Below are 72,089 nucleotides of genomic sequence, written 5' to 3'. Positions count from 1 at the left end.
TTGCTTATACCACGTACAGTGACCCACTCAAACTTGAATGGCAGTGAGGCAGTCAGGATTTGGAGGAAGGCCCAGCAAGGACAATCAGGGCCCAAGGATAGAATGCTGGATTTGCCTGTGGTGCTTTATGATCTTTCACAAAGTAACTGCAAAATGATGAGTGTAGACAGCATATTTTCTGTCATAAATTAGACATTTCAACCAATATTATTACCTTAAATATATCTGTTCTTATTCTAAATAGTTAAATCCACTGTATTTCAAGATTTAAAGTTGAATCCAAAGACTCTTTAATGTTACAAAGAAGTATGAAGTTACCTTAAGTTAAAATTGTTCAGTGGACATTGAAATAACTACGGCTGTCAACAGTGGCTGACGCCTGTAATCTCAACACTTTGGGAGACCGAGGCCGGTGGATCACGAGGTCAGGAGATCGAGGCCATCTTGGCTATGGTGAAACCCCATCTCTACTAAAAATACAAAAAATTAACCAGGCATGGTGGCAGGCACCTGTAGTCCTGGCTACTGAGGAGGCTGGAGCAGAGAATGGCATGAACCTAGGAGGTGCAACTTGCAGTGAGCTGAGATCATGCCACTACACTGTAGCCTGGGCACACAGCATGAGATTCTGTCTCAAAAAAAGAAAAAAAGAAAAAGAAAGAAAAAAGAAAGAACTACAAACACCTCCCAAAATTATTCTTCATGTTGACATAAATAATGTTCTATCAGGAGTATATTTTAATATGTGCTTCAATAATGATGTCTCTCCATTAGAAGCCTCTAGGAGAGAAGGAATCATTGAGTTTCAATCACACAACTATTACCAGAGACAGACTTACATTTGCTTTGAAAAACGTAATCTTATACAGTTTTCATTGGAGGAAATGAATATCTGACCATAGAGAACAAATTTTGTAATTCCTAAATACCTGACTAGTAGTATCATTTGTATATATATTTATTTTCATTTATCAGGAATTATTCATGCACCTACCTTAACTGTAATTACCAACTCAGCAACGTAAAATCACACTGTACCTAAAAATACAAACAGTATCCTACTGAAGTTGAACATGCTATCATGCTGAGGTTGGGTTGCCATCTTTTCCTCTGAAACCACAAAGAGGTTCTGCATGTTACTGCCTTCAACATATGCACTTGCTAGTTTCTGTTTCCATTGTTAAAAATAGACTCCTTTGACAATCATTTTTAAATACTTTCCATCCTACAAAGCTTATTAGCTTTACTTTACACAACCATTCAGCACATATTACTACTAAATAGTTGATTTGTCACCAAATAATGAAACCTGTAATTTGTAGGAAGAACGGAAACCTAGGCTCCAGAAATCCCAAAGTAGAAATCCTCCTAGGAGTTATAGTAATTTGAAACTCTGACATAGATTATTAGTGATGAAGTGATCCATAAAACTTTGTGAGAGGTACTGCGTCTGTGACATTGTGTCTAGCAAGAATAAGGTATACTCAAGATACATACTAGTTTTCACTTATTTCACATTTATACCCATGAATCTGTGACACAACTCTTCAAAATGTGGATCAGCTACCCACAAGACAGGGAGAATAAGATACGACTGTACACTGTGTTCCAGACATTATGAATTTAATCCTCAAACACATCCAAATGAATACAGTTGGAATAATGGCTACCCAATTCTGGGTAAAATAAGATGCATTGTAAACATTAATTTTTTGGTTGAAAGGTAAGTATTGTATTAACCATTATTGTTCACGCTATCTTTTAACCTCATTGCAGTGAAGAGAATAGTCGATGATATGCAGACCATCACTCTCGTGCCTCTTGAGTAAAATTATAAAGGATGATTTATTGCATGTTCTTGGAGAAGCAAATTAATTTTCACAACCTTTCCAGGTTTCTCATTACCAAGTGATCACTTCTTGTAAAGAAATAGAAGACAGTTCTGCTCTATTTAAAAAGGACGTTATCAATTGGTCTCAATTTTTGTCTTCTGTTTTAACTGAAGCCTTATTCGAGGATATTCAAGATATGTATTGTCTGTTTTTGTTTTGTTTTGTTTAAGTAGGAACTATGGAGCCAGAAAAAGGTGCCTTGCTGGTGAGTTAAAGTTAACAGAGGCTATACTGGTCTTACGGAAGATCCAGGGGGCAGATTGGCCAGGAAAGAAGGGCCATGGTCATGAGCCATTAAAGTGTTCCCCTCAGGGTGCCTTAATAACAGCCGAGGCATTAGAGGGATTCCCTCTAGAGTCATCAGTTTTGATTGTTTAAGTCTTTTTCCTGCTGTTGACATATAGAGAGACACAAAGCTAGGGAACCAGTAACTCTACTCTAGTTACTGTAGGTGCTGGTGTAAAATCACAAGTCTCCAAAGCCACTTGTAAATACAGGACCCATCTGACTAAAGAGTGTTCCTCTTGGGAAATATGCTGTATTATCAAAAGGAGGAATTCTGGGAATTGATACTACAGTTTAAACTCAGTGTACTGGTTCTTCTGAAGTTCTTATAATTACAGATTGAAGTGATGATGGTTTGTTTTATTCTAACTCATTGAAGGCACAGTTATTCCCTTCTACCCACCTCCCCCGCCAAAAAAAGTGTATTCTAAACACTGAAACAAAGTGATGGTATTCCTTTGGAAAAGCCCATCCCCACATCTCTGCCCATCCAATGCCAAGATTTATTTTGACAAAAATAGTTTCAGTGGTACCTCACTGATGGCAATTGTAATTTTGTAAAGATTTATGAGTTGTAATTTTGTAAAGATTTATGAAGTTCAATTAGAGCCATCACTGCTGTTAGAAAAGCAGTCTCATTTACATTGTTGAAAAAAGGAAGTTCTTCCTAGAAAGGGGAGGTGGCTGGCAAGGTCCAATTGGAAAAGCATTCAGAAGACAAGAAGGTGAATTAGTGAAGTGGAAAGAGATGTTGAATGAAAATGTATGCAATTTTTTATGACAAACTGGGTGTAAATCATAGTTTATGTATAATTCTAAAGACAGAGGATTGATGGCCCTACATCAACTTTAGTGCCAGAGTAAAACTAAAGGAGATGTGTGCCACTGGGGTCTTTCCTAAAATACAAAGTTCAAAAAAAAAAAAAAAAACACATAGAAATAATAAACTGAGAGGCTGAGAGTGAATAAGGGACTGTAAGTTAATAAGAGTATCTGGAAGTCACTGAAGAAATAAAGCCATAAACAGAAAAAATGAACCATGTTTAAAAAGCTGCAGGAGCATGATCAGGTCATGCCAAACGGTGCAAGTTGGGTTTGAGTGGTTCAGTTGAAGCCAGAACCTACAAATAATATACAGATAACAGAGATCCACTTCCATTTACACTTCCTGCATAGCACAAATCTTGGCTTTCTTATTTAATGAAATAATACAGTAACAGAGTTCATGCTGATGACAAGCTCTAAGTTATCTTTAGCTTTTTGCTGGCCCCTCTTTCCTTCCTTCCTTTTTCCTTTCTTCCTTCCTTCCTCCCTCCCTTTCTTCCTTCTTCCTTCCTCTCTCCCTTCCTTCCTTCCATCTTCCTTCCTCCTTCCTTTCTTCTTCCTTCCTCCTTCCTTCCTTCCCTCCTTGTTTCTTTCCTTCTTTCTTTCCTTCCCTTCTCCTTTCCTCATTTTAAATTAGGAGTCCAATTGAACCATGCCTTATGCTTTTTTTGACCTAACATACAGGCTTTAAAATGTTCCTGATTGGACCATAATATCAGGTGGCCAAGGAAAAGCAGTGAATAATTCAATATGATTTAGTTTGTCTTTGATTTGAAACTTAAGACCATGAAATGGTATCATCTCCAGCACCCTGAGTAGGAGTAGTTCTCAGAAATAGGTGATAAGTAATTTATTTAACCACTCAGTTTTGAAATCTTCAAGAACTTAGTTGAAATAAAGATGGCGTAGTCTACCAATAAAATCAGCTAAGACTTTAAGATCAAGCACAGGTAAGGCACTGAAAATTTTGAGTTGGTAAAGCTGATGTTGTGTTACTAATTTTCTCTGAGAAAATGATATGGAGCAAGATATGAGACCATCAAAAAACAAACAAAAAGAGGTACTTAATTGAATTTAAAAGAAGTTAGATGACTTTAAATTGATTTAAAGATATTTTTAAAATCTATGTCTGATTTCACAAAATTGAATGTTTTATAATCAAATAAACTTGTTTTGAGTTTTAAAGTCACACAACCATACCCACACATTATTTTTGTTAACTAATGGAGAAGAACACAAGTTCTACCTATTGACACAGTGGCAAAATAATGAAAAGGAACACACAACTCAAATTGTTCTACACACACCGGGCTTTCTAAGTGACATACAGGTTAATTCTATGTAGATTGCATAAAATATTTCAGTCTTGTGTCATGTTCTTCTCTTTAAAAATGAAGAATAAATACAGGCAGAATAAAAACTAACAAAAATGAAATAAACTTTTTTTTTTTAAACAGAAGTAGAGAATAAGTCAGCACAATGTCATTGGGAAATCCATGAGGGCTAAACTTAAGTGAATATAGACAAGATGCTTAGAGATATGTCTTAAAGCAGCATCTGCAAAGTAAGCACACTGTTCTCACTTACTTTATATGTAATACATTGGGCCGGGAGTGCGAGGAGGGCCACTGCTTGTCCCTGCACTGATCCTCAGTCACAAGCTATGACAGTGGTAGTGAAAATTAGATAATAGGTCTGATATAGAACATTCAGATTGAGTGCAAGATAATAAATATTTGTAGACATCAGGCAGAGTGCAAAGGTTCCACATTTGCAGCAACTATTGTTTTTTGAATGAAAGTTTTTAAATGCTGGGAGAAGTAAGCTATACCATTATAGATCTGAGACATCTGGAGAGGGAAACTCATTATCTGCAACAAGTCTTGACAGCTGGAACTTCACTGATAGCTGATGCAAACATTCCCCTATGGTGACTACAATTACCAATACTGTACTGTATACTTAAAAAACTTGCTCAGAGAGTAGAAATTTATTGTTCTCCCCCAAAACAAACAAAGAGAAAACACCCTAAACAGATACCAAACACAATGAAATTATCTAAAGGGGTACTAGAAATAATGACAAATTTCCTATATGTGAATGGCATTTACACTAGCAAGAAGTTTCTAAAAAGCAATAATTAAAAATAAAGAAGCATGGGTTTTTCAAGCCACGATCTAAAATAATGTATATATTTTTAAAAAACTATCATTAAAATGTGATTGTGAAATAAAGATACTTCATGATACATAAAACTTGAAAGGATGTAGTACAAACAATTTGTTTGCTGAAATAATTTCTTAAGGTTAAGTTTCAGTAAAGAGGAAATTCACACAAAAGGGAAAATTCAAGAAGGTGAGTAGACAAATTAATAAAGAAGAGCATATCCCTAAGCTAGCAATAACAATATAAACAATAACACTAACAGTGAGTAATTAAGCATATAGGTAAGTTGTGCCTAAAATTCTAAACAATATGATTAGAATTTAATTACAATTGATAGAGTTTATAAGAACAAACAAAATTGTGAGCCATATAAAAATAAACATTTTAAAAAACACAACAATTTTCAAAGAGAAGTACTAAATTTTATTGAAGGGCATAATAAATGAAAGCCAAAATATACATAAAAAGGTGGCCAGGCAATTGTTAAAAAATCTTCACATGATAAGACATCCCTTTCTATATTAATACATAAATTCAGGCAATAATAATAAAAGTTACAGCAAGATGCTTCATGTACATTGACAAGCTAATTCTAAATACAGAATTGAAAAGGGATGGGACTCATCTGGGCAAATTTGTAGTAAGTGTGGGAGAACAATGATGTTGAAGAGGAAGATGGAAAAGAGGACTCTTTTTTTAAATTGATTTTTGAAAAGGAGTTTTGCTCTTGTTGCCCAGGCTGGAGTGTTGTGATACAATCTCGGCTCACTGCAACCTCCACCTTCCAGTTTCAAGTGACTCTCCTGCCTCGGCCTCCCAAGTAGCTGGGTGATGCCTGCACCACACCTGGCTAGTTTCTGTAATTTTAGTAGAGACATGGTTTCACCATTTTGGCCATGTTGTTCTCGAACTCCTGACCTTGTGATCCATCCCCCTTGGCCTCGCAAAGCGGTGGGTTTACAGGTGTGAGCCAATGTGTCCGGCCGAGGACTCTGTTTAATAGGGAACACTTTCATACAGCTGTTTCTAAATATTGTAGTATGGAAATCTATTGCAAATAGAAGTAACCCAGAAGTAAATACACTATTATGACAGAAGTTGCAGTCTAAGCAATGCTGAAGTGATGCACTATTCAATAATATCCTAAGAAAAAAATTGAAGGCAAAATGGACTAAACACATTTGTTAAAGACATATAAAAATAAATCTTCTCGTCACAGTATGCACAAGAGTAAATGGACTATGATTTTAAAAATACATGTAAAAACCAAAGCTGCCAAATTGCTAGAAGAAAATATTAGAGAATAATTTATAATATCAGAAAAATACTGTTAATAATGTTCAAAAGGCTTTAATAAAAAATGAAAATTTTAGCTGAGTGTGGAGGCTCACGCCTGTAATCCCAGGACTTTGGGAGGCCGAGTTGGGCAGATCACTAGGTCAAGAGATTGAGACAATCCTGGCCAACATGGTGAAACCCATCTCTACTGGTTAGTAGGGATTATTTTAATTATACAATATTTCATCTTCCAAACATGTTTCCCCCTACAGTATTCCACTATTTCAGAAATTCACAGCACTATATACCTTGTATTTCAAGCTAGAAATGTAGAGGATGATCCTTGAGGCAGCCTCTTCTTGATGAGTCTTCATCCTTCACGCCCAACACTTCACAGGTTGTGTGTCCTTTCCGAAAATTACATAGTCTTAGTAAATAGAGACTGGCCCCTAAACAACCTTCAATCGTCCACTATTTTTTTTCTTTGCAATTCACGTCAGTTTCTTTACAGAACAGCTGGAGCTCTGCAAAGTCAATGTTGGAGTAAGTACCATTCTCTGCCAGTATTAACTGTTTTCTTTATCACAATATAAATATTCCTTAAAAATGCCCAAATGAAGCTATACTAAGTAACAAAGTTAAATAGTTAAATGATGTCTTTGTTTTACAGAAAAGTACCAGGCCAACAGAGTCAATTATTATTATATGATCTTTATAACTACACACACAGGTGCTAGATATTTTAGACCCCACTTCATACATCTGAAATTTGGGCCTCAAAATATTTAGCATATATTAAAGTCTAATGTCAGATTACAGAACTGCCTCTTTCCACAGTATTGTGCTACCTCACTTTAAGAACCAGCTGGGAAATCATTAAGAATATAAAATGTCCTTTTCTTGAACATCTCCCAGGTGAGCCAAAAATCTAAATTTTCTGTGGAGATGTTGTCATGTGCAATTTCATGAAAACGTATACAATTTTAATCACAGCTATGCTTCAGTGGCATACCTGTTCATCCAATACTGCACACCTGCTTTAACACAGAAAAATTTGGAAGTTAATACAAGTATTAACATTATAGACGCTGATATCTGAAGACACTTTCCAATCTCCCATGAATATGTGAAATTCAAAATGTGAGTACAGTCTCCAAAATATCAAGGTAATCTTAATAGCAGTGGATCATTTAGAAAAGATAATTTTGCCACCGTGGTCAAATATTTTTGTTAAATACTGCTATTTTATGGCTATCCATAGCATTACCTGACACACAGTGTATAGCTAGAACCACGTTCCTAAAGAAAATGTTCAGAAGTAGGTTTCTTGCTTTTTGCTAAATTGCAAACTAACAGGTTAATTACTCCTGTGAAGTGCTAGATAGATGGAGTAGTATTTATCAAGAATGAGAAAGAAGACAGGGGCATATGACTTGAGAAGTCAGGAGTGAGGAAAATATAAGGTATTTATTCCTGACTCCTGACTTGATGTTCTTTGTGTGTTTTCTTTCTGTTGTTGTTGTTGTTGTTGTTTTACTTTATCTTAAGTGTCAGACCAGAGTTTCACAAATATCCCCAAATAATTACGTGGGTCATAAAATATATATTCAAATATTACTCATTATTTGGTTCAAAATCCTTGTTCAATCATTTGAAATGAGACCTGGAGAACCAGCAATTCTAACAAGTATGCTAAGTGATTGTTACCAAAATGACAATTGTGAAATATTTAGAAAACCATGCAGGAGATAGGTAATCAACATTTAATAATTGGTTCTTATTGTAAGGGTAAAAGATTTTGTTGAAATGACTATTTAAATGCAAATTTTATTAAAAAGATAGAATTGAGCACTTCAGTGCTTTCTAATTAGTATCTTTAAAGTATGTTTTGCTAAAGTGGCAAAATTATTTTTTTCCATTAGAAGTTAGCATTATGGCCACAAATGACTTCTGAGTTAGCTTTTTGAAAATCTTCAGATCATAAATTCTAAAAATTATCTTGGGGGTTTATAAAACTCCAGAAAATCACTAAGAAAAATATACATAAAATTACCAGTGCCCCAAAAAATCAAAATAACTACACAAGAAAATCTATAAACAATCTAGCCCAGTAGAAGAAAGCAGGACAGGTAAATAGATACATTTTAGAAAGAAGAAAGTCAAATGACCAATGATAAATGGCTAGATGTTTGAGCTCATTAGTAATCTGGGGATATAAATCAAAACCACATTATGTTCCAACTTTTGTTCATTTGCTTGGCAACTATTAAAATAATAATATCAAGTGTAGTCAAGGATGTATGGAATGATAATTTGGTTCCATCAATCACAGGATTATCTAATGATATTTAGTAAAATTAGGGTGACTAAAATATTTATTGTTCCAATGGAAACTTTTTTAGAATAAAAGATTACCAACATATGCAAAATTATTTAATATTTATTACGTTATTTCCTTACAGGCATTTTGTTTTTTTTACTGTATCAATGGAGCTATGAAATCGTTACCTTCCAATTACTTTTGAAAATGAAATCCCTTCAGAAATTTAAATTCACAATTACATATCTTGAGGCAAAATAGAAAAATAACTTCTTTGTATTTATTATTGAAGTATTACAAATAAGAGGAAGAATAATTATTCTAGAACATATTTATATGTATTAATCTGTTTCTTAATAATTATCTGTAGTTTTTTTCTGGAAAATGCATTTGTTTTAATTTTATATTGATTTTTAAATAAAGTTACTTGCAAAAACTTTTCCAAAGTTGCTTTTTCTTGTCACCAATAAAAGTTATCCACAATGTTTAGCTTTGCAAGTGAACTTTTTAAAAAAAGTATCATATTGTTCAATTTTTTTTTCCTGACACAATAATATTTCAACAGCTTTATTTTGGTTCCAATGATTGATTAAAAATCAAACCCTTTTTAATCCAATTTTCTGTTTGAAACATCTAGATGGCATTATTCAATTATTTTGGAATTTCTTCTGTAGCTAATGGAGCTAATATACTAACAATTACTGATGCATATTTCTTAAGTGCAGAAAAATTAGAATTAAAAATGTACACAATTGTTTTTTAAAAATAGTAATTTGATGTCAATCAAAGCCAATCATCTCAGAATTATATGTTCAATTTTTCCAAATTCACATATTAAATCTGTGAAAATGTCATCTTTGGGCATAGTTTTCTTAATGTAACTAAGTATTACCTTTTGAAGTAGCAGCTGGTTTTTTCCCTCAGCCTTCTATATTCTGGATTTCTGGATATCACTTTTAGACTGTGGTCCCAATCACAGAATACAAGGCTTTATGATTACACCATGCGTTTATAGACACTTTTCAACCCATAATCTGATTGAAAAGGAAATTGAGTTTTTTCTTTTTGTTGTTGTTGTTGTTGTTGTTGTTGTTGTTTTGAGATGGAGTCTCACTCTATTGTCCAGGCTAGACTGCAATAGCACGATCTTGACTCACTGCAACCTCCACCTCCCAGGTTCAAGCGATTCTCCTGCCTCAGCCTCCCGAATAGCTGGGACTACAGGCATGCACCACCATGCGCAGCTAGTTTTTGTATTTTTAGTAGAGACGGGGTTTCACCATGTTGGCCAGGATGGTCTCAATCTCAGGACCTTGTGATCCGCCCACCTTGGCCTCCCAAAGTGCTGGAATTACAGGCATGAGCCACCGCACCCGGCTAGAGTTGTTTTTAATTAAATATCTACTTGCATTTTTTAGTCATTGCTGCTGAAACAGATTTTTTTTTTAAATCGTCATAAGCAAATAGCCCATAAATAAATAGTTGTAGGCATATGAGAGATGACAAAACCACTGTGGCCAGACCAATTAACTACTCTCTCTGTGCTAAGCTTCTATTTCTAGAACAGAATTTACATATATCTAGCCTATTATTTCCTTCTTTTTCCCCAAACCCACCATATGATGATCTGGCAGTGTCATGTAAATGAACCATATAGAGAAAACAAACAAACAAACAAACAAACAAAAAACTATGTCAAATACTTCTTCCATCACCAGGGAAGATTGGAAGGAGCTAGCCATTCCTAGCCAATACTGACTCAGTGCATATTGATTTATTATCAAGCACTCTGCTGCATGCTGTCCCTGAAAAAGAAGCATTATCTATGTTTTGTATAAACTGTGTTAGGAAAATAAAGTTGATTTTCAGACTTATGCCCCTACTGAAGTCATCATTCTGTTAATATTTTATTTTCCTCACCTAATGACGGAGCCCTGACAATAGCTATAATTATTAAACAAAATGAACATTTAACAAACACATGCTGGATATAATCAATGTAACTTATAATAATACTTCATTAAAAATGAAAAATCTAAGACATATGCTAAGCCAATTAGCTTGGATAAACAATAGTAATAAAGTGGTAGCCCTGGGACCTAATGAGAATATATTTCATCCCCTCAAAATTAAAACTGTATGCACACTGCAGTCCAGCCATTCTTCTAGTATATTCATTAGACACTCTCACACATGTGTACCTAGAGGCATAGGGAAGGTTTTTCTTTGTAGCATTTCGACAAACACATCATGGAACATGATGAAATTCTGTAGACTGAGAACTATGCCATCAATAATGGCAGCTCTCAATAAGAATGTTAACAAAAAATGTGAAATAATACACACCTTATGTATTCACAGAAACATTAAAAATTCACAAAACAGTATTATTTAGAAATAAATATTTTAATAAATTTATAAAAATATGAAGGTAATAACAGGTTGATGATAATGGCACCTCTGGAAATGGAGAAAAGCAAATGAACCTGATGGGGTGTATTCCAATTACAACCAGAGGTAATATACATAGAACAAGGAAAATAGTAATAGCTGTTATTTTTAAGTGGGGTAAAATTAGTATTTATTATGTTATTTTGTATTTGTATATATATTTTAATTTTACTCAAAACAAAATAATTTTACAATGAACAATATTCTGTATAAATTGGAATCACCTTGTGAAGTAATTGCTTTAAAATTTCTCTGTCCCCATTGCCGCTTTAAAGGAATTAAAAAAAATTAAAAATTGGAGAATGTGGTATCTTTCAAAGAAAAACATTTTACATTTATAAGTATGAAATAAAATATATTACTAGCACATCACATTTTTTGACTCATTATCCATGTAAAATCATGTAGTAGAAAAAGAGAGAAGGACATAGGCAGAATTTGACCTATGAGTAGAGGAAATAATTGTATGTTTATTTAAAATATCTTCTTAACATATACAAGTGGATAAGAAACATAAGAAAAGTGCTCAACATCACTGATCATCAGAGAAGGGAAATCAAAATCACAACAAGATACCATCTCATACCAGTCAGAATGAGTATTATTATTAAAAAGCCAAAAAAAAAAATATGTGGGCAAGGCTGTAGAGGAAAAGGAATACCTATACACTGGTGGAGGGAATGTTCAGCCACTGTGGAAAGCAGTTTGTGGATTTCTAAAAGAACTCACAATAGAGCTACTCTTTCACCCAGCAATCTTATTACTGTGTATATGCTCAAATGAAAATAAATTATTAAAGCTACCAAAAAAAGACACAAGAATTCTCATATTCACCACCATAGCGAAGACATAGAATAAACCTAGGAGCACCTCCATGGAGGATGGGACAATGACAATGTGGTACCTATGAACCCTGGAATAGTACACAGCCATTAAAAGAACAAAATCATGTCCTTTGCAGCAGCGTGGATGCAGCTGGAGGCCTTAACCTAAGCAAATTAATGAAGAAACAGAAAATCAAATATTGAATATTCTCATAAATAGGAGCTAAAACTTGGGTGGGTGCACAGAAATAAAGATGAGAACTATAGACACTGGAGATTCCAAAGGAGGGACAGAGGGAGAGGGGCAGGGGCTGAAAACCTTCCTGTTGGGTACTATGTTCACTATCTGGGTGACGGGATCGATAGAAGACTAAATGTCAGCATCATGTAATACACCTCTGTAATAAGCCTGCGCATGTACTCTCTGAATCCATAATAAACATAAAAATAAAAATAAAAATATTAAAGGAATTATTAATGTATAAATTACATTTTAGAACTGATACTATTGCAGTCAGTCATACATGACTGAAACATGTTGATAAAATCTATGTAAGCTTTATAGAAACAGTGAATAGTCTCCTGACTGTCTTTAAAAGTATGTAAGATGGGATAGCTACCTTTATGCAAATTAACTAGACTTCAGTTGCACTAATTAAGAGAGCAACAGCTGAGTCAATCAAATGATAATAGACAAGTTATAATTGATGTCAAAAGTCTACCTTATTATAAATTACCTTTGAAATCATATCCCAAGTTTTCTTCTATTTTGAGAAACATCGTTATACTAATATATAGAACAAAGATTGATTTTGCAGATTTGCATGATTTCAGTAGAGCACATTTCATCTTCAAATATGATAAGCACTTTCCAATACATAAAACACTGTTAGAGGAAACTTTCAATCAGGCTAGACGCACATTTCAAAGAGCCTATGATGTTGCAAATCACTTATGCCTCACTCTCGTGTTACCATGATAATGCATAGCACTTACATAGTGTTTCTTAGCTTGAAAGAGCCTGGGAACTTTAACTAATCAATCCTTAGACTACCCAGTGAGAGAGTGATAAGAAGCCCCTGGAAGAGATCATGTAACTATACAATTCACATTTGCTTAAATATAATCCAGTGTATGTGCTGTGTTGTGTTTTCCTAGCTTTCTATTTCAATCTTCAGAGAAATAATAGTTATCTGTGAATATATGATGCATAGGCATCTCCTATGAATAAAATTATGTAGACTGCACTCTGTCTGCCATTAAAAACTAACAGATGTATGTATATCCAATGCATAGAAAACATCTGGTACATTCTGCTGTATTTTCTTATTCATTTCGTATCTTATTTACAGGTATTTCAGAGTGGACTTGTTAGATTTGAATAGGCTAAAACTTTTTAAAGGAGGAATATACAATTATCTCCCTAATTTTTATAATTGCTTTTTTTTTTTTGGAAAGTGTTCTAAAATTAACTTTTATAATTATGCTGAATGTAAAAGAATATTGTATGTGAATGCTCCACCTAAAGAAAGAGTATTTAATACTCAGTTTAGAATCCTCTCTAGTAGGATTTCTTTCTCTGCAGGTAGCTGGCTGTAGGGGTCTACCAAAAACAATCTATTTCTGCAATAAAGGCCAACACTGGCTTACTCAGGAAAGAACTCTTTCAGTCTGCAAAACACAGTGCATCTTTTCCCTGAGTAAGAATAAATTCTTATCCAGTTTTACTGTTGCACTAAAATTCAATTAAAGTTAATCATTTCCTTTTTTATTACAAAGAAGTCTGCTTAATTTCTAATTACTTCTACTAAATCTATTCTCTGTAACTATCTAAAATTACATAAACATATACACACTCATACAAAAGAAACAGCACAACTGGAAGACCAAACAATGTGTACATATGAGCTGTTAAAAGAAAAAAAAAAAAAAGCCTTTCTACACCTTTCTACTCTGCTATTTTCATTATAGGTTACAGTTGTAATTCAATCAGTGACCTATTTTAAATGAGTGCCTAAGACATCACTGGAGAAAGTATATACAATGTGAGAAACATTTCCCTATGCATACACTTTATGTGTAAATATATTTATACCGTGTAGTTAAAATGGTTACTTTTGTTGTCAAAGACTGATACTGGCTGAAGTTTTCTTAATATATGTGTCTGATGTGTTGTTTTGTATTCCATAATCCCTTTATGCTATATCTAAGACTTAAAATGTTTTAAACTTTGGATGTTGGTCTTTAGTGGGAGTGGGGGTGGGAGGGCCCATGCAGTTGCTGTCTGGGGGATCTTATCTAAACAAAGAAGTCAATAACAGGCAGCTGAGTGGGCAGTAGTGCAGTCCAGTGAGACATGTATAAGTTTCTCAGGAATTCTCAGAAATATTTGAGGGAAATGAAACTGGTTTACCAATGCTCTTTTAAAAAACCAGGTAAAGAACATCCTGCAGTGTCCTGAGGAGAAAAATGAGCAAGTCACATAATTTGAGCCAGGAAAAATACTAGATGATTGCAGGAGAATAGAAAATGTCAGGCAGCAGTTTCACATGACTAGCAAAAACACACTGTTAAAGTAGCTGCATACACTAGAAGCTGATAAGACTGAAAAACCAGAGTGTGGGCAAAGCTGGCTAGCAACAACTGGACCCAACATGGTGTTGGATTTGAGCTAGGTTTCACCTTGGAGAAAATAGCAAAAAAAAAAAAAAAAAAAGTCAGTGCTACTACCATGCAGCTACGCTACTTCCATGCAGCAATGCAACTGATCAAAGGCGCCAAATGCCTAACTGTGGCTGGTTAACATGTGAAAACCGGAAATTCCTGTTTATTTAATTCATGTTTACTTTTTCTGTTACATGAAGTAAAAAACATTCCTTACTGACACAATGTTTCATTTTTCTTCCTTATTCTCCACCATTTATTTTCTTCTCACATTATAGTTTGTAACTTATTTTGTCAAATATATGCAATGAGGTAACACTGCAGTATTGCAGAAGGCACACTGCATTGGAAACAGACTTATAGTGCAACGGGAAAACGTCCCTTACCCCCGCTGCAGAGCTAGCAATGAGGACAGGCTGTGGGGCTCTGACCCCAGGCAGCATCCAGGGGTGAATGTTTACAGCTCCTAAATCCCCAGCGGGCATGTGTTACACGGTGTTACTTTAGTTTATCAATCTGTAGAGGGCTTGTGTCAGCTCAATTAGACACTCTGCCTTTCTGCAAAGACAGAAGGCTTTCTGGATCCTGGGGTTTCCTGCCTTGGTGTAGCTGAAGAATTGGCTCACACGTGGGCTTGGAGAGTAAGTGCAGGTTGCATTGAGTGGAAGTTGTCAGCAGATGGATGGGGAGCCAGAAGGGAGACGGAGCGGGAAGGTGGTTTTCCCTCGGAATGGGGCAGGTGAGCGCTCTCCTTCCACAGCCCCACGCAACTCTGTGTTCTTCTACGGTGGATGGCCTGCCGCCTCTGTCCTTGCGCTCTTCTTCCTCCGGTGTCTTCTCCAGGTCCAATTGCTTGTGTCTTCTTCTGCTGATGGTTCTTCTCGACGTCAGCTACTGTGTCTCTGCCCGCTAGGGTCTCAGGGTTTCTGATAGCACAGGATGGGGGTATGGCAGGCCAGGGTGCTCTTGGAAAACGCAACACTTGGGCAAAAAAACAGAAGCGCATGTCCTCACCAATTTGGGCAAGAAAACAGAAGTGCATGGCCTCACCTAGGTCAATGAGCACAGGCCTGAGGGTGAATCACTAGCCAAGAACCACACCCTCCTCTATCAGGCACTTCCCTGCCCTCCTGTCCATATCAATATTTTTTTAAATTTTAAACTCCAAAATAGTACCCAAATCCTTCAAAAAGACAATTGGAGAAAACGGCATTAGAAGAGTCAGTCTAGGATTCGGGTCACTACATGGAAAATGGAAACACAGAGAGCATGTCCTGCAGGCATGGAATCACTGTGGAAACATACCTTGCTGAGAAGGAAGGCGACACAAACTGGCTTCTCTCATCTTTTTGTTCTCTAATCTCTGCAGTGTCATCCCTTGGCTGAGCTGAAACAGGAAGTAATTTTTATGAGAGCCTAGGAACCCTGCCTCCCAGGGGCCAGGCCTCTCTATTACAGAATAGTGCCAGGGAGAGGTGAGTGACATAGCTGTGGGCATAAAAACCCAGGACCTCACACAAAGGAATATCAGAGACAAATATAGTATCAAGGGATCAAGAGAGAATTAGTCTCAGGAATGATATCATGCTTGATATTTGTGAAAACAACAAAAAGTAAATCAGAGCTTATGAGGTAGTAAACATAACAGGAACTTAAAGAAAGGCAGGCAAAATTGTAAAGTCCAGGGTATTCACCTTTGTTTCACTGGATTTTGAAAATCCCTTCCAGCATTCTTTTCCCAGTATCTTCCATTCATGGATTCATTCAAGAAATATTTATTGAGCTAGTATAGTCTAAGAATTGGGCAGATGGCATCATATGCACTGTTAGTATGTCTATCATTGATAGAAATAATGTTTCTTGTTTTCTACAGTGTTTTTCTCCCAAACATTCGTCTTGCAAATTTGTATCCTTACAGATGCATCAGTTGTTCCTGACCTGAGAAAGTTCCCCCAACCCCTGTAAACCCAGTTAAGCACTTCCTTCCTCTCCAGCTAAGTTACTAAATTGTATCTATTGTAACACTTGTCAGAGTACATTGCAATTATTGCTCTTCTCTTCATCCTCCAATTAAACTATGAATATTTTGAAGGAAAAGTCTATAAACACGATGGCTTGACATTTGTCAATATTTATTGTACAAAAGGTTATGAGATATTTATATATAATATTCTAACATTTATTCTAATTTTTGGAAAACAATATAAACAATGTTCACTGCCGATTCCCCATGAACTGCTTAACTTTTTAAACAATGTCTATGCTTTGGAGCAATTAAGCAAACTTCCAAAAAACAACTAAAAGTGTTTTTATTTTATTTTGTTTTGTTATATTGAATTATTTTGTAGAGATAAAGTCTTACCTCATGGCCCAGGCTGAAGTGCAGTGTGCAATCACAGCTCACTACAACCTTGAACTGCTGAGTAAATAGAAGATAGATGTGTGCCAGCATGCCCAATTTAATTAAGTATTTAATTAGTTACATTTGTAGAGATAGGACTTGCTATGTTGCCTGGGCTGGTCTTGAACCCTGCGCTTGAAGCAATCCTCCCTTCTCAGCATCCCAAAGAGCTGCAATTCCAGGCATGAACCACCAGACCTCAAAGAAAAAATTTTAGATTTTAGAATATTGCAACATATTAGACTTAATTTCTTCTTTCAATTTTGCATTAGCAGTGGCACTTGAGAATAATTGTATGTTACGGGGAGAGTGTGATTTCCCATATTTGGTCATCGAATTTTGAAATCTTTATTCTATTTACTTAAATCCTAATAACTGGTAGTCAGCCCAGCCAAAAGTCGAGTATATGAGTGTTTTTGTGTTGAGGTTATGAAGACAAATGTAGGAAGATATTAAGAACCAAAGACACTTATTTTTCATATATGCTAAAGCTTTATCCTTGCAGGTGAGGCATCATACATGGCATGGATAGTTTTATAAAATACCCCGAAATACATACTTTAGTAACCAGTTCAGCACTTGCAATTTCCCCACTTTGTTTTCATCAGGAGTTAATGATGTATGGCACTTCTAGTAAGTAAATGAATATTTAAATTGCTGTGAGTTATTTTAATTATTGCTCAGCTAATCATTTAAGTTATCAAAGATCTTTACTCGTGCAATATCATAAATGCTGGACATTAATCAACAGGATTTATGTAACTAGAAGCTGCCATCTAATGTGATATTTTTCAGTAAGATGACAGCAGTAATTATGCCGAAACATAGTCATTCCCGTAGTTTGAGCCATTATAGCAATTTCCACCCTAGGATTTCACAGTCAGAGTCCAGATCTGGACAACAATGATTAACATAATGGTTATTAATGAGAAGAGATTTTGATACATCTAGCTGTGTTTAGATGTCAGTGCCTTGAAGGGATGGGTTTGGCATATTAATAAGAAAGGGTGCATTGGACTGGATACTAAGAAATGTATTGAATTGTTTTTCTTGTCCTCTATAACGTGAAAGGTCAATTAGAGATACAGAAGCAATGGAACATCTCACAGCATGGCCTGACATTTCACTACAGTTTTATTTTTTAACCATGTACAAAGTTCATTAAATATGCAAAGGTAGGACTGTTATAGGACAAAAGTGGTAGAGTCAGAGGTCACAATCCACAGCAAGGTGTTAGTCACTTGTGGGTGGCACCCTGAGTGCTGAATTAGAGTGAGAATTAGCTTTCAGGCTGCCAACAGGGATCAAGGAGAATGAAGCTATCAGCAGTTAACATCAATGGATTAATTGAAATGAACGTTGACAGAGATTTTGTTGGCTTTATATCAAATTCAGTATAGTACTTCGAATTGAGTATTTGATAAGGATAAACCCTTTTCAAATTTCCCACATGTAAAATTGAGGATTACTTAAAAGATTACACAACCCATACATTATGGATACCTCATTTAAATTTATAAACACATGTGCAAACTTGCAGTGTGCAAATATTTGTCTATATCTTAATATATCCAAATCCATGGATGAACAGTTAGAAATTTAGAAATTATTGTCCCATTTTACCATTCCCTTTCCTAGAATTTTGTCACAAATATAATTTTTTCCATCTGTTTGAAGTCTACTATCTGGAGGAATGTAATATGTAGATACAGTAAAGCTGTGAGATCAAAAAGGCTTTGTATCAGAGAAAGCAATACCACTGGTGTTATAAAAGATCCATTGTGAGGAGAAAGTTATACTTCACATGACTACAAATACAGAAGTATTATTTCATCAAAAGCTGATATCAGTCAATACAATTTGTTTTTAATGTTTTATTTAAAATATTTAATCTCAAAAGGATTACTTGAGTAGAATAATGTTATTGGTAATAAATAATGATTAAGAATTTTATTTAATTTGTTGATTATTTAAAATGTAAGTAAAATACTAAAGAGTAGAGTATAATGTAGTTTCATGAAGTATTCTCTATGGGTTTTGTAAAATTAATGGCCTCGATGGAATTTGTTGACACAGAGAAATTTCCTTATATCGTTTTATTATTGTACTTTCACTGTATTACTTGCTTGCATGTTATAACTGATAGAAATAAAAATATTTTATTTACACATATATGAAGGATGAATTTTTGTTTATGTTTTCTAGTGAGAGAAAGTCACCAATAATTTTATCTTTATAGGAAAATTTTGACAAGCCCAAAGCTCTTAACTTTCTTTGCTTTTGAAGGTTCTTATTTCAGTCTAGGTATGAGATGGAATTGACTGTGATCATTTTTTGATTTCACTATGAATACTGAGTTTCTGATCTAGTGTTACAAATATTTAGACTTAAAAGCTTACTTTCTTCTTTTTCTCCCTTTGGACCTGTACATGTGATACCTGCAGTAATGTGCACCGTTATCTGAAATGAGGTTGCTGAAAGATACAAGCATAAATGGAATTTTTTTATTTCTGTGAACCTTTAGGAACAAACAAATAAAACTAAAAGATAATTATGATATGAACTTAAATCCGCAGTTTCTCACAGAAGCACAATAAGGGTGAAAATGCATTTAAAAATACATACCACATCCAAAACATGAGATGGAAATGAAAAATTTAATGTGACATAAAGAACAATTTAAAAGTTAACAATTATTTCTGATGGGAGCAAGTAGCACTAAAAATCCTATTTTCCCTGTTGTAATTCATGAAACTATTACTGTATCTTCAGGCTTTAAAAAGAGTTAACTCTAACTTAAGCAACAACTTTTTGGCCATTTCAAACAGTGGGTGCGTCATCTTAGAATTTCTCCGAGAATCTCTTGGGAGAAATATAATCTAATCTAGCCCTATAAACAAGTGAATTAATCAATGAAATCATTATGACTGTAGTCTCACAATTTCATTGTCCTTCTCTTTTTGGTGTATACATATCTCTTTAAAATTCAAAAGCCCCTAGAAAGCATGTGATAAATAATAATGACTGAAACAGTTGAAAAATAAAAACTGAGCAGCAGATGTGTTTCAAGGTTTCCTTTATGAGAATGCTACACTAACTATGTAATATACACACGGTATAAATCACCATGAGAAAATAATATTTGGGTAGCACTTGACAATTTATCCAGCAACAGCAAATAGTCTCATTTGACCTTTAAGAGGATTTTTAAACACATGTTTGATAAATGAGGCAAATGTGATTTACTAATACAAATCAGACCTGTTACATCTCCTTAGGAACATGTCAGCCAATAAAGCAGAGGCATGAGTTTTCTTCTGGAGGGAAGAAGGAGGCAACGTTTATTAAAATCATGAGTCTTTTTTTTTAAATATTTCATTGTTTATTAAAGTTTTGTTTATCAAAATCATTGTCTTTATTTCCAGTTACAGTTCCTGTATTTGCCTATTACAGCAGTTATCATACTTATTATTCCTCATTTATCTGTGCCTGTAACAACTGCACTCTCAGAAGAGCAAGGACCATGTTTTTCTGAGCTTCTTGCAGACTGTCAGGCTTATTGTAGCATTTAGAAACTATCTGCTGAATGTTTGTGACATTTTCATGTAAATTACATTCTAGGCCACTTGATACTAATTTTCGGCTTAGTATTTGGGTTTGGAGAGCTATTTTTCCTTTTCAGTTTTTTTTCATTTTTTTAAATTATACTTTAAGTTCTAGGGTACATGTGCAGAACGTGCAGGTTTGTTACATAGGGATACATGGGCCATGTTGGTTTGCTGCACTGATCAACTCGTCATTGACATTAGGTATTTATCCTAATGCTATCCTTCCCCTAGCCCCCCACCCCCCAACTGGGCAGATGTGTGATATTCCCCCACCTGTGTCCATGTGTTCTCATTGTTCAACTCCTACTTATGAGTAAGAAGATGTGGTGTTTGTTTTTCTGTCCTTGTGATAGTTTGCTTAGTATGATGGTTTCCAGCTTCATCCATGGCCCTGCAACCGCAATGAGATACCATCTCATGCCAGTTAGAATGGCGACCATTAAAAAGTCAGGAAACAACAGACATTGGAGAGGATGTGGAGAAACGGGAACACTTTTAAGTTATTTTTCTTTAAGTATATTTTAAGGATATACCTATCCAGACATGAAGGTGACAGTGCAGGCTGTAGGCAATGGGACCTCCAAAGGAGGCACCCTGTTGAAATTGGAGGCTCTGCAGGAGAGGGCAGCCAGGGCACGGAGTGTGGAGGTGCGCCTGTAGGAGGAGAAGGTGCTGGTGGTGGACGATGTCACGGCGGTGGTCTAGGTGGTGGTTGAGGAGAAAGCCGACATGGAGCGGCAGGTGGAGGACCAGTGAACACAGCCTGGCCCTGGCCCCAGCATGCCCCAGCCGGCCACAGAGTCGCTGGAGGTCCTTCACAGGGAGCTGGGCTCCGTGAATGCCCCAGGCCACATGCCCTGCCCATGGCTGAGGCAGAAGCTTTGTCAGAAGCGTCTGCCTGGCCTGGAGGGCACAGGGGCCATCATCCAGGGCATCTCCGGCTTCTAGGCCAGAGCCATATTCTTGTAACTGCCCATTCGGGATGACTGGCAGCAGGAGGTGGGAGTCGGGCTTCTGGGGGGCGGGTAGCAACGGAGCCAGGCCAGGGGCACACAGGGTCAGCCAGGAGGCAGGGGATGGGAGACAGCGAGGGGAGCCGAGGCAAGGATACTGCAGATAGTAGGGCAGCTTGCTTGCGGGTGCCCTGAGAGCATGTGATAGGGACTGGGAGCCAAGCTCAGCACTCACAAGAGAAAATAGGGGTGCCAAGGATCCTTCACTCACAGCAGAAAGTTGAAGGGCACATTTCCCTGGGAAAGTCCTTGGAGGAAAGGGAGTCTGCATGCTCATACCAGCCATCGAACCACACCCACTCCCCGTGTGTGTGTCCAGAGGCCTCACACCAGAAACACAAGGTACTCAAGACTCGGGTTCATGGTGCATGGGGCTGCTGTCCTCTGCAAGGCAGGCACCAGCTACCCAGACAGTCTTTCTTCCCTCTGCCTGTGTTGCACCCAAAGAGCTGCGGGCCCTGAGCATATATAACCTCCTTTGCACACATGCCTCCGTTGCACACACATGAGCCCCATGGGGAGCACCAGGTACAGCCCTGCAGTCCTTTCTACCCACACCGGTTCCCTCAAGTGGACACACCCACCCCTCAGGGAGAACAGAAGAGGGTACCACACACCTTGACACCCTCAGCAGAGCCTATCTAGCACCCAGTGCACAAGGGCCACGTGCAGCTCAGGAACTCTGAGGAAACAGCTGCCTCACACCACAGCACCCCACACCCAATCCCCTGCCAACTTGTGCTCCCCACTCCTTGTTGGCAGAGTCTTTCTGGGCCTCCTTCCACTTGCCCACAAGACCACCATATCCGTTACCCTGCCCCTCATGCTGGACGGAGACAGGATCACCAATGCAAAGTGCCAGGCCAAAGGTCTAGGGGATAGCCCTGCCCAACAGTCTCCCAGCTCTTGCAAAGTTGCAGGGTGTTTCCTGGCACACCCACCCAGTCATCCGGAGGCTCCTTGACCGGAGGCAGATTATGACGCACACCCAGATGTCGGCAGGTTTCAGAAACCATGAGGAAGTCCTGCTAAGTAAGCTACATGATGGATTTGCAAATCAGGCTAGGGTGCCTGGGTCTGGGGGAGGGATCGAGGGTCCTGGTCAGGTTGAGGTCCTCTTGGGGTCTGGGGGTGTCTCAGTGGGAGAGCTGGGAAGGGAAAACGCATGCTTCACCCCAGCCAGCAGGCCCTCAGCCCAACTAGATGAAATGGATCCTTTGAGTCTGTCCTCTTCTTCTTGGTGTAGCAGGTGGAGGAACTCAGCCATCCAGGGTACTGGTGGCAGGATGAAGTGTTCCTTTTGTCACAGTCTTTATTTCCACAATGAAGTGATCTTTAAGGAATATCGTGTTGGCATCCTCGGTAAGGAGTGCCTCCCGGAATGATAGAGCGGGTGGAGTGTGGGAGGCTAGGCCTGGCATGAGCCTACCCAAATCTTCTTGCTCCAGGATACATGGCATCTGTCTCTACTGTAGTCCAGTGTTTCTAGAGTCATGCAGCAGAAGCCCCCAGCTTCAGGCAGGACACAGCCTAACTGAGCTTCTTCCGCTGGTTGGCTGACCGTGACCACTCAGGGTCAGCCAGGATTGCTGAGGTGGGCACCGCTGAGGGGTGTCATGGGAAAGGACCTTGCTGGTCTTTCCTTGGCATCTGGGGAACTGGCTTTGAACCATGACCTGACCAGTCACGGATCCCTTTTCTCAGTCCCCCAGATCATCATTCAGGGCCTCTGTCTCAATCCCCTGCAGCACTACCGGAAGGATTAGGCCCTCAGAGAGGAAACAGAGAGGAAACCAGGTAAGCAACCCAGGGCTGGGGGCTCAGGGGCCTGTGGGTCCTGGAGCTGGGACCCACATGGAGAACTCAAGGCTTGGGGAGGAGCCTGCCCTGAGAAATCCCAGGCCATCCCTGGGCTGAGGGAGAAAAGCCCATCAGGGAACTGTAACACTCATATTTCAGAACTGGGGCACCCAAAGTCACCTAAGACACAGAAGTGGCAAAGGTCAATGGGTGAGAAGCAATCTCAATGGATAGCTGCCGCATCATCCTTCTCTGGCTCCCTTCCATGCCTTGAGGCCTGCTACCACCTGGGACTCAGTTTGACCTCCACTAGGGCCCTCTTACCCACCACAGAGAGGTGCACATGAGGCGTGTCTAGGTCTGTGTCCTTCTAGAATGGCTATCCCAGTCGTGTCATGTTTTGTTTCAATGACCCCAGTCCCCCCTGACATGCTTTCTCCCCTCTGCCATCCTCATTCATGTTTCCCCGGCCCCTGAGACATTTCCTATGACATTAAAAAATAGACATAAAGTTTTTTAAATGCCTTAATAATACAGATGCAGATACAGGATTTTATTATAAAAAGTGCCCTTCCTCCTTACTTGTATCAATGTCTTTCATGATGGGCGAAAGAATGCAACATACTTTGGTAAGTTAAAAAAAAGTATGAAAGTAAAAGTAAATACCATTGTAGATGATCAGTTAAATGGCAGGGAACCTTCTCTGTGTGTGAGCGAAGGAATGTGGCTGAGCATTAAGGTCTACATTAGTATTGGTGTAGTCCCCCAGTTTCAATCATACCAGTGTGAGGGTGGGTATGTTCTAGCCTCCGTGTCTGAGGTGTGCACGCATGTGCACACTTGTGCCTGTGTACCTTTGTGTACCTTGATTTGGGGGGGCCACAGTCTTGCCCACATGTGTGCCTCAAACTCAGCTCTTGAGATGGCAAGCAGGGCACTGCGGGGTTTGGCAATCCAACTTCAGGACCTGTGAAGCCTGCCCTTTTGGGAGACAGGAAGAGTCTTCATGGTTTTCACAAATGGCAGAGGTAGTAGGAGGAAATGGGTGCCTGGTGCGAGCTACCTATAGGAGATGTCATGGACCTGAAATGACACCTGGTGGGAAATAAAACCTAGCAGCTGGGTCTTCCTGTGTGTTCAGTTGGGGAAGGCAGGCATTCAGAGAAGAAGCAATGGAACCCACGTGGTTTTGGGATTCGCTATCCAGGAATCCCTGTGCACTAGACAGTGTCCAGCCCATGAGAGAGGAGGACAGCATGTGGGTCCAGCAGGTCCTGAGTCTCCAGGGAAGATGGCATTCTCCCCAAGAGGGTTGGTAGGTGGAGGAGAAACCTGGGCTGTGGGGTCATGTAGATGGGACACTTACCACTTAGCCAGGTGGGAGCTCAGGAGAGGGCCTGGTGAGCAGCGGCCTAACTGGCTGGTGACACCCCGTTCCAGTGCTGCACGTGTGCACATGAGCTTCGCCCCGCATATCCTCTCCAGGTTGCCTCACCTGGGCAGACAGGAAGCAAGGCACACAAGATCCTAAGCTTATGGTCATGAGTGGTCCCAGAGAGGGGGTCCCCAGGATGACTGCTCCCTGGAGAGGCAGGCATGCAGGGTCCCTTCAGGACAGGGATAAAAATGCACAAGTCCAACTCTCCACCCAGTGGGTGTCTTGCCCTGATGATGTCAGCCATGGCAGATACAGCTCTTCCACCTAGATTGCAGAACCACAGGCTTAACGACTTCCCCCCAGGCTTCTCCGGGACAGGCCCATGGACTCTGGAACAGCCAGTGCCCCATAAGTGTTCCTTCCCAGCCTCCAAGCTCACAGGAGGCTCAGTGAGGACTCTTCTCCTAGTACATGACCACCCACAGGCACTGTCAACAACCCAGGGCCCTTCTCCATTCCAGGGTCCTGCCGTCTTTCCCAGCAGCAGGATAATGGGAAGGGAAAGAGCTGGAACAGACAGAGCAGAGGCCACAAACCTTACCCTCCCACACGGCAAGGGAATGAGGGGATCCTTCCCAGCCCAGGGAGCTGCTTCCCGAACACACCTAGAAACCCAGCACCAGCTGAGCAACTCACTCTGCCACAGCTGGGCATGGCGGATTTCAACGTGTGCCAGAGAACTTGATCCTGGTTGTAGAAGGTGTACCTCTCCTTCAGGTCACATTATGCTGACACCCTCCTTAACCCAGATGGACTCCTTGTCCTCACTACATGGTGTTGGCTGGAAGTGTTACTCCTGGTGCCCCAGCCGCTGTTTCAAGTTGCAGAGACTGACCAGCAGACCCCTGAGTCCTTGTCCTCCTGTCCAAGTCATATCCATAGAAATAGTAAAATAGTGGCACATTAGACCTCATGACATTTTTAAGGCTGACCTCTTTATAAGCATTTCATGCAGATATTTATGAGTTTATCTCATTTATTTTATTTATTTATAGCTCTCATTTCAAAGTCAATTTTTTTGTAAGAATTATTTCAACATACAACCAAATGTTCAGAGCTATGACATCTAGGTTTTAAGCTTAAAAGTCTGTATCTGCTATTATGCTGGGTAAAACCCATCCAGCACTTATAAAAATAAGTAATTATTAGGCATTGCCATTGTACTGGTCTAAAACACTGAAATTCTCTGCAAACCCATTTGAAAATATTCCTGATGGGACTGAACACAGTACTTGCTTCTAATGAATAGAAAACAGTGCAAGCATTTTCTGGATACTGGGCCACTTCTGGCCTAGGTCAGAAAAGGTGACACAGCTCTGCCTAAGTCTCCTGCTCTCATGGGGCCAAACTCCTCAGGAGCCCCTGACGAGTATATCACGAAGTCTAACACCCTGATAACACTATGCAGAAGGGACATCCCATGGAGAGACTCATAGAAATAGAATGAGATGCCCGAGAATCTCAGCAGTCCAGCCCCACTATTTGAGTTATGCTAGCCATGGCACCAGGGAGATGAGAAGACACCTGACCTGAGCCATCATTAGATTGCATCCTCCTGAGTGCCCCTGAAACACAATCATTTGCCTGAGAGACTGTGGAAGACTGCAGAGACTGAAGTTAGTAAATTATAATTATTGTTTTAAGCCATTAAGTTTTACATAATTTTGAAAAGCACTTTAGACTCCTAGAAAAACTGAGTTGTCTACTGATTTGAGTAATTACGGAGAGCTTTAAAGGCCAATGTCATGAATGCTAATACCCTGGAAAAGCCAAACCATCGAGACTCTTCTAAACACAAACAGATCTTTAATGTCCCCTTGCTATGGCTGGAGAATAATCTAACATGTATCTGATGGAGTTTTTTGAAAGCTTCTGTTCACATCTCCTGGCTGGGTATGGGTCAACTCTGATCTGCTTTTATGCTAGTCAACTGCAGCAACTCATCTTTCATTTTAGGTCCTGGCCTACACTGATCTTTTGATCACTGACTGTACGTATGTTTTGAGTACTACCATATTTTATCCAAATGGGCTAAATAATAATGCTATAGTTGTTTTGTAAACATAAAGCATTCCAGGAAGATAATATTGCTAATCAACTGAGCTTTAAAACAGAAATGAGGCAGGGCACGGAGGTTCACACCTGCACTCCCAGTAGTTTGGCAGGCCAAGGTGGGTGATCTCTTGACGTCAGGAGTTTGAGACAAGCTTGGCCAACGCGGTAAAATTCCATGTCTAATATCATACCAAAGCTAACCGGGTGTGGTGGCCCATGGATATAATCCCAGCTACTTGGGAGGCTGATGCAGGAGAATCCACTGAACCCCGGGGACGGAGTTTGCAGTGAAGTCAGATCACACCACTGCACTCCAGCCTGGGCACCACAGTGAGACTCTGTCTCAGAAATAAAAATAAAATAAAATAAAAAATAATAAAAGAGATAGGAGAAATGACTGAGGAGAGAAATGCATAAAACTTGGTGGGCATTGTGGCTCATGATGGGAATCCCAGCATTTTGAGGGGCTGAGGTGGGTGGATCACTTGAGGATGGAAGTTTGAGGCCAGCCTGAGCAAACATTGTACAACCTGGCCTCTACTAAAAATACAATTAAAAAAAAAAAAGCCAGGATTGGTGTCATATGCCTGCAGTCGCAAGTACTCAGGAGGGTGTGACTGGAGAATCGCTTGAACCCAGGATGGGGAGGTTGCAGTGAGATGAGATCATGCTACTGCACTCCAGCCTAGGCAACAGAGTACGGTTTCACCTAAAAAAAAAAATCAAAGAGAGAAACAGAGATACAGAAAAATAAGAAGGAAGGAAGGAAGGAAGGGAGGGAGGGAGGAAGAAACAGAGACAGAGGGATGGAGGGAAGGAAGGGAGAGAGGGAGGAAGGAAAGAAGGAAGGAAGGAAGGAAGGGGAGAAAGGAGAGAATGAAGGGCATAAAACCAAAGGAAATGAATAAAAATAAAAGCTTGCCATTTTGCCTATTACCCACATCAATTCTGAACTATGTTTAAAATAATATTTTGGTGTCTAGTGGACTAACTGAAAGTTTAAAATAAGCTGGTTTATATTGTCAAAATTATTCATGTAACTAGGGTGTTAACTAAGATTCTTGTAGTTTTCAATAACTAAGTCTAATTGACATTTGTCATCAAATCACATACTATTAGGGGCAGGGTAGTCTGTGGTATGCTGCCTAATCTACACTAAATTAAAAATGAAACCAAATCTGCAAAAGATTTTATAGTTATTATTATCAGTAAAAACTGTTTTGTTTCCTGATTTGTGGAGGGTTTTATTTCCACAGTTTTGATGGCTCTGGCAGAAAGACTTCCTGATCCAAATTCACCCCTTATCATCATCACAGTATATACATGTTCAGGGATTAAGGGGAAAGAGCATCCAATCCTACTGCTTTCCTGCGTTGGTTCCCATACACAAGTAAATGTCCTGTGTTAGTGACTATCAAATATTCATTTATTTGATAAGGAAATTTGTGTTTCCAAACTGTAAAACAAAAATATTACTATCAGTTGTATTTTTATTATTTATTTACTTAGAGGCAGGGTCTTGCTCTGTCACCAGGCTGAATCACAGATCACTGTAGTCTCAGACTTTTGGGCTCAGAGGATCCTCCAACATCAGCTTCTCAAAGTACTGATATTACAGACTTGAGCCATTGTACCCAGCCTCAAGTTTAGAGATAAAGGTTAACGAATATATTGTAAACCATACAAATAAACGTAATTGCAGATTCTCTAAAGAGCTGTAAGAAACCACTGAAAAGATGCCATTGTGGACAAGGTTGCTGGCAACAATGTAATGCAAGCAAAGGAGTGGATCCTTCCCCACTGATCCTTCGGATGATACCAGAGGCTGGCCTGGCATTTCCACTGCAGCTTTTTGAGGGAACATGAAACACAGGTGTGTGCCTGTGTGTGTGTGTGTAAGCATACATACATAACCAGTTGAACAAACTGGGATCACCCACACAATGGAATATGATGCAGTTCTTTGTAGATCTGGTAGAATTCATCCAGAATCTATCAGTTCCTGGGCTTTTTTTTTGGCTTGTAGGTTATTTATTACTAATGATTCCATTTCAGAAATTGAAATTGGACAAGCTGAAGCTGAGACTGTGTCCACTTAGATTCTGTTGCAGAACACAGAATGGAATGCCTGTAATTTTGGCTGTGATGGTTACTGGAAGGTCTCTGCACAGTTGAGCTAATTTTCTGCCTGCCGCAGAAGGGCCTGGGGCTGACAATCAGGTCCCTTGACACCTGCTGTTGTACAGATCATTTAGAGCCTGGTCTCTCCTAAGAAAGTTGCATATTGCCCAGAAAGTTTCTCAAGGATTATAGAGTTCCCTGACTAAAGTGGAAGGGCCAGAGCTGAGAGTGGGTCATCCCTATAGGGGACAGAGGCTGGAGAGTCTAGATCCATTTTCTGCTGGACAGAGCCTGGACAGCCTACATTCATTAGCTCAGACAGGCCCTTTCCCCAGCAGGGTAGTTGCTTCCCAACAGCAGTGGGAGGGGCTGGACCCAAGACTGGAATTCTCTGTTTCTCAATAAAGTCATGTGCTCTAGGGATTCTAACACCCCAGTGATTTCCACTAGATACATCAGAAGTGAACTTCCTTCCAGGGGTACCAAGACTTATTATATAAGCTACTTGCCCACTGGGTCCAGGTAGGGCCAGAAACTTCATCCTTAACCACTAAATTGCCTCTGCTTTTCAGCCTGGGGATGGGTGGAGCACACAGGGCTAGGATGGTCAAAAGTATGGCAGCTGGGAATGGGTGGGGTCACATGACCCTTCCATGGATAATCACCAAGCTGCCTCTTTGTCACAGTCTTGGAAGTTTTGCAGAGAAAACCAGGGTGGGATTTGGCAGTTGGCCAGTGATTTGAGCCTGGCAGACCCATCAACCATGGTTGGTTGCTGCAGAATGATGCTGTTGCCTAGTTTTTCTGATGGTGCAACTCTGCTGGCTGGAATGCAAAGCCATGAGTAAGATTACTGTTATGGTCACTGTGAGCCCCATCCATGTACTTTGTTTCTAATTGACCGTCATTGTCCGATACCCCCACTGTTTCCCACAGGATAAGACTAGAGAGAACTTCATGTGACGAATTGCAAAATGGAAAAGAAAGGACAGAATGTACATCTTCAACTCTCTCCTCTGTGAAGAAACTGTGAGTCCAGGGGAATTTTTTGTATGCAACATTGTGCTGGCTTGGGGAGGAGAAAAAGCATCAAATTAAAACTGTTCTTTTATCCTATCTGTGTGGCTATTCTCAGTTCTACAGTGAAAAAAGGTGCGATAGATCCAATCCCAAGCTATAGAATCATTCACTCAGGTGTCCGTATCTAAGGATAGTTGTGAGTTGAGGTTTTTTGCAGAGAGGGTGGGAATTAGCAGAATCACAGAATGCCTGTTCTGTCGCATCAGACCCTAGAAACAGGCAAGTTAAAAGTCTGGTCCAGGCTGAGCACAGTAGCTCAGACCTGTAACCCCAGCATTTTAGGAGGCCAAAGCAGGCATATCATGAGGTCAGGAGGTCAAGACCATCCTGGCTAACATGGTGAAATCACCTCTCTACTAAACATACAAAACAAATAAATTAGCCAGGCCTGGTGGCTTGTGCCTGTTGTCCCAGCTACTTGGAAGGTTGAGGCAGGAGTATCTCTTGAACCTGGGAGGTGGAGGTTGAAGTGAGCTGAGATCATGTCACTACACTCCAACCTGGGTGACACAGTGAGACTCAATCTCAATAAACAAACAAATACATAAAAATGAAAACAACAACAAAATACTGTTCCTAAGGGAGGAGTTTAAAAGGTTGGGTGCTTCCATGGAAAAGCTGAAAGGTAGAGCAATCCAAGGGTTGGGTATAAGGAAGAGCTCACGGGACCTCTGAAAACCACCTCTTTGTCCCATATGGAACACAAGAAATGGTGAATGCTGATCTCCACTGCTTACTGATATAGGCAAGTTACCAGCCAGAGATACACGTCTTAGTCTGTTTGTGTTCCTATAAAAGAATATGAGACTGGAAAATTTATAAAGAAAAGATCTTTCACTGGCTCCTGGTTCTGCAGGCTGTAAAAGATCTGTGGTGCCAGCATCTGCATCTGACGAGAACCTCAGGAGGCTTCCACTCATGACAGAAGGTAAAAGGAAATAACGCATGTCACATGTGGAGACAGCAAGAGAGAGAAGGGGAGAAGGTAATCAGGCACTTCTCAACACCTATTTGGATGTAAGCTGCATTGTGGGAACTAATAGAGTGGAAAACTCACTTATTAACCATGGCGAGGGCACCAAGCCATTTATGAGGCATCCATCCCCATGACACAAACAAACAGCTCACACTAGGTGCCATTTACAGTGTGGAGGACCACATTTCAACCTGAGGCTTGGAGGGACAAATGTTCAAACTATATCAATAGGGAAGTTTAAAAATCATGCTGAGTTTTCACAAAACAATCCTTTTTCCTCTTTAGAATCTTGAGATTACAAAAAGCTGGGATTCATTAGCTTCCAGAGATTGGCAAGATGGTATTCAAAATCTTAGTCAGCAACCTGAGAAGTCAGGGCAATAGTTGGGTAGTTTGACTTCTTGGAAGGAAAATTTAGAAGCTCAGTATATTGCTAGAGTGAGTGACGATGAAGACTGATGAAAAATGCCTACGTGCCTGCTCTCAGAGGACCCTGACAGATACAAAAGTCAGGAGGATTAGAAGCAAGATACCTGGGCAGAAGCTATAAAAGTCAAGACATGGCTGGATGTGGTGGGTCACGCCTGTAATCCCAGCATTTTGGGAGGCCAAGGTGGGTGGATCACCTGAGGTCAGGAGTTTGAGACCAGCCTGACCAACATGGCAAAAACTTGTCTCTGCTAAGAAATACAAAAGTTAGCCTGGCATGGTGGCAGCCACCTGTAATCCCAGCTACTTGGGAGGCAGAGGTTGCAGTGAGGCGAGATCGTGCCATTGCACTCCAGCCTGGGCAATAGAGCAAGACTCCATCTCAAAAGAAAAAAAAAAAGTCAAGATGTTAGATGTACAATAGAAGTTCTTTGAGGTACAAAGTGGGAGCTGAGCTTTCTTGACTGCTTGACATCCAGTAAGCCAGGAGGAAACAGTTTCGGAAGTGCTTGAATGTCTATTTAAATCCCTCTTTTATCTTGGAGGTCCTAGGAGAGTTATGAATGCCAGTCTGTTTTAGAATCCAGAGATAGGCAAGTGAGGAATCATTTCATTGAGAAGCAGCTGTTAACAGCTGGGGCTTTACATATGTGGATTAATACTTCAGTTCTCTGAGAGAAGCTGTGAAATAACAGTTCCCTATTGATTCTAGGGCAATGTGTCAGAGATAAACGCTAGAAAAAGATCATGATTCAGTTTTTCTTACCATTTTTTAAGTAAGTATTTTCATAACCCTATGTGCAAGAGTATCCCAACTTGTTTCTAACTTTATCTCATAGGGAATTGATGTGGGTGTGGCTTTTTATTTGTTGCATTTGTGGATGGAGGAACAAATTAGAGCCTCCTATTTTATCACTTTGTTGGAGATACCCTTTTTAATTAATTTTTACTTATTTAAAAAATTTGTACATAAAAGTTGTAGGTATTTTTGGCATACATGTGATATTTTGATACAAGCAATGTTTACTGGTAAGGAAGGGATCAAAGAGGGGATGGGGTGTGTTAAATTATAGTCGCTTAGAAGGAATAAGATCTAGTGTTTAGTAGCACAGGATGAGTACATTTAATAATCACTTATCATATGTCTCAAAAGAATTAATAGAGCAAAGGTGTAATGTCGCACATACCAAGAAATTATATGCCAGGCTCAGTGGCTCATGGCTGTAATCACAACACTTTGGGAGGCCAAGTAAGGAGGATCACTTAAGCCTGGGAGTTTGAGACCAGCCTGAACAATATATCCAAAGCATTGTCCCTACCACACACACATAAACACAAAAGCTGGGCACAGTGATGTGTGTCTGTAATCCCAGCTACTTGGGAGGCTGAAATGGAAGGCTTGTGCATTTGAACCCAGGAGTTCGAGGCTGCAGTGAGCCTTGACGGTGCTACTGCAGTCCAGGCTGGACAACAGAGGGAGACCTTGTGTCTAAAAAAGAAAAAAGAAAGAATAAATGCTTGAAATGAAGGATACCTTATTTATTATTTACATATTTGTAGATTTATATAATTATTTTTGATTTGGAGTCTTGCTCTGTCACCCAGGCTAGAGTACATGGTGCAATATTGGCTCACTGCAGCCTCAGGCTCCCAGGTTCAAACAATTTTCCTGCCTGAGCCCCCCCGATTAACTGTAACATACTACAGGTGTGCACCACCATGCCCAGCAAATTTTCATATTTTTGCTAGAGATGGGGTTTCATGGTATTGGCCAGGCTGGTCTGGAACTCCTGACCTGAAGTGATCAGCAAGCCTTGGCCTCAAAATGCTGGAATTAAAAACCTGAGCCGTCACACCAGGGCAGTAAGATACACAAGACTAGGGAGTTTTATTTTTTCACTTCATCCTCACAATCCTACATTGTAGGTGAATGAAAACACAACTTCATAACACAAATAACTCACTTGAAAATCCAAGTTGGTAACTTCTCCCTTTAAAATTATTTGCACCCTTACCTATAGAAATTGAAGATCTTGTCAAAATTTTATCAAGAAAATATTTCCTCATTTCAGATTAGTCTGTTAATTGTAAGAATTATGGATTATAAAACTTCTGGAACTTCATGTATTTCATTTCTTTAGGTTGTATAATCAGAAAAATTAATTGGTTTAGTTATTTAAGTCCAAATCTTTTTATTTTTACCATTTGATGATTTATTAAACCTTTAAGCAATCCCCTGTCTGAAACGTTATGCTGTTGTTTTGTTTTATACACTTCACTTCCCAAAAGTATGAGGTTGAAAGTGCTTCCATTCATATAACCAATTAAATCTGATAGGCTGAGAGTGGTGGCTCATGCCTGTAATCCTAGAACTTTGGCAGTCTGAGGAGGGTGGATCAGGATTTTAAGAACAGGCTGGCAAGTGTGGTGGAATGCTGTCTGTACTAAAAATACAAAAAATTAGCCAGCTGTAGTGCACACTTATCTAATACCAGTTACTCAAGATGCTGAGGCAGGACAATAGATTGGACCCAGAAGGTGGAGGTTGTAGTAAGCCAAGATGGAGCCACTGCACCCCTGCTTGGGTGACAAAGCTACATCCCATCTCAAAAAACAAAAAAAAACAAAAAACAAACAAACAAACAAAACTGATAAAATTCCAACCACTCTAGATTATTCCTATTTGTAACAACTTATTACTACACCATGATTTACAACAACCATTGTCAAAACTTTTAAGACAAAAACAACATGACTACCTCCCAAGACCAAAAACTTACTTTCCACCATTTAAACTAGGAAAATTTAATTTCATTATGTTATGCACTTGAGAAACTTAGCTGGTTCACGTTTCATTTAGGTAAAAAAAAGTTTTCATTAGCATTATCCCTCTTCAGTCACAGAATGCTTCAAGTAGAATGTTCTGGATGTCTTAAATTTTAGTATCAACCACATCTAATTATTTCCTTTGACCTGTACTATTCCTCTAAAAGATAAACATATGGTGAGGCAGAGAGTCTTGTAGTCTTTCTGAAGACTACTCAAACATTGTAAGCTTGTAAGTTTTTAAACAGAAACAGCCTATTTAGAAAACTTGTGCAGCTTGCAAGGGAGACATAACATATGCCTAATTTTGTATCTATTTATGTTCAAAGAAATCAAGGAAAATGTTCAACAAACAATGCAATTTACTCTCTCATTGAATTTGCTTTTAAGCATGTGCAGCTGAGCAAAAACATTAGGCATTTTGCATTACATGTAAAATTTTATTCTGAAAATTTTAATGTAGATATTACATCTAAACAGATAGTTTTCAAATAGCATTAGCAAGTATGAAATTACTTGGAAATAAAATTCCCTTTATTTATTGGAAATAAAATTCCTTTGAATACCTCAAAAAATTCATGGAGGAAGTTAGTATCTACCTCTCTCCACAAAACATACATGTTTCTTTTAGTAAGATGCAGGTAACAATGCAGAAATAACAGGTCAATTTTCGATTTGCAAACAAGGTTTAGTATGCAATAACTATTATTTGAATACTTGCTTTAATATCTGCTTCAGCCTCTTTTGTCAGATCCACCTTCCCCACCATCTCCTGTAGATGACAAATATCTTGAGCTACCACATGTTTCACAAGGAGCAGGGTGTACCCTATCCAGAGAAGGTAGATTGCTTTGGTCTTTTCTGTCAACGTGCCCACGATCACGGGAATAAAAATCACCACAGCTCCTTGAGTAACTCTCCTGACTTATGCCATATCTATCTCATTTATTGCTATAATCATGGTGGCTGCTTCCACCATAAGACAACAGAGGCACTCGTGCAGATGGTGCACCATGAGAGGTCCCTGCAGGGTTGATAAAATAATATGTTGGACTATATTTAAACATTATTACTGCTATCACTAAAGCATGATTAAGTTAAAGTACTATTTGGAAATATCTACTTTCCTCTGTCTTTGTGGACAGGATATTAATTATGCCTGCAATAATCTGAAGGTTTTATTAGTAAGAAGTGTAAGAGAAGTATTTTGAAGCTTAACAAATTTAATTCTAAAGTAAAAGTTGAGTCACATTTTCTGAACATGAACTGAAGTTCTCACCTTCATATCATTCCCTATGCTTTCTTCTGTTAAGAATACTCAATATTTCGACATGTTATATTTGTCCTTCATAATTTTCCTTAGAATTTCATTAGAATAACGATCTGGTCTATTAAATACAATTCCATAATTTACAAATCCATCCCGGACCCTTACCATATCTCTGAAATGCATCTCTATAAGAACTTCCACTTGGACGTTCAGAATGATCTCTAACATCATCTCACCACAGCCATCAAAATCACTAAATTGAAAAAAAATTCTTAATGTCAGAATGAAGCATTTAAGAATTCTATTTGACAAATCCAGGAAATGTTACAATACCTATATCCTCTAGAGAAATGTTCATCCCGACTAGAATGACCATAATCATGGTATGCATAGTCTCTAGACAGTGGAGCATAATCCCTAGATTCTCGGGAAAGTGGATGATTTCTGTGGGCATAAGTTTAAACAACAAATATTAAATTTTCAACTTCTAGTATCCAAAACATAACTAACTTACAACTTAAACAAAATTAAAAGGCCAAACATCTAAACAGATATTTCTCCAAATAAAATAGGCAAATGCCCAAAAAGCACATGGAACAGATACTCATAATCAGTGATTCAGAAAAAGCATTTCAAATCCAAAGTGAGATACCATACTTCCCACACACACTAGAATGGCAATAAAAAGCAGGAAATAGCAAGTGTTTGAGAGGGTGAAGATAAATTGGAACCTTGATACAAGGCTAGTTGGAAGGGAAAATGATGCAGCTACTATGGAGACATGTGGTGTTTCCTCAAGAAAACAAACATAATTATTACAGAACCAAGCAATTCCACTTATATATACACCCAGAATTGAATAAGTGTACTCAAAGAAATACTGGAGCATAGAAATACTGTGGTAGAAACAACCCAAATAAAATAATGGGTTAACCGCTTGTGGAAGGAGTGAAGTGCTATGATGTAAATGAACCTTCAGGACATCATGGAAAAGGAAAGGAGACAGATACAAAAAGTCATGTAGTGTTTGAGCCCATTAACATTAAATGCCCACAACATGTAAGTTCAGAGGCAGAGCAAAGACTGATGTTTGCCAGTAGCTGAGGGAAGGAAGAAAATGAAAGGGACTGCTTAACTGGTAGCTGGAGTTTTAGTTTGTAGTCATGAAAATGTTTTGGAACTCGATGGAGGTAGCTGCTGCACAACACAGAATGTATTTAATGCCACCTAACTGTTTACCTTATAATCTTTAATTTTATTATGTGAATTTCATCACCATAACAAAAAAATCAACCTCTAAAAATTTTTTTCTTTACCTTTCCTTAATTGCATAACCATCATCTCTTGGTGACATACGGTCATTTCTCCAGGAAGAGATTGGCTCTCTGCATGGAGGACCTCCATAATTCTCTCTTCCACATGATATGGGACCTTTAACATTAAAATGATGAAACAGGGAAAGAACAGCAAATCCGAAATACTATTTTCTCTTCTCTCAAACAACTTTTTAAAATTATTTCTTCTATGACTCCATTTTTCATTCCCTAAATTACTAGAAAGTCATGACACTGTGAATATTTCTTATGGCTTTGGATAATCCCATGGCTACTGCAAGGCCAGTTCTTCTAACAAAGCTGAAGACAGACATTAATTCTTAGGTAAAAGTTCATTTGTAATGGTAAATAACTAGTTAGTTATTATTTTTCTTTTCATATGAATTACTGATGACTACCAACGATACAGGGAAGACATGTAAAACCACCAGACTCTTCACAGATTTTTACGTTTACATACATTGTCCCTTCTCAGCTGAAGAAGGTAAATTTTCCTATGTTGTTCAATCCACCTCACACACACAAATGATGCTACCTTTGAATGATTGGATGCTAAATTTTTACATAAAAGGTCTTCTTTATCTCTAAGTGGTTGTCTCTACCTTAAATGTTGACAAATTGAAATGTACTAGTGAAAACTTTCTAATGATGACCAAGATTTACTTTTACTGCAATAAGCAATCCTGTTAAAGGAGTCATTACGACATTGTTGCTATTTCAAAATAGAAAATGTTCTCCTTTAATATACTCTTTACGTGCTATTCCTTAGAGTTCAGTCTTTCACCTATGATATGTTCACTGGCTAATTTTCCAATGGAAATGTGTTGCTTATGTATGCTGAAGTCAATAAACATCTAATTTCACCAATACTCTACATATGAAATGTAAAATTGAAAACTGCAGTTTTCAATTTCCTCCATATTAGGGTGGAGGACTAATTAAGAATTTTAATTTGTTCTGCCTAAACTTCTTTGCTAAGAACTTTTATTTACTGTCTTGCTTTCTTCTGTTCTGTCTGCAATCTTAACAATTCTCCTTCTCAAAAATATTACTTCTATTCAATCCTACTGCTCACCTCAGGTTGCTTAGTTCTAAATTCTCTCCTCAAATAATTTCCAGTCTTATGCTAAGGATCTTGTGTTAATGTTTAAACATCCCGGTATAATCTTAATTATTGATTTACATGACCTTATATTTCACACCTCTGCACTTCTGTGATATCCACTTAATTTAAGAATATTGGACTCCTTCATGTCTACCTTTCAAGACTTGATTTTATTTTTAAATAATAGGTAAGCCCAGTGACTCCTTTTCTGCTAAATGCTCTTGTAGTTCTTTTGAATCTTCATAGAAGCAGTAAGAATGCCTTGCACATAAACATTATTGAGGTCTCAGAAGCTGGATGGTCAGGCTCAGCGGCTCACAGTGCGAGCCAGTGTGGAAGGCTGAGACAGCTGGACTGCTGGAGCCCCTGGCTTTTATATCAGTTTTGACAATGTAGTGACATCCTCTGTCTACAAAAATACAGGGAAAAAAATTAGCTAGGTGTGGTGGTGCATGCCTGTAGTTGCAGCAACTCAGGAGGCTGAAACAGGATAATTGTTTGAGCCCAGGAATTTGAGGCTGTAGTAAGCCATCATTTCACCAATGCACTCTGACCTGGTAAGAGCAAGACTCCAACCCAATGAAGAAACTGAACAAGCAATTTTTCAATTGGCCTGCCAGGGGACCATTACCAAGGGACCTAGGAAATGGAAGAATTCATTAGAGGAAGAAGCCTATCATCAAAGAATACTGCTAGGGACTTTTAGAAAAATTAAGGGGAATTATCTAGCAAACACAGGATTAAGAGGAATGTTGGCCTCACTCTAATCACTTCTTTCAACTGCAGTGAGAAGCTCGAGTATTTCTTCAACATAAATCTGAGTGTACCTAGTGAGATAGAAAGTATAATAAAAGCTATCGATCAGTAATTATGCCCAATGATGTGTCACTTCTGTTTTGTTCAATGAACTTAAATTTAAGAATCCAGTTAAAATAGCTCATTTTTAGTCATACAAAAAATATGGTCTTTTATCAGGTAGCATTTACCTTGGCCTCCCATCCAACTATTGCTTCTTGCCACAGCAGAAGGAGCAGATGTTTCAGGAGGAGGACTTCCACTTCGTAAAGATGGACCTCTTTTAATTGGAATAGCTCCCCTAGAAGAACTCGTGTTGAGATCAAGAGCGTATCCACCATCATCTGTATTTCAAACAAAATCGTTTTAGTTAACTAGCATCACTGTTTCTTGAATGGCTAAGTTTTGTTGTTTTTCTACATATTAAAATGTTACAAATTCACATTTGTTTAAACTAATAAAATTAACATTTCTATATGAAATTAGTACAATTCAAGCAATAAAAGTCTGTTTAGAAAATCTAGAAGGAAACTCAAGAATTATAATATATTGGTGTGAGAGAGAGATGTGGGAAAAATGGGGAGTGAACAGGGAGCAGAAATCTATCAGTAAAATATCTAAGTATAATATACATAAAGAAAAAATATTAAAAAATGATAAATGACTGTTTATATCATTCTATTATGAGGAAAAATTTTCAAAGCATATCAAAAAGATAAACTAAATTCCATTCAAAGAAACTCAAATATTTACAATATCAAAAGGTGACACATCAGGAAAATATATTATCTCTAAAATTTGTTAACATAGTATAGAATTCTTACAATTCCCTTGTGAAACACTAATTTTCAGATTAGACTATGCTAAATTTTAATAATCTTTAAGAATTGCTTATTAAATAATATAAAAATATTTTATATATCTACAAATCTGTAGACATATGCCAATTACTAGGTGGTGTTACAGGTTAGAATACGCACATTCTCATACATGGCAGAGTATTATTGAATCTCACACTCAAGATCAGTGGAGACAAAATTACCATGAAGCTATGCATCGTAAAATGCAGCAAACACTGCAATTTCAACTTTAAAAACACATCTCCAATTAATTACACATCTGGTCATTAAAACACAAAATTAAAGATCGATTTTTGAAGGTTGGTTAATAGATAATATAAGTTAACCAATAGGTTGATTGATTGATTGATTGATTGAGATAGACTCTTGCCCTATTGCCCAGGTGGGAGTACAATGGCATTATGTCAGCTCACTGCAGCTTCTGCCTCCCAGGTTCCAGTGATTCTCCTGCCTCAGCCTCCCGAGTAGCTAAGATTAGAGGTATGTGCCACCATGCCAAGCTAATTTTTTGTATTTTTAGGACAGACAGTTTGCACCATGGTTGCCAGGCTGGTCTGGAACTCCTGACCTCGTGGTCCACCCGCCCCATACTCCCCAAGTGCTGAGATGACAGGCGTGACCCACCTCGCCCACCCCCATCCAATATATATATATTTTTAAATACATGGTTTGTTTTTCTTTTTTATGTAGAAATTGACCCCTCATTTCTATTGTGTAAATCACTCATAAATACCATTTTCAGTGACTCACCTTCCAGCAAGAAAGATACATACATATCTGTGAAGCAGTGGTGTTTTGTCCTTTCCAGAGTCATAGACTTTTTTTAGAAATTAAAGTTCTACGTTTCTTAAATTCAAAATGCTTTATGGCAGGCCAATGTACAAACTCTCCATATGAAAATTACAAAGCAATAGATTTGCATACATGTTTGCACATGTATACACAAAAAAAACAAATATTGGAAAATCAATCCTAAGTACTGAATTACTTTTTTTCCTGTTGGAAAGTTTTAAATATTCCATTGTATTTTGATAATACAACTGATATGAAGTTCTGGGCCCCAAAGTAGAAAACTCTATGAAGTATAATTAATATAAATGAGTTCTTCAGAAAACCTGTTGAGTACAGGCAATCAGCATTCATAAACTCAATTCAGTTTGAAATTTGTGTTATTTCAATGCAAAGTTATTACAATTTTAAAACAAATTTTAGATATTAGTGCAATCATTCTTATAATACACCTTTAGTACTTAGAAATAATTTTGCTTCTTATCAATAAGTTAATTTTCTTATCAATAAGAAAATTACTTCTTACCAATAAGTAAATTTCCCAAAATAAATAAAATTGCGAAATTTTGATATCTTCAAACTTATTTTCTTTCAGTCCTATGGTTCCATCTTTATATTTTAGAACATTACCCAAGTGTCCTTCATGTGAGGGCAGCCACGCTCTTGTTCCTCCACTACTTCCTCTTGCAGATCTCAGACTTCCTGAAGGGCTTCTGTTTCTTGAAGAAGGTGGTGGTCTCCGCCTACCACCACTTTGAAAAGATGGTTTCTTTGCTTGTTCTACTTTTATTTCTTTTCCATCCAAAGACTAAAAGTATTAAGAGTACTATCAATAACGTTGGCAAGATTAAACCTAAGCACATTTTACAAACATTTCTACATCAACCATAGTTCAATTCTAGATATTTTCTCCCAAAGCAAATTTTTTTTTCTCCTAAAATGAACACATCTTTCACAATACCAGATTTGAGACATTTACTGAACACACGCCTTCCATTAAGGGATCAAACACAAATTCTATTATTCAAATTCCTTGAAAACTCCTCAATTATTAAAAAAAAACACCTCAAACAAAAAACATTAACCCATCACACATTCTATGGAAGAATGTGGCATGTCTTTTTTTTTTACAATATATCATCCACTTCATCTTTGTATTTGCATCACTGACTTAAAAGTTTCAGTGTCCCAACGAAACTTGTGTCATTTAAAAAAATGAGGTTACTTATTCAAAATGATTAGTCACATTAGTCATATGAGTTGTTTCTTGTTTGATCTGCTAACACTTACGTAAAATATCCCCATATGATTTATAATTCTATGTTTACTCTAGAAACATTTCTGTAAATGTGATCCTTGTTTGATCTCATTAAGGTTTCTTGCCTTATTCATTTCTTATATTGCCTTAGACGTGCCCCTAAAAAATGACTCTTAATATAGTACTTCATGTTGTTTCTCAGAAACGCTTAAATGTGCTAATTAATTTCACAATAACATTTTTCAGTATGATCTTTTCTATAGGCCAAAGTATTTTTGAAAACGGTTCAGATAATAAATAACTCTATTTTAAAATTACATGTTTTTTGTTATTTGGGGGAAGATCTTAAATCCCTTACAAGACCTCTTGCAGCCACATCGCCAGTTGTTCCTACCTTGAAACTTCTGCTGTTATTTCTGGGCCCAAAATATTTTCCCCAGATTTGCGCATGGCTGCTTCCTTCCCAGTGTTTCAAAGTCAGTCAAAATTCCTTGAACTGTTAATTGCCCCTGCTAACTCTAAGAACCTCTTTTGTTGGCCGTCTTAACATTTATGTGCATATAACTTCATATTTATGTTTACACAATAAAATATGTGAGATGAAGTAATTCAGAAATAACGTTGGCTGGGCGCGGAGGCTCATGCCTGTAATCGTAACACTTTGGGAGGCCAAGGTGGGTGGATCATGAGGTGAAGAGATAGAGATCATCCTGGCCAACTTGGTGAAACCCAGTCTCTACTAAAACTGCAAAAATTAGCTGGGCGTGGTGGCATGCGCCTGTAGTCCCTGCTACTTGGGAGGCTGAGGCGGAGAATTGCTTGAACCCGGGAGGGGGACGTAGCAGTGAGCCGAGATCGTCCCACTGCAATCCAGCCTGGCAACACTGTGAGACTCCATCTTAAAAAACAAAAAAACCAAACAAGCAAAAAATCTATACAAATTACCTGCTCTTGTGCTTGAAAACTAGGGGGGAAAAGGAAATTATCATAGATTACTATACGTAAGTAAAAATTATCTCCACAACTACCACAAATTTACTCTGGGTTTCTACCACAGCTTAAAATACTAATTATAAGAGTGAATAAAAATGTACTTTCTGCTATGTGTCAGCAACTCTAGTAGATGCAACAAAAATAAAAGCAACTAGGAAGCCTTAAATATGCACTGTAGACAATTTAACCATCAATAGATTAATACACAGTACAGTGAGTATAAAATATCTACGATTTGCAACGGGGAAGAAAATAGAAAATTGAAGTTGTTTTTGAAGGATGAATTGTTATTTCTGAGACATACATAGGAAAGAATAATTGTCAAAAAGTCCAAAAAAGCATTTTAGGGGTAGCATAAAGAGTGACAGGAGCTAAAAACAGATTTGGATAATGTTATAAAGCAGAAAGACAGATTTGGATAATGTTAGAAAGCAGAAAAGCTCTAAAGGGCCCAGAATGGAATGATCTTGACTAGAATGTAAAGGAATTCAATAGTTAATAGAATTACATAAAATTTTAAAGCTTTAGTAAACACACAATCCCTAGATTTAAGACTCAATTGGACAAGAGACCATTGGTTTGATCAAAACACGTTCTCAAACACATTGGGAAAATGAGCAATTAGGTATTCATGTTACATAAATCACTCTGGTGACAGGAAAAAAACATCCTTAGGAGAAAAGAGCAAGGACGGGGCAAAAAATGCCAGTTACTTCTTCTGTTGTCCAACTTCAATGTTCTGATATTGTTTTCTATTTTCAAGTACTTAACACATCCTTAAATGTAAAGGTCTTATTTAAATGTACTTTCTCAAGAATATATTTGCAGAAAATGGGAGAGAATCTTTCCTTCCTGTGAGTCTGTCTAGATGTCTATCCACAGTTTGTATATGCTATAGAAGTATTTCCATGAATTGGAAGTAATTCCATTGATAGCATTTAAAAAATGTTGACTTAGTCCTTTCATTTAGAGGAGGGTTCCTTCTAGGTTTTAATGCTCTTGGAAACCTTTGAAAATCTATTTACACCCATATTGAAATACAAAAATAGAAAAAAAGTTACCATATATTAACTTATGTAATGTTAATTGCAGTACCCTTCCAAATACACTTGCATGTGTATGGCACAAAGAAGACGATGGCTAAAGCATTTTGGTCCATATGGCATTCTACTATCTTCAACACTTTAGTAATACTAAAAAGACCTAGAAATACTGTTAACTGAAAACCAGAGTTAGAGTATTATTAATAAGGGACTCTTACCTTTCCATTCATATCTCTGGCAGCATTCTTAGCATCTGCAGCATTCTCAAAAATAATGACCACAAAATCTCTGGACTTACTGGTTCGACCTTTTATCAAAGGAACTAAGATACATAAAAACATTTTATATTTATAGAATGGACTCACCAAGGTACTAACCATCTGAAAGTTACATCAAAAAATAACTGCATTTCACATCACTACTATGATTCTTAATACTAAGTCACCCCTATAGTCAGCCTATTTTATTCCAGTTTGTTCCCTAACTCCATAACACATTTACTTTTCCTCATTTTCCTTTCTAAGCAGTAAGTGATTCTTACCCTTCACCTGCTGCTATGAGAATTTTCCAAATATCAGATAGATACTTCAAAATAAGAGTTTACAAATCACAAGGTGTTTTAATGTATGTATACAATGAACTTTGAAAAATACATACTTTAAAATACATATATAACCTACATATTTTAAATAACATATTGAAATATACATACAAAAATACACACAAACAGAGACACGCACACACACAAAACATATGGCTTTAAGAGTTACCTTCCAAAAGGGGACCATGTTTTGCAAATACTTCTTTAAGCACCTTTTCATTGGCTTCTCTATTGAGGCCACCAATGAAAAGCTTGCCATGACAATCTGCTTCTACCATTGTGCTGTAAATGGTTAAAAAAAATCTATATTAGATAAAAATAAACAAACTAAAAAGATAAAATTTTATTACATACTGTGTTGAAAATTCAAGTAAAAGTCCCTTCCAGAGGCTAACATCTTTTTAGTATTTCTTAGTTTAAATATGTAAAATTCATAGCATACAGAGCAAAAGGGGCACTGACTTCATGGACAAATGCTGCATTTTACTATGTAGGTGACAAAATCTAATTTCTAAAAATTAGATAAGAAAAGCTACTGTAACTTTCCTAAGTTGCAATATGAAGGATGCTCCCAGTTAAATAATTTTATTTGAAAACTATATATTTATGAGGTATGGTGTGATGTTTTGTGTATTTTTTTTTTTTCTTGAGATGTATATCTCCTGTTGCTAAAGGGCACTGCTCACTACAGCCTCCTCCACCCAGACTCAACTGATCCTCCCACGTTTCACCTTCCCAAGTAGCTGGCTGGGCAATTTGTGTGTGTGTGTGTTTTGTTTGTTTGTTTGTTTGTTTTTAAATAGACATGGTTTTCCTTATATTGCCCAAACTGGTCTCCAACTCCTGGGCTCAAGCAGTCCACTGGCCTGGGACTACCAAAGTGATGGGATTTCAAGTGTGAACCACCACACCCAGCGTGATATTTGTATGAAAGATTAAATCAAGGTAATTAAAATGTTCTAGGGGGAGATCATTTTAAGTATTTTACCATCTTTTAGTGATTTGAAATATATAATAGATCAAGGATCCCCAAACACTGGCCTTCACACCGTACCTGTCTGTGGCCTGAATGTAATGCCTGAGGATAACCTGTAATACCTGTCTGTGGAGAATGTAACGCCTGAGGATGACCTGATGTGGCAGAGTTTCATCCGGAAACCTCCCTAGCCGCCCCCCACCCCTCCTGCCCCACCCTGTCCCGGTGACAGCCCCACTGCCCCACCTGCCCCCTCTCACACCTCTTCCACCAGAAGCCCCGCCCCACCACGTGCCCCTCGGGGCCCTGCCGCCAGCCCGTACCCCTAAACGTGTCCATCTCACTGCCTTCTTCCGCTGGGCAACACTTGTCTGAGGAAAAATTGTCTTCCACCAACCGGTCCCTGGTGCGAAAATGGCAATAGAGTAAAGGAGCCCATTATGTTATTCAGGCTGGTCTCCAACTCCTGACCTCAAGCCATCCTCCTACCTGCACTTCCCAAAATGCTAGGATTACAAAAGTAAGTCAGTGTGTGAAGATAGTAGAATAACAAGCAGATTTATTTTGTTTTCGTTTAAGTCTATCCAACTCCATTTAACTCCATTACACCCACTTATTCGGTTTAAATTACTTAGGTGCCACAGATACATGAAACATGTTTCAAATACTGTCATACAAGGAAGGAGACAATTACAGGCTTTACAGAGGCAAATTTAAACCGAGGTTATTTATGGCCCCAGACTTCTACATACACTAAAATACGTCAATATTTGATAATTCCCCCCAAGCAAATCACATATGTGACATGTGCTGACTAAAGTACGGGTTTTTAATCGCAGTGGTTAAGTATATTGCCTGTATTTTGAATTATGATGACATTCACAGAGAAAAACTGCTTTAATAAAAAGTGCCCATGAAAACAATGGCGCCTTAGCACCACCTCCCAGAACTTGCCCACATGTCAGATATGTCCGACAGTTAAAGGTAGAATCTTCAAGAAAAATCAAAGAGTTTAACAAAAATGAGTTTCTTTAGAGCACTAAGGAGTTCTCTCCCCACTGTCTCCTCCCATAATTCAAGCCCATATATAGAAAGCCCATTCGCTTTGCTTTCTAGTCTTGCCGAGAGACCAACCTGTCCAGAGAAACAGAAAATACAGGTGCTTTTCAGTAGGACAAACAGCCTCAGGGTCTCCCGTCACTCAGGTCATATGCATCCGGCTTCGGGACACCACAGGGCCAACTGCAGGAAAGACCCCTGCAGCTGGCCTGAGTGGGAAGCCATGCCCGGAAATCACGCCTACCTCCAGCCAATAATTGGCATCTGCCAATTATTGCAAGAGCGGTAGGCATCTCCTGAGGAGCCCCTCCCCTGGGTGGCCTGCAGCTCCATCCTCCCGCGGTAATCCTCCTCTGAGAAGATGCTTGTGCAAGGTGGTGGTGGGTTCAGGCACACGCGGACTGTGAGCCCTTTGGAATTGTGACATGGAAGACCTATACCCTAACTGGCATCCTGAGTGCCGCAAGCCATTGACTCACAGGGAACACATGAAACATCTCACTTCATTAGGCAGGCTAGGCTGATGGTACTGAATATTGGAGATCCAGAGGCAAGAGAGAGGGTCTAGTCCTGCCTGCTGGGGCAAGGGCAGCGGCGGTGGTTTTCGGGGAGTGGGGCCGAGGGGGCATCTGGGAGGAAAGTCATCTGGCACCTTCCTGGGGTGGAATTCGTCAGCACCGGAATTCAAAACCCCGCAAGGACTCTTTCAGATCTAGGGAAATACAGACTCCAAGTTCTATGCATCCTCCCTAGGATGTTGCACTCCCAGGGGTATTCCAAAGGATCTCTTGTCCTATGCCCTGGGCACACCAGAGACAAGCTGCCGTGGTCGCCCATCCAATGACCTGTGTTCACTGCCTTGGTGGCGCAGAGGCTGCTGTGAGCGCAGCACCCACTGGCCGCGGTGCCTGCTAGCGGGGCTCTGGAAGTCCAGGGCCTCTGCCTATGGCTCCTGTATGCAGCTAACCATGCAGGGAATCTGGACCTCATGGTGACTGCGGCAGACTGTGGGCCCTGAGGGACTCCCCAGGAATCCTGGGTCCACGTAGGTGTGAGACCGTGATTCTCAGCTAGGCGAGGCCCCCGGGCCTCTCGAGGAGCGGCCCCCAGAGTCTAGGGGTGCCAGGGGCATGGGGTGGGCGGCTCAGACCTTGGTCTGTGGGAGCCCTAGGAGGGCACCGTGTTAAGTCTGGAGGCTCTGCGGGAGAGGGCAGCCTGGGGGGAAGAGGCGTGCTCCTGGTGGATGACATCATGACAGAAGTGGAAGTGGTGGCCAAGGAGGAGGCCGACGTGGAGCAGCAGCAGGAGGACCACTGGGCAGAGCCGGGCCCTGGCCCCAGTATGCCCCGGCCCGCAACGGACTCGCTGGAGGTCCATCATTTGCAGCTGGGCTCTGTAAATGCCTCAAGCCACAGGGCATCCCCGGTTTCCGAACCAGAACCATGTCTTTGCAGCTGCCAATTCGGGATGGCTGGCAGCAGGGGGTGGGCGCTAGGTCCCAGGAGCAGGGTTGCGGGGAGCCAGCTGGCAGGCACTGGAGGTCATCCAGGAGTCAGGGGATGAGGAACAATGAAGGGAGCAGAGGCCAGACTTCTGCAGATAGGAGGGCAGCTTGCTTGCAGTTGCCCTGAGAGCACGTAGAGTAGGGACAGGAAGCAAAGCACAGCACTCACAAGAGAGAATAGGAGCGCAAAGGACCCTTTATGCACTGCAGAAAGTCGAAGGGTACATTTCCCTGGGAAAGTCCCTGGAGGAAGGGGAGTCTGTATGCCCATGCCAGCCATGGAACTACCCCTACTCCCTGTGCCTGTGTCCAGCAGGCTTACCCCAGAAACACATGGTGCTCAAGACTTGGGCCCACATATGGACCAGGGTCGCAAATGATGAAGTCCTGCTGAGCTACATGATGGATTTACAGGTTAGGCTGCTGAGCCTGAATCTGTGGGAGTGGTCCAGTGCCTGGGTGAGGTTGAGGTCCCCCTGGGGCCCAGGGGTGTCTAAGCAGGACAGCTGAGAAGGGGAAACACATGCTTCACTCCAGCTAGCAGGTCACTTCAGTCCAGCTACATGAAATGGTCCTTTGAGTCCATCCTGTTTCTCCTTCTTGACCAGGTAGATGGAGGAACTCAGCCACCCCAGGTACTGGCATCAGGATGAAGGTTTCCTTTTGTCACAGCCTTTACTTCCACAATAAAGTGATAATTCAGGAGTACTGCGTTGGCATCCTCGGTGAGGAGTGCCTCCCAGCAAGGTAGGGGAGGTTGTGTGTGGGAGGGTATGTCTGGCATGAACCTTCCTGATTCCTATCCCTCCAAGAAACAGGGTGTCTCATTCCACTGCAGTCCAGTGGTTGTGGGATCATGAAGGTCAAGCCTCCAGCTGTAGGCAGTACACCTACATCTGACCTTCTTCAGCTGATTGGTTGCCCCTGGCTACCCAGGTCCCGGCAGGATTGCTGAGATGGGTGCCACGGTGGGGCATCATGGGAAAAACCTTGCCGGTCATTCCTTGGCCTCTGGGGAACTGGCTTTGAGCCATGACCTGACCTGTCCTGTACCCCCTTCTTCAGTCCCTCAGATCATCAGCCAGGGCCTGTGGCTCAATCCCCTTCAGTACTCCCCGAGGGAGGGAGGCCATTAGAGAGGGAACAGAGAGGAGGTCAGGTTAGGAGAACCCAAGCTTCAGGCAAGAGACTGCAGTGAGCAATCCCAGGCCATCCATGGGCTGAAGGAGAAACGGACTTCAGGGAACTGTAACACTCACGTTTCAGGATTAGGGCACCTTAAGTCACCTGAGAGGCATAAGTGTCTAAGGTCAGTGGGTGAGAAGCAAGTCTCAAGGGATAACTTGCTCAACATCTCTAGCTGGCTCCCTTCCCCACCCTGAGGCTGATTAACACTTGGGGCTCAGTTTGGGCTCAACCGGGGCCCTCTCACCCTCCATGCAGATTTCCCCCCAAGGCCTGTCTAGGTCTGCGTCCTCCCAGAATGGCTCTCCCAGGCCCATCATTTTCGGTTACGATGAACCCAGGCTCCCCTGACATGATTTCTCCTTTCTGCCATCTTCACTCACACTTCCCTGCTACCCAGACAAGAGAGGCCACTACACAGAGAATCTGGAGGACCACATTGGGCTCAGAGGAGGAAATGTGAAGAGACTGCAAAATGGCTGACTCCTCTGGTATGTGCCCAGGGAGGGAAACTGGCCGGGAATTAAGACCCACTTGGGTACTGGTGTGGACACCCAGTGTTGCTTATCATGATGAAGACCTGCTTTGTCGCATCACCTAATATTAATATGGAGGTTATTTTCTTAGAATAGTGAAACAAAGAGTATGAAGAAATAGTGTTTGTTCAGATTTGTATGGAAATACTGCAGACACATCCATTTTCTGTTGCAATTCTTATGTGAGACTTGAAGTGCTTACTGAGTTTTAAGATAGATTTTGATTGTTCTGCTCCTGCAAATTTTATGATCATTTTTGCAATATAGAGACATAGAATCCAGAAAATTTTTAAGTGACTTTCAGCTTCTTTTAGAGTACATACTTATAAATTTTGATTTTTTTCCCCTTGTGGTTCTCTTCAGTATATTATTTGTACTTTATATGCAAGGTGATACATTTGTTTTTTTTTAATTTGCCTCTTGTGCAACCTTTGTTTAAAGGACATTTTTGTTCCTGTTAGATATGTGAGTTTGCCTGTGAGCTCTTTTTCTAGTACAGATTTTTTTTTCCATTTTTTTTAGATTTGTGTGTGTGTGTATGTGTGTGTGTGTGTTGAGACAGAGTCTGGCTCTGTAACCCAGGCAGGAGGGAAGTGGCATGATCTCAGCTCACCTCAACTTTAGCCTCCCAGCTTCAAGCGATTCCGCTGCCTCAGCCTTCCCAAGGAGGTGTGATTACAGGCGCACGCCACAATGTCCAGCTGATTTTTGTATTTTTAGTTGACATGAGGTTTCACCATATTTGCCACGCTGGTCTCAAACTCCTGACCTCAAGCGATCTGCCCGCCTTGGCCTCTTAAACGCTGGGCTTACAGGTGCAAGCCATGATGCCCGGCCTCGTTTGTTTATGTATTTTAACCCTTGTTGTATTGTCTTCGTGAACATGTATTTTAGAGTTATTGAAATAATATGCTTTATTTATTTACTCAATACTTAAGTAGGATTTTAAAAGCAATGTTTTCATTCACTAAATACAGTATTGTGAATAGGTTAAACCTTGTTTAGTATTGTCATTTTCTTTTTCATAAATTCTTCAAGAACTCTGATACTGTTTTTCCCCCACCTGAGGAGAATATGTAGATAGTTACAAAAAATTGTGTGAGTTAGTTGGGATGAAAATATAATTTGAAAGACTAATATTCACAAATACAATTCCACATTTGTGTTTCGCATCATTTTGAAAATTTTTTTGCTGATAAATAAAATCCTGCATTCACGTTCATGTTAAATATGAACTTTTGAATCATTTTCAAGAATGAAAACAATCCAAGACCATGCATTAGTTCAGGAAGTAGTAGAAATCAGTTATTATGAAGAAAAGTCATATTTATTGAAGATATATTTAGATAGATTTTGGAAGGCTAAGTCAAAATTTTCCTTGTTGATGCTCTGGCATTTTATCATACTGTGACCAGACTGTGGCATCAGTAGTTATAGTCACTAGGCTACCAAAGTCCTTGGGCTGCAGTAATTATTATTGAGGAAAGTGGCAGTGTGGTTGGCTGTTTAAGGAGACTAGAGGAGTTCGGAGTTTCTACCCAAGGCACAAGGGCCTGGTTTATTGAGTGACCTTCTTTTGCTGAAGTAGATAATATCCAGGAAAAATGTGGACTCACTGTAGTAGCTAGGGCTTTGAGACTGGTGAAGCCTATTTGTCTCCAACTGCCATTGTCAGATACTGGTCTGCACATAAATGCTTTTTGTAGGCTCACTGACTCCTGTAAATTCCAACATAGAATTTGGATTTAAATCCCTATTCCAAATTATTAATCATAGATTTAATAAGTAGATATTAAAACATGTATTCAGAAGAAAAAGAGACATCAGATAAGTGCATAATAAATCATCCTGATCAAATACCTTCAAAAATATTACTACAAAAAATCACTGAAGATTAAATGTTAAAAAGTTATTTTAATTGGGGAAATAGAAAAAGGTGAGACTCGTTTTAAACTCTGAGGTGTAAAGATACTATTATTAGAATAAGAGAATAATATAGAATGTCTGATTTGTGTGTACAGCAGCATAATAGCTATACAGTATGGCTAGAGATTGAAATCGTATGTAAGAAAACTCAGAGATTAAAAACAGATTTTTTTAGAGACTTTGTTCTGTAATTAAAGAATTTTAAAATGGTTTCCTACTGATCAATGATTCACTTATATTTATCATTTAGGCATATGCAGTATGCCCCTTTGTATAGGAACAAAGTTATAGTTTCTATCATGTAGTAAGAAAAAAAATTGATGGTGTACCACAATTTCATCAGAGTTTTTGTCCTGAGTAATGAAGCAAACAATGGAACTGCCTATGTCAGGGTACAGGTGGGCACAGCTGGAAGCTTTCATCACTTGCGCCTAACATTTCTGGATTGTCATTGGTCCCTCCTAGAAAGACAAATGGACTATATCCTTAAGAATATATGTTAAATTTAAACCCTGAATATTAAGATAAGACTACGATTTGTCTCATCACTTCTGTCTCGTCATTACTTTAAACTTGTATCTATAACTTTTACACAGAAATTCAGTTCATTTCATCACCATTAACATTTTACATCACACAATTTTTCTATTTCATTATCTTTTTGGTCACTTTCCTTTTCCTTTTTAAGGTAGAGTTTCGCTCTGTCACCCAGGCTGGAGTACAGCGGCCTGATCTCAGCTCACTGCAACCTCTGCCTCCAGGATTCAAGCAGTTCTCCTGCATCAGTCTCTTGAGTAGCTGGGATTGCAGGCACACACCACAACTCCTGGCTAATTTTGTATTTTTAATAGAGATGGTGTTTCCCCATGATGGTCAGATTGGTCTTGAACACCTGACCTCAGGTGATCTACCACCTCAGCCTCTCAAAGTGCTGGGATTACATGCGTGAGCCACCATGTCTGGCCTTTTTTTGTTTGTTTTTTTGTTTGAGACAAGTTCTTCTTAGGTCACCCAGGCTGGAGTGCATTGGCACAATCTTCACTTACTGCAGCCTCGACCTCTGGGCTCAAGCTATCGTCCTGCCTCAGCCTCCCACATAGCTGGGACTACCTGTGTGCAACATCAACCAGGCTTTGTTTTTGTTTACGTGTTTAGTGATGAAGTCCTGCTATATTGCTCAAGCTGGTATCAAATTCCTGGACTCAAAGTGTCCTCTTAGTTTAAGCTCCCACATTGCTGGAATTACCGGGGTGAGTCAATGAAGACAGACTTGTCACTTTTTAATAACATTTTAAATTCTACTCTGCAAAATTAACAAGTCAATTTTTACTTTTGAAATTCAAAATTCCAAGTCAAGTTAAGCTACATTTTCATAAAGAAGTAAAAATGAAACAAAACAATACAAAACCCTTCTTTTTCCTTTGTACCGAACTGAGAAAAGAGTTGGGAAGGAAATCATCTCTACCTTGCTTTACAAATCTGGACTGTACAGAGAAAGTTCCTCATATAATTTTTGTTAGATCTAAAATCCTGTGAAGTCATCATCAGAACCATCATCTTATAAAACAAAAACAAATCTCCTAGTGGGTCTCTGATGTGGATTAAATATCTTATAATTAATGATGTATACAAATGTGATTACACTTATGCCTTGAATCATAATATTAAAAATATGAACCTCATTTTTTTAGAACTACTACGCTAATAAGAAAAATAACCACTGACCTGGTGAAAAATTTGTGGCCTAGAGAGCTAGCATTCTGAACTATTCAGGTTCCTCAGATAGCCCAAGAGTGATAAGAGCCAAATGGGAGTCTGGACATCGTGGAGGAGTAGCAATTCCAGAATATTTCTTGCTGCCTCAGTCACCAACCAGAATCTGTCATGCAGTAGAATGGTAGACACCTTCACAACTCTCAGTGGTGCCTCAGGGTGCCTCAGGCCCAGTATCACAGCAGTGTCTTCAGGATTCCTGAGTGCATAGGCAAAGATTTAACACAGTGCAATCATTAGAAAACCTGAACCTTAAACCTACATCAGGCTTTCCAGAATATTGCTTTTGTCATGATACACAAGGTTCCTAGCTCATCTTCATTGAAATCAGAAATCTATGAATAAAGAGTCCACAGACAATGGGGTTGCGAGGAGATAACTAACAGAGGTACTAATAAGCCAAACACAGTGAGGCAATTTCTTTTTAGCCTAAAACAAAAAAGTTATTGTATAAGTGATATAGTCATGCATTATAGAAGTGAATTTGGACAGATAAACTTCCAGCAATGTAATTATGGGATAATGAATTATAGGACATGAGAAGAGGCAGGCACAAACTTACATGTTCCTGACACAGTGGGCAGCTGTGAGAATCCAAGAGCTGCCAACTATGGAACCACTGCAGATCTGACTGCCACAGATGATGATGACAGCCTTCCAAGGCATGGCATATCGCAGATAAATCTGATCTGCCAAAGCCAAGGGGAAAATTCACACAATTAATTTGAGTAGAATTGCCACATGTAGACCATTTAAAAAAAAATTTAGATCCCTCCTATTTCTGCTAACCAGGTCGGCATTGTTAAATATGACTAGCAAACACAAACTTCTACCTCTTTTCTGTTTTTCCTTTGTTTTTGTTTTTACATTTTTCTGAAAAAAAAAGTTTTCCTCTTACTATTTTTCTAAGTTCCCAGTTTCTTTATGTCCTAACTTAAATTTCTTCAGTCAAACTACTGGGAGTCATTCCAGCTTTCTCCCCATTGCAACCTTTAGATAGCTATGATTTTAGCTACTTAAAAGTTATCAAAGTAGATGGGCAACAAAAAATTATTTGATTTGGAGATATTAGATAAACAAGGAAAAATTTGGAGATAAGGCTCCTGTCTCTAAATTGGAGGGGGCTTATCTTCCTGAACTTACAATCTTAGTGTGATATCAGAATGACAGTTTAAATAGAACATTCAAGTTTTGGGTTAAGGAAATAGCTCATATTTTAAAAAACATTTGAGAGTTTCTCAGAAAACTGAGTTGAAGCAATGCTGGTTAATGCATATATAGATATAAAAACGATGAAGATAGGCTCTCTCTAGAAGAAGTGAGGAAATATAGATGAAATTAGAAGCATAACTATGATCTTAAGTGTAGTTGTCTTTGAATCAGACTTTGCAGAATGTGAGCAAATAATTGTGGCCTCCTTTGTGTTTTAATGTGTTATTCACTGTAGCTATGACAATAGGTGTTAGCTATAATACAGCTGTGGTTAAGTGCACATTTAGTACATGACACCAAAAGAGATCCCTCAGTTTCTAAGGAAATAAGTGGAAGTACAGTAATGTGAAATAGCCATTGCTAATATTGTGATAGGTTTTCTGATAGCCAAGGGAAGGAGGAAACTGATAATCACAATGTAATACAGTCTAGTACACCAGCACCTAAAACACATTACTTACCAACTGCTATGCTGTTTCCAAACATCATAATGTCTTTAACTTAAAATATATTCAATTCAAAATAATTCTATTACACATGTAAGATACTGTGTGGTAGAAATGACTTTGTGTTAGGAGAGTGTGTCTTAATGTTAGTCCTATTCATCTTTTGCCATAAGAACTTGAACAATCCATTCTACTTATCTAGTATAAGAGTAAGCAATTAACATAACTATAGTAATCATGTTTCATGACCTGTATTATACAGTAATCTATATCATACAGGGATACAATGGAAATTGAATCATAGATCAAGTGTGAAATACCTTTGTAAACCACAAGAAAAATAATTTCTGTGATTTGGTAGATAAAAAACTCATATATTTTTCAGGAAGAGCTTTCTTTCCTCTCTGCTTCCCTCTCTTCTTTTCTAATTCCATTCTCTTCTTCCTTTATTACCTCTACCAAGTTTTTGAGCCTTACTCTGAGGCTGTGGCAGAGAGAAGTGTGGCCAAATAGAAGCAGGGGTGGAGGTAAAAGCTGAAGCATTTGTAGAGGTAGAGACTGAATGGGACATAGAAGCAGAGGTAGTCATGGGCCCTTGCTTGTACCAGGGAGCATAGCTAGACTGTGTCACTCCCTGGAGTCAGAAAAGGAAAGGGTGCACTTGACCGAAGACTTAGGGCTTTGTGCAATGGTCCTCAAAGTGACTCAAGATTCCCACTTGCACCCAAGTGTCCTTTTGCTGTAGATGGCATACGAAAGGTGCTCCCAAGTCACCTTGCAAGAAACAAGAGACAAGATATCAAACAATATTTTAAAGGAGGGCCAGAAGTAACTTTTGGTTTTCAAGATATTCCTCTTTCTCCCTGATATTTATACCCCATGAATTTGTCACCTGACAGTCAGCCTCCCACATGGCTTTCTTGGCCTCCACCCAGAAAGTGAGTTCATTCAGCTTGAGCCAAAATTGGGCACAAGTGCTGACTTGTAGGATGCTCAGGTGCCGTTTTTGCACAATTCCAGGACTTTCTGATAGAAAACAGAGAAGAGGTGTTTGTGTTTGTCTTCAAATTTTAGCCCACATTAGAGGGAGAAGTATGGTGAAGGGAAAGACAAATCTTTTATTATTCATGAGAGGATACTATTCTCTTCCTAAATATGCTTCTCTTTCATTCCAGTGTCTTCTTCTTTACTCACCCCCTCATAAGGGACCAACTACATAGCCAACAGTCATATAGTTGTATATTTTCTCTTGTTCCAGACATTGCTCCAGGCGTATAGGAAGGAACCTGGGTTGAAAATGTAGTGGTTGCTTCAGGAAGATCAACCCAGGTCCTAGAGGTCCTTTGGGACCTAAATAGGGCATGGCATGCTCAAAGGTGACAATCTCAGCTTGGGCAGGATCCTGGAGGTCAATAAGCCCCACTCGGACCACAGCCAGGGCTTCTGCATTTTTTCTGGGGAAAAAAAAAATCGAGGAAAAAATCTTATTATTTCCACAGTTCAGTGTGAAAAAATCCTGGAGTTCACGTGAATCACATGAAGTCCAGGTAAGCACTCAGTTGCAAATAGTACTTTAGAAACTATTTTCAAAGATCATTTGAGACCAATTGGTCAACATGATGAGAATTTTTCCTTACCAACAGCAAGAACAACAACAACAAAATTATCCAGATGCAGTAGCGTGTGCCTGCGGTCCCAGGTACTCAGATGGCTGAGGTGGGAGCATCCCTTAATATTGGGAGTTTGAGGCTAATGTGAGTCACACCACTGCATTTTAGCCTGGACAATAGAGGGAGAGTCTCTTTCTCTCTCTCTCTCTCTCTCTCTCTCTCTCTCTCTCTCTGTCTCTGTCTCTGTCTCTCTCTCTTTCCCTATCTCTGTCTCTCTCTCTTTCCCTATCTCTGTCTCACACACACAAACAAAAATAAATAAATAAATAGAAAAGAAACATATTCAGTAACAATCTCAATGTTTTACTTGCTTTATAATGATATCATAATCTTGAAATGAATTGCTCAGACTTACATAAAATTGACACATCTAGCTGTGCTAATGATCCACTGTTCATGTAGTATGGAGCCAGCACAAAAATGGGAGAAAAACATTTGTGCAGAAATCACCCAAGAGATTTCACCAATTTCTGCCTCCCAGCAGTTGGGACAGACAGGGATAATGCCAGGGCATAATCCACACTCTGCAGAGGAACCCACACATGGTATAGAGTGATTAGTGTTACTACCCTTCCTTTTCTAAAATCTAAATTTAGACTTTTAGAAAAATGCTTGGAAATTCATTATCTTCAATTCTGAGAAAATACATAGAAATATACATTATTCATCCCACAATTTTAAATATAGTACAGAGGTTATCTTCATACTTCCCCTTCTAACAATAAAGCGTATATATATATATATATATATATACACATACACACATATATATACACACACACAGTTACATATATACTACATATATACACATATATACTATATAGATGCTATATATAAATATATGTATATATAGTTTATATATGTAGTATATTATTATTTATATCTGATACTAGTATCCAAGATGTTATACTATTATCCAATAGTGTGTGTATATATGTATATACCTCAAGTGAAAATAATAAAACCTTTCTAAGGAGTAAGGCTATCTTTAAAATACTGCTCTCTGAATAGAATTGTGTTCATAACACATAGCTCATACATCCTGTTTGGCAAAAAAAAAAAAAAAAAGATATTCTCTCAATATTTACACATCTCTGCTGATTCACACAATAACCTAAATTTTGGTTTTGCAACGGTCTGAGAACATAACCTCTGTTGCTACAAACTCTGGTTTTAGGGTTCAACAAGAGTCTTCATACCAAGTACATTAACTCAAATATCTGACTCAACTAAAGCTGCCTGTGGTTTCATGGGAAATAACAGCTGTCCTGAAGAGCCAGAAAGCCTGGAAACTTTCTTTCCAAATCACAGCTAGTTGACACTCATCCAGGGAAACATTGAGTTCTGAATGCCTAAGAGGTTGTTGTCCAGGCTTGGGTCCAGACTGACACCCAGGCATCAGGAGAGGTTGTTTTGTTAAAAGTGCGGCTGGAGCAGTATGCAAGGAAGAAAAAGAATGAGAAAGAATTGACTCTTTAGTAAATGCTGAGGGAAATATATTCTGAGGAGGATTAGCAAAAGAGCCTATGGATAGCAGAATAGGAGAGGAGACCAGAGGAGAAATACCTGAGCAAGATGGGAAATACAGAATGAAGGGAAAGTACAAGAAGAAAAGACTGAACAAGAAGGGGTCAGTGTACATACAGATGGAAGAGAACAAGAATGAATAAAGAAAAAGCATAAAGAGAGATAAGAGAGGTACTTGGGACATGAGGGCTTTCTTTTGTCTTGATAATTTTTAATTTCCTGCCATAGAGCTGGTAAACAACTCTTCCAGGAAGCCAAATGCTTGTAAACTGGCTTGGTTGGATAGAATTGATTTTATATTGGCTTTGTGTGGCAGTTATCTCCGTTGACAAAGCTATAAAATACCGATCTGGGGAATAAACGGTTTTTACTAGCAAAAAGGGTACACGTTTGGACAAGCAGCCAAAATGACTCGTTAATAGTGTTTCTCTGTTCGGCTCAATTTCAGGAGGAGAAAATGATGCAATTATAACAGCTTTATAGGGTTCTGGGTCTTAGTATTTCTGTTTCAGGCTGGATCCAGGTTCTCACTTTGCCGGCTTTAAAAACACCGAAGGATTCAATAAGATGAACTTCAGACTGGATCCAGTGTCTGCTCGGGTTACAGGCAGTATCCAAGATATGAGTGTTCTTCCTTTAAGCAAGATCCATGGTTTGACTACTGGAGATAGAACCTTGGGCCAGAATCTTAATAGGAAGGTTTCAGACTGGATAAAAGAGTGAATTACATCAAGTTCAGGCTGGATCCAGGCGCCGACTATTTGATATTTCAAATAAACCCATGGTCTGCCTTTATTCATTTGAATGTAAAACGAAGATCTGTCTCTATCTTCAGTTTCTGCTTGATCCAGAGTCTCTCTGCTTGGGTTTCAGGGCGGGTCCACGAACGATTTGTAGTAACTCTTTGCTGAGTCCAGGGCTGAAATATACAAACTGTCTCACGTGTCCGTGTGAAGAGACCTCCAAACAGGCTTTGTGTGAGCAACATGGCTGTTTATTTCAGCTGGTGGCAGGCAGGCTGAGTCCAAAAAGAGAGTCAGCAAAGGGTGATGGGATTATAATTAGTTCTTATAGGTTTTGGGATAGGCAGTGGAGTTAAGAGCAATATTTTGGGGACAGGGGGTGGATCTCACAAAGTACATTCTCAAGGGTGGGGAGAATAACAAAGAACCTTCTTAAGGGTGAGGGAGATTATAAAGAACCTTCTTAAGGGTGGGGGAGATTACAAAGTACATTGATCAGTTAGAGTGGGGCAGAAACAAATCACAATGTTGGAATGTCATCAGTTAAGGCTATTTTCACTTTTGTAGATCTTCAGTTGCTACAGGCCATCTGGATGTATACGTGCAGGTCACAAGGGATATGATGGCTTAGCTTGGGCTCAGAGGCCTGACACCAGCTTCAGTGTGGGGCCAAGGAGAGAGTGGCTGACTTTCAGGACGAACCCAGGGTCTAATTGTATCACACTGAGTCTGTAAGCGAGATGTGACTGTATCAATTTCAATGAAGTTTTGGGGTTTTATTACTTGGCTTACAGTCCAAATTTGGAATACTTCAGTTTCAGGTTGGTCCCAGGATTTAATGAACTCATTTGAGTCTGGAACCAGTATCTTATCACTGTATTGGCTTCAGGGTGGGTGCAGGGTTGAATTTCAGAGTAAGTCCATGGTCTGATTGCAGCAGGTACATGCTGAGTCCAAGGGTAATTTATACTAAGTTGATTCTGGGTCCAGGAGTGGGTCATTTGTGATTCCACTTGGGTCCATGGCCAAACTGCATCGTTTTGTGTTCGGGACCAAAGTGCGAACATATCCTCTTCAGGCCACATCCTAATTGCTTGAGATTCAGGCTCAGTATGTTGTTTTATTTTATCAGTTTCAGAATGGGCCCAGAGTCTGACTGTATTGCTTTCAGCATAGATCCAAGGTTGCAGAACATCACCTTCAGACTGGGTCCAGGGTCTGACTGCATTCTTTTCAGATTGGTTGCATGGGTGGATTATTTGCCATTCTGGCTGCATCCAGGTAGTACCTGCTCGAGAATGAGGTTGAGTAACATTTATTCTTACATTGTTTTGAGTCTGAAACCAAGAACTCACAGTATTAATGTCAGGCATGGTCAAGCATTTTGCAGCTTGCATTTCAGCCTGATACAACAGTGTATCAGACAAGGACAGGGTCCAGGGTCTGACTGCTTGAAATTCACATGAGTCAAAAGTCTGATTGTATTAGTTTTAGGTTGAGTCCAGGGGTGGATTGTGCCTGCTTCAGTCCAGTTCCATAGTTTTACTGTATCTTCTTCAGAAATGGTCTGGGATCTCATTGTACCTACTTCAGATTGGGTGCACGGGTAGAAGACATCAGTTTCGGATTAGATCCTTGTTTTCAATGTAGTAGTGTTATGTTTGGCCCAGGATTATAGTTTACCAGGTCCAAATGGAGTAAATGTGCTCAGTGTTTGAAATTCTGGTTGAGCCCAAGGTTTCATTTTCTTCTGATCCAGTTTTAAACAAAGGTGTGCTAAGCAGAGCTTCAGGCTGGGGCCATGGTTCTGCTGCTTGTGGTACAAGCACTGTCCAAGATATAAGTGTTCCAAATTCAGACAATGTCTATTCATTGATATTTTCAATTTCATGATGTGTCCATAAAATAGATGCTTGATTTTCTTCATGAATCACAGGTCATGAGTATCAGGTTGAGGTGGTAATGAAACTCTAAATATTTTAGCTTCAGGCATTGTTCAGAGTTTCTTAGCTTCAGTGTTTTTTTTTTTTTGTTTGTTTGTTTGTTTTTTTTTTTGAGATGGAGTCTCGCTCTGTCACCCAGGCTGGAGTGCAGTGGCACAATCTCGGTTCACTGCAAGCTCCGCCTTCTGGGTTCAGGTCATTCTCCTGCCTCAGCCTCCCGAGTAGCTGGGACTACAGGTGCCCGCCACCACGCCCAGCTAATTTTTTGTATTTTTAGTAGAGATGGGGTTTCACTGGGTTAGCCAGGATGGTCTTGATCTCCTGACCTCGTGATCCGCCCGCCTCTGCCTCCCAAAGTGCTGGGATTACAGGTGTGAGCCACTGCGCCCGGCCTCTTAGCTTCAGTTTTACGCATTGTCCAGTATGTGCCCATTTCGCTCTGTGTATAAGCATTTGCATCTGGAAAATCATCATAAGTCCACTTTGAGAGTGTGGAAGCTGCAGCGTCTGTCCATGTGTTCTTTACTGGAGACTCAGACTGGGTCCGCGGGGTGATTGATTCTGACACAGGTAGATGTCCAGGTTTTTCCTGCTGAAGGGATAACTGGTTGCATGGTAACACGGTGGAAACTACAGCCCATGCCCCTGAATTTTCTGCTGAGATTCATCATTGTTCCATGATATAAGAAGATATAAGAAGATCAGATCAGTCTGTATCCAGGTAATTCCTACTGGAGGCCTGCAGCATGCAGCCACAGTATAGTTGTGTGAGATACTGCCTGTGTGGAGGTAATCACTGCAGAAGATTCAACCTGGGTCCACAGCATAAGTATATCAGATACAGGATGTGTCCAGGGTTTTGTTTCTAAAAGCAAAGCTTTGGTCCAAGGTATGACTATGGAAGCTATTGCCTTTATTCACAGATTGACTGCTAGAGATACAGGCTGGGTCCACAATGATAATATATTAGATATAGGCAGTCTCCAGGGATTCACTGGTGAAGATTCAGATTAGATCAATCCTATGTATGTATCAGATGCAGGCTGTATCCATGTAATTAATGCTGCAGATTCAGATTGGTTGTATTAAATACATAAGGTGGTTGTATTAAATGAAGGCTGTGGCCAGATCTTTACTGTTGAAAATACAGCCTGTGCCGAAATTGTTACCGTATGAGCAAAAGGCTCTGTCTAAGGATTTACTGCTGGAAATTCAGCCTGGGTCCAGGGTATAATTTTGGAAGCTACAGCCTCTGTCCAGGTATTTACTGGTAAGCATTCAGTTTGAGCCCATGCTTTCAGTGTACCATGAAAAGTTTGTGAAAAAACGATTAATGATGGAGTTACAGGCTGTGTACACAGTGTGAGTGTATCAGCAACAGGCTTTGTCCAGGGATTTACTGCCAAAGATTCAGTCTGGGTCCATGGTATGACTATATCAGTCTCCACCTATAACAGAGGACTTGGGGCTAGAGATTCAGACTCTGTTCAGATCTTTACAATTGGAGGCTAAGATTGTATCATGGGATTTCTAGCTGGAAATTCAGCCTGGTTCCAAGTGATAACTGGTGTATATTTTGCTTGGGTCCGTAGTTCGACTGTGCCAGGCAGAGGTTACAACCAGAAACTGATTGCTGGTGATTTTGTCTGTGTCCATATTATGACTGTATCAGCTAGAGCCTCTCTCCTGGGAATTATTACTAGAGATACAGCCATGTACTGCAGTGTGACTATACCAGTTACAGCCACTGTTAAGGGATTTATTGCTGGCAACAGATCCTGGGCCCATGATGTGACTATTTCAGTTTTAGACTGTCTCCATGGGTTTACTGCTACACAAACATTCTTAGCCAACAATGTCACTCTATCAAGTAGAGTATATGTATAGAGATTGTTGATTTTAGAATGAGCCTGGTTCCACAGTATGAGTATTTCTGTTTCAAGCTTTGTGGAGGGATTTACTCCTACAGATTCAGCTTGGTTCAGCGGTATAACTGTAGCAGGTATAGGATGTGTCCCCTCCTTTACTTTTGGAGATTCAACCTCAGTACACCATGTGAACATATTCGTTTCATATGTTTCCAGAGATTTACGGCAGGTGATTTGACTTGGTTCCACAGCTTGATTGTATAAGCTATTGCCTGTGTCAAATTCTTTAGTGCTGAAGACTCAGCCTGGGTCCATGGTATGAGTGTATCAGACACAGATTGGATCCAAGGCTTTACTGTTAAAAATTCAAACTGAGTCCACGGTGTGTATCAGCTACATGTTCTGTCCAGCAAACTACTGCTGGAGATTCAGCCTGAGGCCATGGTGTGTCTGTGTCATACACAGACTGTGTCCAAAGATTTCCTGCTGGAGATTCAGACTGTGCCCATAGTGTGACAGTAGCAGCCCAAGGCAGTATCCATTGATATCCTGCGGTTAATTCAGCCCCTATCCACAGTGTGATGGCATCAGCTATGGACGTTCTCCAGGTATTTACTGATGGACATTCAACCTGGGTCCAAGGTACGACTATGGAAAGTATAGGCTGTGTCCGTGGAATTACTGCTGGAGATACAGCCTGGGCCCATGGTGTCACTGTGGAAGTTACAGCCTCTGTGAATGGATTTACTGTTGGAGACTCAGCTTGTGTCCACAGGATAATGGTATCAGATTCAGGTAGTGTACAGAGATTTACTGCTGAAGAGTCATTTTGGGCTCATGGTTTGATCGTATAAGATACGTACTGTGTCCATGGATTTATTGCTGGAGACTCATCCTGTATCCATGGTATAGTACTATCAACTACAGACTTTGTCCAGGGATTTACTGCTGGAAATTCAGGTTTGGTCCACAGCTGGTCTGCATCAGCTATTGCCCATGTCCATGAATTTAGTGCTGGAGAATCACTCAGGATCCTCTTTGTGATTGTATAAGTTTCAGACGGTGTCCAGGCATTTCCTTCTACATAAATTCAGCCTGGTTCCAGGGTAGGACAATGTCAGCTGTAGCCTCTCTCCAGGGATTCATTGCTGGCATTCTACCCAGAATCCATGGTAGAATCCAAGATACTGCTGGACTTTCAGCCTGGGTCCATGGTAGGAACATATCATGTGCCCAGGGACTTAATCCTAGAGTTTCAGCCAGAATCCATGTTGTGAGTATATCAGTTTCAGAGTATGTCCAGTGATTTAATAACTGATTCAGCCTGGATACGTGTTGTGACCGTATCACATATAGAAGAATATATCCATGAATTCATCACTAGTGATTCAGCATGGGTCCCTAATGTGATTATATCAGTTCCCAACTATTTCCAGGAAAGTATTGCTGGAGACTCAATGTGGGTTCACAGTGTTATTGTTTCAGTATGGAACTGTGTAGAGTAGTTTCCTACTGACAAATAAGCCAAGATCCACAATGAGACTGGGTTAAATTCAGATAGTGCCAGGTATTTACTGCTAAATATTCAGGCTGTATTTTTTCCAGGGATTTGTTGGTGGCATTTCATCGAGGATCCATGGTATGGCAGTTTCAGCTATAGTTTTTGCTCAGGGATTTATTGTTGGAATTCTATCCTGGATCTATGTTGTGACTGTCTTAGCGATAGGCTCTGTCAAGGGAAGTAAGGCTGGAAATTCTTCTTGGTTCCAAAGTGTGACTTTACCAGACACAGAATGTGTCCAGAGATTCACTGCTGCAGATTTGGCGATAGTCCACAGTATGATTAGATAATCCTCTGGACAGACTGGGGTGAAGTGACAAGATCATAAGTTATAGCAACATCAAACTCCCTGGTTCAAACAATTCTTTCACCTCAGCCTCCCAGGTAGCTAGGGCTGTAGGCACACTGCAAAACAAGCAGCTAATTTTTAAATTTTATTTATTTTTTTCTAGAGACAGCATCTCACTCTGTTTGCCAGCCTCCTCTGGAATCCCTGGCCTCAAGTGAGGCCCTGTCTCAGTTTCCCAAAATACTGAGATAACAGGCAAGAGCCACTGTGGCTTCAAAGGCTTCTTAAGTTCCCTATTTCTTAATTTTTTTAAATCACTGAAAATGCTTCTGGTTTATTTGTGATTAAGGAAAATGCATGTCTTTATGTGTATTTACAGAACTGTTAACGTGTTTCTACAACTGCCCCCCCAACCCAAAAATGCTAGCTTTGCCTTTATGTAGTAAGTACTCAGCAGTCTACTTGTGGCTGATTCTAGATACATAAATTATTATTTCTAGTCATGTGACTATGTTGATGGTGGCAGATGGAGGGATCTAGAAGCTTAACTGACAACGTCTCGATATTGCTGCCAAAGCTACTGTGATCTGAAGGAATAGAGATGAGAAGGATATGAGATATGCATTACTCCATCAGGCAATTGATAGCATGTTTTTCCTAAGAGATTTTATAGCATAGCTTTCAATCATTAAAAAATATCCCTGAGATAGTTCAAATTCTCCTTTCCTTCCATCCTATCTCATACAAACTTACTTCATAGACTCTTGGATTGTGGCAAATCACCTTACACCAAGTAACAGAATACAGAATAATTTCAATGCCTGATATTGTGACTTTACTTCCATTTTTACCCATATAAAGTTGAGTAATATGGGCTCATTTGTTTATACATTTTTTATAAACTTCTGCTTTTATTTCTCCATTAATTTTCTTTTTATTGTCCACCTCTAAATTATATTAATGATATAGAGGACATGACTTTTGTGGCTTACTTTGATATTGGTATATAGCCAGCAGTGAGATTGCTGGATCATATGGTAGCTCAAATTTCAGATTTTTGGAAAAAATAAAAGATTTGGAAGCAACCTAAATGTCCATCAGCAGATAAAGCGATAAAGAAAATGGGGGAGGGATAGCATTGGGAGATATACCTAATGCTAAATGACGAGTTAGTGGGTGCAGCGCACCAGCATGGCACATGTATACATATGTAACTAACATGCACAATGTGCACATGTACCCTAAAACTTAAAGTATAATAAAAAAAAAAAACAAAAGAAAATGTGGTACACATACACAATGGAGTATTATTCAGCCGTACAAAAAGAATGAGATCCAGTGATTTCCAACAGCATGGTGGAACCGAGATCATTATGTTAAGTGAAATAAGCCAGGCACAGAAAGACAAACATTGCACGTTCTCACTTATTTGTGGGACAAGAAATAAAAATAATTGAACTCATGGACATAAAAAGTAGAAGGATGGTTACCAGAAGCTGGGAAGGGTAATGGGGGCCTGGTAGGGAGATGGGGATAGTTAATGGTTTTAAAAAAACATAGAAACAATGATTGTGACCTACAATTTGATAGCACACCAAGATGACTGTAGTCAATAATAACTTAATTACACATTTTAAAATAATTACAGAGTGTAATTGTATTGTTTGTAGTTCAAGTGATGGGTGTTGAAGGAATGGATACCCCATTCTTCATGATTGGCTTATTCCAGATTGTATGCCTGCATCAAAACATCGCATGTACCCCATAAATATACACACCTACTATGTCCCCCCAAAAAAAATTAAAAAAAAATAATATTGTGAAGAGACTATACCAAGAGGGAAATAAGCCCTATCTTCCAAAGCATAATTTTTCTTTTACCAGGTTTGTTTTATTTATTTATTTTTTATTTCTCTATCTTTCTCTCTGCTACAAACACACACACACACCCCTTCATACACACACTCCTTCACACACACACATACACAAGATGATAATCTGGCCAAATGTAAGTTTGGAGATATTGAATTACAGTTTACCATCCAGATTGTCAGGTCTGAAAGCTATTAGAAAATGAAGTATCAATCATCTAATATTTGGAAAAAATTTGTAAGCACATATCATGGAAGTTATTGATAATATGATCTTTAAGTACTGTAGATTTTAATGCTGCTTTTAATGTTGGTTAAGTGGGAATTTTTATAATCTTGCTATTTTATAAGAACAGTTAAATCAGAGATAAAATATAATGTATTGCTGCACTAATTTAGAAGGTGTCATGAATACCATACATATGTATGGATGGATATATAGACATAGACCCTTTTTTTACAAACTTCACTGAATTATAGCATTTATTTTTGATGTTCTTTTACTCCAAGTGGGAAAATTACCTTTTTTAAAAATCACTAATTATGGTAAGTAAATACACTGTAGCCCAAATGTAGGCCCAGCACATTGCTGGTGTCTAGGCAAATTATTCCCCAAAGTTAGTAATTAGTAGAAATAGCTTTAGACTTTTACTAGGATAAATGCAACTTTGATTTTATGATGAGATTTATATTTAGTGTTGAAGACTTGTTTGATTAACGAGACTGGTGAGTCTATTAGGAAAAATAACCAAGACCCTCAGGGAGAACTACAAGCCTGAAGATCTAGATCAGCATAATTAGGGAATCCAAATGAGCCTCCAGCCCTAAGTGGAATCCAAATGAGCCTCAAGCCCTAAGTTAGACGATATTGCTCCCAGACTTTTATCACTGCCTTCATATTCATCTCTGGACTAGTCATTTTCAATGCATGGAAAAAAAATAGGTGCATGTATTTTTAAATTATTGAGGACAGTATCCTACTTAAGCACAATACTGTATTCATGCATTTAAGTGTCATGTAAGGATTAATATTTTGATTTACTCCAAAACAATAAGTTACTGAACTCCTAGAGGCCCATCCTAAATAATATAAATAAGATACAGTCACTATCTGTTGTTCACCTAATAAGTACCTGACACTATGCTAGGAAATAGGAGGTGGGTGGTGGGACTTAATGAGTCTGTCAGTCCATTGTTTTTATATATTTTATATAAATATATATATATTTATATATGTGTGTGTGTATAATTGCTGTTATAATTATTGAGCATCTGCTATGTGTCAAGCACTGTAATGGACACAACAGACTCAGTAGTATGCAAAACTAGCACACACTTTGACCCCATGGAGTTTGCAATGTAACTAGGAAAGTATATGTGAAACTGAATATTACAAAGAAGAATGCCAGAAGAGCAGGAAATATTTCAGGAAAAAAGAATTATTTCAGATGTTTATGAACTTCACCTACAGTTTCAATCTTGTAAATATAAACATGCTGTTCTTTATACAAAATCCCACTGTGGACTCACAAGCACAGATAGGGTACACGCAGGAATTGTTTTCCCAAAGCTGAGATAAATTGAGATTGAATATCAGCCACCCTCAGCTAATCTCTTAAATAGACACGCATACTTAAGGAATGCTTGGACTAAGTAAGCCTATGACACAGGGTGAAGACAATTTAACCCAAAATTAAATCAGCAACTTGTTCCCCCTTGGTTCACTTTAATTGTGCTAATTATCAAAAACCCGAATATGTGGTCAAGCTGGGCACAGAAGGCGTTAGAGAACTTCCACGTATTATTATTTACTTTTCAAGTCTCTACACCTGAAAAGCAGAAAAGGCAGGTGCTAGTAATACCATTTTATGGATGAAGACACCAAGACTTATAGCCAATAGCCCACCCAAGATCAAAAATACATAACAAGAGCTATTTCCAAACCTCAAAGCACAAATCTCTTGGGTATGAACTCTTGTCTCTTTGCTGAGTCAGATTACTTACTATTCATATACTTTGCATCATTACATAAAAGAAAATTGCTCAGTTACATGCACTTTAAGCCTTTTAGGTATATTCTATCAAAAACACAAGATCAATTCAAAAATAAAAATTGCTTTAAAATTTATAAATTTGAGCTATTTACTTGGTAGTATTCATGTATTCATGACTCAGCAGGTAGCAATATAATGTATGCTTGTCAGATATTATTCACTATAAAATAATAAAATAGTGCATCCCTGGGTAAAATTAAGAGCAAGACTCCATCTCAAAAAAAAAAAAAAATTCTACTCCCACGTCTACAGAAAAAACGCCAGTTTAAATTAAATTCTGCTTGCTCCCATAGAATAAAATAGCCCTGTGTATTTAAATTACAAAAACAGCAGCCTTTCTGTTATATAAATTTATGTCCCGAATGAGTGTAGTAGATAGTGCATATACCACCACTGATATTTGTAGCTGGGCAATTAGAAACATGTAACTTGCAAACATCTATAATATTTATATTTATAATATCAAATATCTATAATACAGAAAGCCAAACAAGAAGTATAGGTTGACCAAAAAAAAAAAAAAAAAAAAAAAAAGAATAAACAGGCCATATGCACAACTGCAGCTCAATAAAGCATGCTGCTGTCATTTTGTGGTAGATTATAGTTTTACTGTAACCAAGAACCAAACAACTCTAGAAGAAGTAGGTGTGCATTCATGTATGAGTGCACACACACATATTTTTGTTTTCTCATTTTTACTGATAATAACAGTAATAATTATTGCAGAAAATTCAGAAATGGAGTTTTTAAAACTCTAAAAATTGTACAACCATTCAGAAGTAAATGCTACTACCTTTTCCCCACATTTTCTTGCAGATCACCAATTATACATCAGATTTTTTTGTGTATTTATAATGATTATTTCCTCACTGCCATCTCTTCTTTAGAATGTACTTGAATCACTCTACTATAATTCATTTAAGTATTCCCTTTTTAAAGGAGGTTATGAATTTGCCAGCTGTTTTTCTTTTAAATGTTTGCAAATTTGATAGTTTGAAATAATAACTCAATGATTTATTTGCATTGTATTTATTTGATTACTAGTGACAGTGAACAAGAATCTCAATGTTGACTATTTTTATCCGTTTATTAGTTCGTTATTTGAGCATGCTCTTTATTTTATTGAGAACAGTATCTTCTTTCTCTAAAAACAATAACAACTACACAAATTCAAAAGTACATTACTGAGGAAACATATTCATATTTGGCAAATAAAATAACGTGATGGTCTCATAACAACCCTTTCAATGTGATAACTTAGAAATAGTTTTTTTTTTTTTTCTAAGTTGTCTTAAGTAACAAATGTTGTCTTTCCAAACCTAGCTTCAGGGGTAAAATAATAATAAAAATGCATTTGAATCCAAAATATGCAAGAATCATTGTGTCTAGCTCCTGTAGGTAGACAATATAAGCTACTGAAATCTGTCTGATGCATAAAACGGGTCCTTTTTCCTCCTTAATGATTCAGTCTGCTGGATTTCCATATTCATATTAACAGCTAAATATTTCTAAGTCATCCAGACAGGACTTATGAACCAGAATGTGATCTTTGTACCAGCGATTCATTTAATACAATTATTTATGGCACTACTGAATTGATATTTTGAAAAAGTATGAAAAAAATCTTAGCATATATAAAAAATCTTTAAATGATATGAAATACTCCATTTTACCATTATTACTTCTAATAATAACACCAAAATTTGCATTTATGTTATTTGATCCTCACAGCAATCCACAGACCTAGAAAGAAGAGGCATTTTCATCCTATTTTTATAAAGAAAGAAAGCAAGGTGCAAAAGACATTGAGTAAAAACCCAAGGTGATATGTTTAATTTGTAGCAAGGAAGAGGCTGAAAATTTACCCTTCAGTTTCTAAATCCTTTCCTCCCTTTTCCTTAACACTACTGACCCTCCTTCCGCATAATTATAGCATCATTGTCAGAGTTCTAGGTTTCTGTTAATACCCTATTTGGTCTACAGGTGATGTTCAACTACACCTCTCTGTTTACCACCAAACTATGAAAGCGGAAGACAGGAGCTTTCCAGTGAAAACTTCTTAAGGAAACTTAGAGGGTGAACTGTCCTTTCAAATAATGTCTGCTAAGGATAAGTCTCTGGGTTAGCCCGATCTATTTTGTACTCTCATTCACCTGTAGCATTATTCATACAATTCTCTGAGCCTGGAAGCCTGGAAACCTGGAATGAATGCGTTTGTTCATGCTTTCTCTCTCCTTGCTTGCTTTTCTCTCTCCCTCTCTCTCTCTCCCTCCCTCCCTCCATCTCCCCTCATCTTTCTCATCTGTCTCCACCCACCCCATTCTCCAAGGCCCACCTCGTATGCCATCAATCTTTCTCATTATCTTCCACAAATTGAATGTGATAATTCTTGCCTCTGAACCAATACTACTAAGTAAACTTATCTTTTAATTCAAACCTATACAAGTTGTCGTACTCCCTTATCTGACAATAAAATGCTTTATGGTTTTGCCTCACATATGAAAGTGTTCAATATCATTAAGAAAAATAATGTACAGATACACATCTGAGGAGGTATTGGCATATACAATTGATATAGGCATAGAAGTCTCAAAAATGGGTTTATATCACAGAACAAGAACTACCCATTAGTATTAAAGTACAACCTACTTGCCTAATTGTAGCATGTAGCTGAGAACAACCTCCAACGATGTGAATAGTTTGCACTAGGGCCCTTCAGAAACTGATTACCCTTCCAAAATGCATCCAGCTTTGACTTTAATGACAAGTTCAATTATTTTTTCTCTAAATTCATTGATGGCAATGTGTGTTATTGCCACCTTCTAATTGTAGCTTTCTGCCTCTTTGAATATGTCCCATGGCATAAGTTATGTGCATTTCAGCAATAGAAGCAAAAAACACTTGTGCCCAAATGACATTTGGGACTGACTTCACAATCTGCTCCAGGATTTACTCTAGGTGTTGTTTCCCTAATGTAGATCTTCCAAACTGAACCGCTTCAATCTCTTTTAGTACATAGTGCTGGAGTTGTAAATAACTGCTCAAAAGTCAACTGTGGTATGATCGAGACCCTAAGCAAGAAATTATGTGTAAAGAAAAGATTTCTTCTCTTTCCTAGGCCTGTTAATTCATCAGCAAAAGTAAGGAATTAAAAAATAGGAGAGGTTTCCAAGTCTTACTGTGCAGAATCACCTGGGAAGTTTTTATTTGTATAAAAAGCACAGTTTTTTATCCTCATCCCAGTCCTATAGAATGAAAATTTCCAGGGATCGTTCTAATATATCTAGTCCATAGATCCCCGTTGAGATACAATAGATTATATGGTCTCTAAGGTCTCAGGCATCACTAGACTTTTATAATCCATGAATATTTATGAAATCCAAATGATAATAAGAAAATGCTTTTTTATCCATCTAGACGCATCAGGCAAGGCAAAGAATGCTCAA

The 72,089-nt window shown here is 38.9% G+C and overlaps 1 protein-coding gene across 1 annotated transcript; it reads right to left on the bottom strand.

The window, feature by feature from the left end:
* Positions 1–35,377: 35,377 nt before the first annotated feature.
* Positions 35,378–44,778, bottom strand: LOC129395711 (RNA-binding motif protein, Y chromosome, family 1 member A1-like). Its single transcript, XM_055107104.2, has 8 exons — positions 44,670–44,778; positions 44,118–44,221; positions 41,236–41,413; positions 39,148–39,300; positions 37,039–37,153; positions 36,056–36,166; positions 35,888–35,975; positions 35,378–35,476 (listed from the first exon to the last, which is right to left on the bottom strand). Exons 1-8 carry the CDS (start codon positions 44,776–44,778, stop codon positions 35,378–35,380), a joined length of 957 nt encoding a protein of 318 aa, XP_054963079.1.
* Between the last annotated feature and the right edge of the window lie 27,311 nt (positions 44,779–72,089).

This window comes from Pan paniscus, chromosome Y (assembly GCF_029289425.2).
Source record: "Pan paniscus chromosome Y, NHGRI_mPanPan1-v2.0_pri, whole genome shotgun sequence".
NCBI classification, from domain to species: Eukaryota; Metazoa; Chordata; class Mammalia; order Primates; family Hominidae; genus Pan; species Pan paniscus.
This window is presented reverse-complemented; position numbering and strand designations above follow the sequence as displayed.

Bases quoted from the DNA above. Each gene is read 5' to 3' on its own strand.
- LOC129395711 (XM_055107104.2), bottom strand. From the start codon at position 44,778: ATGGTAGAAGCAGATTGTCATGGCAAGCTTTTCATTGGTGGCCTCAAT. The intron at 41,414-44,117 runs GTAAGAGTCCCT...TAATACTTTTAG, and splicing joins CCAGAGATATGAATGGAAAG to TCTTTGGATGGAAAAGAAAT. The intron at 35,976-36,055 runs GTATTGTAACAT...TTTTCAATTTAG, and splicing joins CATTTCTCTAGAGGATATAG to TGATTTTGATGGCTGTGGTG.